The 72,089-nt window shown below is 36.9% G+C and overlaps 1 pseudogene; it reads right to left on the reverse strand.

The window, feature by feature from the left end:
• Positions 1 to 21,358: 21,358 nt before the first annotated feature.
• Positions 21,359 to 36,489, reverse strand: LOC101036552 (heat shock protein HSP 90-alpha pseudogene; annotated as a pseudogene).
• Between the last annotated feature and the right edge of the window lie 35,600 nt (positions 36,490 to 72,089).

Below are 72,089 nucleotides of genomic sequence, written 5' to 3' on the forward strand. Positions count from 1 at the left end.
ATTAATAGTTACAAATTCCTCTTGACTTCTAGCTTTATTCCATTGTGTCAGAAAAGATGCTTACCATTATTTCAATTTTTTGAATCTTTTAAGACTTGTTTTGTGACCCAACATATGGTCTATCCTTAAGAACAAACCATGTTCTAAAGAAAAGAATGTATATTCTGAAACCATTGGGTGAGATGTTCTGTAAATAACTATTAGATCCATTTGGTTTATAGTGCAGATTAAATCCAATGTTTCTGCCTGGAAAATATGTCCAATGTTGTAAATGTGGTGTTAAAGTCTCCAGCTATTATTGTATTGAGGCCTATCTCTCTCTTTAGCTCTAATAATATTTCCTTTTTATATCTGGGTGTTCCAGAGTTGGCTGCATATATATTTTAGTTGTTATATCTTCTTGCTAAATTGACTCCTTTGTCATTATATAGTAGTAACCTTTGTCTCTTCTTATAGTTTTTTCTTGAAATCTATTTTGTTGAAGTATAGCTACTCCTGCTCTTTTTTTATTTCTGTTGGCATGGAATATCCTTCTCCATCCCTTTATTTTCAATCTGTGTTTGCCTTTAATGAATGAAGTGTGTTTTTTCTATGCAGCAAATCCCTGGGTCTTGTTTTTTCATCCATCAGCCACTCTCTGTCTTTTGATTAGATAGTTTAGTCCATTTATATTCAATGCTATTATTGACAAGGATTTACTCTTGCCATTTTGTGCCTTTTTTTTTCTTCTGTTTAGTCAATTCTGCTTTTAAAGGACTCAGATGCATTCTTCAGTATATCAATTGTGTATTTCAGCTCCACAATTTCTGCTTGATTCTTTTAAATTATTTTAGTATCATTGATACATTTATATGATAGAATTCTGAATTGCTTCTCTGTGTTATCTTAAATTTTTTTTTAGTTTCATCAACACAGCTATTTTGAATTCTTGGTCCGAAAGGTAACATATCTCTGTCTCTCAGATATGCGACCTTTCATCTCAGACTGGTCCCTGGTGCATTTGGTGAGGTCATGTTTTCCTGGATGATGTTGATGCTAGTAGAGTTCTTCAGTGTCTGGGCATTGAAGGGTCAGTGTTTATTGTAGCATTCATTCTCTGGGCTTATTGGTACCTGTCCTTCTTGGGAAGGTTTTAAAGGTATTTTGAAGGACTCAAGTGTGATGTTAGCAGGTACTCTAAGTCCAGAAACACTGTAGTTCTTGCAGACTCGTAGAGGAAACACTTTGATGGTCCTGAACAAGATCTGGAAGAATTCTTTGGATTACCAGGAAAAGACTATGTTCTATTCCCTTACGCTCTCCCAAATAGAGTCTCTCTGTTTTGAGCCACATAAAGCTAGGGGTGAAATGACATAAGCCCCACTATGGCCACCACCACTATGACTGTGTTGAGTCAGGCCTGAAGCACTGGGTTTCACCAAAATCCTGCTGTAATCACTCCCTGGCTACTGCCTATGTTTGATCTAGGCCCTGGGGCTCTATAATCATCATTTGGTAAAGACAGTCAGGCCTGTGTCCTTCCCTTCAAGGTAGTGAGGTCCCTCAGGCCCCTGGAGGGTCCTAAGGTGCTATCCAGGGGTTCTGTTTGTTAGAGACTAGAGTGAAAAACTTTATAAATCTACGTGGTGTTCTATTACACTGAGGCTGACTTGGCAGTCAAACCAGAAGATGCAGTTCTTACTACACCCCTTTTCAAAGAAGAGAAGCTTTATTTCAAGCCACCACTACCAAAGGTCATGGGGAGTACTGCCAGACTACCACCGATGTTCCCTTAAGGCCCAAAGGCTAAGTCAGCTTGTGGTGAATGCTGTATAGCCTGGAACTTGCCCTCTGACCCAGGGCAGATTCAGACATGCTATCTAAGAGTCAAGTCCTTGAATCAGGGACCCCAAGAACCCACTTGGTGGTTTACCCTCTGTTTCTGTGCTTGAACCTAAGGTGCAAGACAAAGTCCCCTTAATTTTCCCTCTGCTTTTCTCAAACAGGGGTTTTGCCGATAGCCACCTCAGCTGGTAATTTGCTTAGTCTCACCTAAATCTGGCAAGTCTCAGAGGCTCACCCAAGGCCCGTGACATAGTACCTGGGGCTCTTCAGTTAGCAGGTGATGAATCCTGCCAGGATTGGGTCCTTTCCTTCAAGGAAACGGGTTCCCTTCTGGCCAAGGGTGTGTCTAGAAGTAATATCTGGGAGCTAGGGCCTGAAATGGGGGCCTCACCATTCTAACTGGTGCCTTATCCTGCTCTGGTGAAGCTGGTTTCTAAGATGCAAAACAAAGTTCTTCCCACTTTTCCTTTTTCTTTCCTCAAGTGTCTCTTTTGGAGCCTCAAGCTACGCAGCCTTAGGCTAGGGAAGGGGTGATGCCAGCACTCCCTTGGCTGCCCTAGCTGGTGTCTCACTATGTTGTGTACCCCTCCTTCCCAGTCCACTGTCTCTGGGCGTAGTCCAACACCAGGACTCATCTAAGAGCTGCAGTCCTAATGGCCTAGACTGCCTTTCAAGTTTACTTAGAGAGCACTATAGCCATTGGTGGTGAGGTTTGTGACAGTTCAAGTTAGAATTGCTGAGATTTGCAATTCTTTTCTTGGTAGTGCTGGCTTAAATACTATCTCTGTGGGCAGGCATCAGCTGAGTTTTGTACAGTTTTCCTTTCTGCTCTAATAGGACAACACTGAGTTCAATGCATCACAATTGCTGGGCTCTCCTGCCCCCAGCAACTAGAGATGCTCTCTGTACCATATAGCCACTGTGGAGGGTTTTAGGAGGAGTAGCATTGGTGATTCAGGGCTGTTGTTTTTTTTTCCATCTCTTCAGTGCCCTTTTCAGTGATATTAAGTTAAAACCAGGTACTATAAGTGCTTAGGTAATTTTTTGTCTTTTATGAAAGTTGTGGGTTTTTTTTTTCCTGTGTAGATAAAAATAGTTTCCAGATATTGTCCTTTTTTCTTTTACAGCAGCAACTCAAGTTACTCTGGGTAATCAAAATCACTCATTCCAGCCAGTAGATTAGCTCTCTTTTAGCTTTTCTTGTTGTTAGTTTGCTTATTTGTTTGATAGTGGAGGGAACTCAAAATGACCAGATCAAAACCTCATCTTTCAATTTGATGAAGCCATTGCTATGGATCTAGCATGTCTCCCAGGGGAAGCAGTCCCCTATATGTTAAGATCTCCAATGCAGCAGAGCTCAACACTGTCAGAATAAGAGCAAAATTTTGCAGGGAATTATTAGCTAATAGAGTGGCCACTTTCACTTTCACTCCTTGATTCCAGGACACACATACTCTGACTATAGAAAAACCAATGCCATGCAGTGACCTCCAAGTCAAAGCATAAACTGCACCCAATAAAACAAAATCCTGTGCATTCAAGGTGTAATTTCCCAATTGACACCATAACAGAGTCTTTATTAAGCTATTTTAACTTTCAATTAGGCCAACTGCTTTTGGGTAATGAGGTATATGGGAAGGGCACTTGATTCTAAGACATGAGCCCATTATTGCATTTCCTTTGCTGTGAAATATACTTCTGGATCCAATGCAGTACTGTGAGGAACGCCATCATGGTGGGTCAGGCATTATTTGAGTCCTTTCCTGGTAGTACTAAAGAACATATTACCAACAGGAAAGATAAATTCGTATTCAGATTATATGTGTATTCCAACGAAGATAAATCTGTCATTTCTAAGATGGAAGACAGCCAATTCAATCAACCTGCCACTAGGTGGCAGGGTGGTCCCCGGGGAATGGTGCCACAACAGAAATTCAATGTTGATATCCAAAATCGGCAGATAGACAAATAGGACTTAATTAAACTAAAAAGGCTTCTGCATAGAAAAAGGAATATGAACAGGCAACCTTCAGAATGGGAACAAATATTTGCAAACTATTTATCCAACAAGGACTAATATCCAGAATTTACAAGGGACTCATATCCAGAATTTACAAGGGACTTGAACAGCTTAACACCAAAAACCAATAATTTCATTGAAAAGTGGGCAAAGGAGACTTCCACCAAGATGGCCAAATAGGAACAACTCCGGAGCGTAGTTCCCAGCAAGAGCAGCACAGAAGGCCAGTGATCTCTGCACTTCCAATGGAGGTACCAGGTTCATCTGAATGGGACTGGTTGGATGGTGGGTGTAGCCCAAGGAGGGTAAACTGAAGCAGGGCAGGGCACTGCCTCACCAGGAAGTGCAACTGGATGGAAGACTCCCCTCCTACCCAAAGGATGCCATCGGGGACTTTTCCCCTCTGACACTCTGATTCAGACACCACACTTCTCCCAAGGTCTTTACAACCCACAGACCAGGAGATCCCCAGTGGGCTGACAAGTGCCATAAGTTACCAGCACAGATCTGAGTGGCCACTCCAGCCAGCTCTGTGGGCTGTCAGCACAAATCTGGGCAGATGTTTTGGCTGGTACCTGGAGTGCCTGGGAGACAGAGCTTTCTGCTCTCCAGAAAGAGGGGGAGCTGAAAGCAGGGAGACAAGTGATATGGCTTGATGGGTCTCACCCCCACAAAGACCAGCAAACTGAAAAACTCTGGCTTTAGGGTTTTGTAGCCAGCACATCATTTTGAGCTCCACCTGGGATGATTGAGCTCGGTGGGAGGAAGGGCATCTGCCATTGCCTCGGAAGTTCTATTCTTACATGTGTAAACAGAAGCCAGAGGAAGCTCATGCAGCAGCTAGACTGAGCCCATGTCAGCCCAGCAGTGCCTCTGCAGGCAGACTGTGATGAGATTCCCTTATTGCTGGGCAGAGCATCTCTGAAAAAAAGGCAGCAGCATGTCAGGGACTTATAGATAAAACCCCACCTTTTTGGTGGGAAAAGGGGTGATTGTGAGTTCCACTGCAGAAGACTCAAGCGTCCCTGCCCAGAACCACTAAAGGGAGCAACAGAGCTCCTAGCACAGCACTTGAGCTCCAATAAAGGACAGACTGCCTCCTCAAGTGGCTTCCTGACCCCCATATACCCAAAAAGATGCCTCATACAGGAGAGCTCTGGCTGACACCTCCTGGGTACCCTTCTGGAATAAAGTTACCAGAGGAAAGAACAGGCAGCAATCCTTGCTGTTCTGCAGCCCCTGTGGGTGATTCCCAGGCAAGCAAGGTCTGGAGTGGACCTCTAGCAGTCCTACAGCAGAGGGGCCTAACTGTTAGAAGGAAAACTAAAAAACAAAAATAAATAGCTTCAACATCAACAGAAAGAACATCCACTCAGGGACCCCATCTAAAATCACCAACTTCAAAGGTCAAAGACAGATAAATCCATAAAGACGGGAAGAAACCAGTGCAAAAAGGATGAAATCACCAAAGACCAGAACACCTCTCCTCCTCCAAGGGATCACAACTCCTCACCAGCAAGGGAACAAAACAAGATGGAAGAATGAGTTAGATGAATCGACAGAAGCAGGCTTGAGAAGGTGGGTAATAACAAACTTCTCCAAGCTAAAGGAACATGTTCTAACCTAATGCAAAGAAACTAAAAACCTTGAAAAAAGGCTAGATGAAATGCTAACTAGAATAACCAGCTTAGAGAAGAACATAAATGACTGGATGGAGCTGAAAAACATAGCATAAGAAGAACTTCATGAAGCATATACAAGTCTCAATAGCCGAACTGATCAAGCAGAAGGAGGGATATCAGAGATTGAAGATCAACTCAATGAAATAAAATGAGAATGCAAAATTAGAGAAAAAGAGTTAAAAGAAATGAACAAAGCCACCAAGAAATATGGGATTATGTGAAAAGACCTAATCTATGTTTGATTCGTGTACCTGAATGTGATGGAGAGAATGAATCCAAGCTGGAAAACACTCTTCAGGATATTATCCCGGAGAACTTCCCCAACCTAGCAAGCCAGGCTAACATTCAAATCCAGGAAATAGAGAGAACACCACAAAGATATTCTTAAAGAAGAGCAACCCCAAGACACATAATCGTCAGATTCACCAGGGTTAAAATGAAGGAAAAATTCCAAGGGCAGCCAGAGAGGAAGGTCAGTTTACCCACAAAGGGAGGCCCATCAGACTGACAGGAGATCTCTCAGCTGAAACCCTACAAGCCAGAAGAGAGTGGGGGCCAATATTCAACATCCTTAAAGAAAAGAACTTTCAACCAAGAATTTCATATCCAGCCAAACTAAGCTTCGCAAGTGAAGGAGAAATAAAATCCTTTATGAACAAGCAATTGCTGAGAGATTTCATCACCACCAGACCTGCCTTACAAGAGCGCCTGAAGGAAACACTAAACATGGAAAGGAACAACCAGTACCAGCCACTGCAAAAATGTACCAAATGGTAAAGACACAGTGAAGAAAATGTGAAGAACATACTTCTTCCCCAAACACATCTGTTACAAGTCTTCTAAGCTTAGTTCTTTGAAAGTCCCTAACTATTCAGCTAAACCATTAATTAGCAAGTACTCTATTAGTATAGATTTGCACTCTGGCCACTTCTCACTCCAGATATTATAGACAAAAAATATACTTCACGAAGGTCTGCCACTGGGGATATTTTCCTTCATCATTGTTCAGAACCACCCCTGACTGAGGCTGTTCATTAATTAATATCAATTAATGCAGCAAAATCTAGTGTTATATTCCTTCCTTTTTTGCCAATTTGTTAAATATTGTTTAACATTCTTAAACAATATTTTCACATGTTTCCATGGTTTCTGCCAATATACATTAGCAAGGTCTTGCTATTTCATCATGGGTTATATTGTCTGCCACCCCAGAACCCACTGAGATTTGACCCTAGCTATGGGTCTAGTGACAATGGAGGTGGGGGTTTGTGATGGGTCCCAGAACAACTAAGCATTATTTTCCAAGGTATCCAACCCAGCTAATTGTATCAAAGGGTTTTCAGGCTGAGAAAGGCAGTCTTCTGGTGCCAGATGGCCAGCCATTTCTTTGGTAAGAGAGGTTCAGAAAGAGTTGAGGGTTCAAGATGATCAGTTTTACCTGGATTCAACCAGATGTCTTCATGTCAAATTTTAGAATACCATTCCTTTTCAACCAACGGCCTTTAACATAAGAAACTTTGAGAGACTATGAATTGTCATAATACATTTGTAATACAATTGTCATTGTAATTTAACAACTCTTACACAATATTGGCCCTGTACCTATTATACTAGAAAAAAAAATCATGAAATCTGATTTTCAGACTGTGACTTGAAGTGAAAGATAACAGACCTTAGCTTGTTATTTTCTCTTTGTAAGCATTCAAGTGCACACACACAAAATCAATCTCACACTTCAGCCTTTGTAGTCATTATTACTGCCATTCAGTTAAGGGCAGCAGCCACTTGAACTCCCAAGGTATGTGCTTAAATGGGCCCTTAACTATAATCAGCCACAGATGATGGCTGGATTAATTATAATGTCATTTCATGCCATTGGTATTTAGTATCCCATATCCCACTGGCAAATATCATGCTCAAATCCAAGGGTATGACCAAACCAGTCCTCACACCCCATCTGAGTTAGGCTAAGAAATGCCCCCCTAAACCATCACATGTCTCACACATCTCACATCCTAATCTCTGAAACCTGTGACTTTTATCTTACGTGGTAAAAAGAAGATGAGGAGTGCAAATAAGATTAAATGAAAGATTGTGAGATGGGGAGAATATCTGGAATTATTTGGGTGGGCCTTACATGCAATGACATGTATCCCTAGAGGGGAGGCAGGAGAGAGTTGATACATACAGAGGAGAAGGCCATATAAAGATACAAGGAGATTTCAAGATTGGAGTGAAATAGCTGTTAGCTCAGGAATGCCAGAAGCCCCCAGAATGTGGAGTGGACAGGAATAGACTCTCCCCTGGAGCTTCCAGAGGGAGTGAGGCCCCTGCCCACACCTTAACTGTGGTTCAGTCATTCTGATTTTTAACTCCTAGCCTCAGAACTGTGAGATCGACGAATTTCTGCTACTTTAAGCCACCTAGTTTGGGGTAATCTGTTACAGAAGCCCGGGCAACTAATATATCATCTTTATGGGGTATATTTTCTGGAACTATGCCTGAGAGCAATTCTGTAGCAATCTGGGCAGTCATCAGGAGATCGATACCAGACAGTATGTTAAACAGGGTAAGTTTAACTGTAAAATTATTAACTATAGTAAAGGACTAACTATAAAATATAAGAGAAGTCTATACAGTAGCCCAGGACTGAGAGAGAGCGCCCAGAGAAGAACAAACTTGAAAAGGAGTTTAGACCTCATAGCAGAGGTGGGTCATCTAACAGATAGTCAAGAAGTTAAATAGTTTAGCCAGACTGGAACTATTCTTGAAATTCTGGGCAAATAGACAACTCTCTGGATTATAGGTGCAAGAGCTGGCCATCAGCAACCAGTGGCAGTGGACATCCAGGTGACAGTAGGTAGAGAAGACCTCTTAGTATGCATCACTTCGGAGGCACTGGCAGCTTTGCCTGAATACCCAGGGCATAGGTAGGCTGTGTGAAGATCACACAGAACTTGTGGGCAAGTAGCTGTTCTGTTTGTAACCCTTTGTGCTATAGGCAGCTGTGTGTAAGCAGGGATATTGATTTCCATGTTAAGAAGTTTGTAGAAAGTCCATTTCCAGGCAGAGGGTGGTAGCAGAGAAATTATGTTATGGGCCTTACGCTGGGGCAGGCTCCATGGTACCAACACTAATCTTTCCTCTCCAATGGCCACCCCTTGGCATGGAAATTGCAGGAGTCTCTCGCTCCTGTAAAGTCCCTTCAGTACCCTCTACTGAGAAAGCTTGCCATTGTACTCACTTTTTAAAGGGGAAATGTTTAAAGAAATTTCACTGTTTATCACAGAGTGTATATTGAAGGGTTTATTAGAAGTTGAGAGGCAATGAATAAATGACACAATCGTATATACACTGCACAGCTCATGATCACATTTCCCCAGTTGTTCCAAATGTGTTTTTTACAGCTAAGATGGTTTGTTTTCCTCTTGATTCCAGATTCAGTCAAGGCTTACACATTACATTTTGTTGTCAAAGTGTCTTTAGTCTTACTTAACCTAGAATAATTCCTTCATATTTTTTCATCTTTCATAATATTGACATTTTGAAGAGTCTAGACTCTCATATGATGTGTTCCACATCTGAATCATCTGATTATTTCCATGTGATATGATTCATTGTAAGCATCTGTGGCAACAATATCACAGAGCAGATATTGCATTCTTTCTTTTGCACCCTACTAGGGGGCCTGTGATATCAATTTGCTCCATAGCTGGCAATGCTAAGTAAAATTGCTGGGTTGAGATGTTGTCTGCCAGACATCTTTACTGTAAAGGTAGATTTCCTCATTTTCATTAAAAAGTAATCTGTGGAATCACACTTAAAAACCATGAAAATACCCTTCTTCCTTCCTTTTCTCCTTCCTTACTTCCTCCCTCCCTCCTTCCTTCCTTCCTTCCATCCCTCCCTCCCTTTTTTCCTCCCTCCCTCCCTCTCTTCCTTCCTTCCCTGCTTCCTTCTCTCCCTCCCTCTCTCTACATTTTAATGAATATCACTATGGATTCAGATTTTTAAAATTCAGTGAATTATAATCTTTTTCTGTCATTCTTTTATATATCTTTTTTTTATTGAGGTGGAATTCACATAACACAATTAGCCATTTCAATTTATTGTGACATTTAGTACATTCACAATGTTGTTCAACCCACCGATATCAAGTTCCAAATCATTTTCAAGACCCAAAAAGAAAAGCCCATATCTGCTAGGCAGCCACTTGTATGTTGCTTTCCCCATTAATTCCCTGACAACTACCAATATTCTTTGTGTCCCTATTATTTTATCTATTGTTGGGATTTCATATGAGGGGAATAATACAGCAAGTGACCTTTTGTGTTCAGTTTCTTTAACTTAGCTTAATGTTTTTGAGATTCACCCTGTACCACACATCAGTATCTCTTTTCTTTTCATGGCTGAATAATGGCCAGTCTATGTATATATATGACTTTTTATTTATTCATTCATTTGTGAATGCATATGTTTGTAATTTCTACCCTTTGGCTACTGTGAATAGTACTGCTATAAACATTCCTGTACACGTATTTGCTTGAATATCTATTTTCAATACTTTTGAGTATATACGAAGGAGTGGAATTCCTGGGTCAAATGGTAATTTTACATTTAATTTTTTGTGAAACTGCCAAACCTTTACTCAGTGCCTACAGAATTTCACATTTCCAGTAGCAATGTATAAACTTCGTTTTTCTCTACATCCTTACCAACACTTGTTATTTTCTGTGTTTTTTATTATGGCTATGTTAGTGGGCATTAGTTGATAACTCATTGTGGTTTGGATTAGCACTTTCCTAATAACTGCTATTAAACTTCATTTTGTGTGCTCATTAGACACATGCATATCTACATTGAAGGAATATCAATTCAAATTATTTTCATATTTTAAAATTGGATTATTTTCTTTTTATTACTGAGGGTATAATGCTGTGTTTTCTTGTAAGAATTTTATGTTTTAGCTCTTACATTTAGGTCTTTAACCCTTTTTCAGTTAATTTGTGTTTGTGTTGTGAAGTCAGTGTCCACCTTAATTCTTTTCCATGTGGAGGTCTAGTTGTTCCAGCACCAATTATATGAGACTATTCTTCCTCCATTGGATGATCTTAGAACCCTTGCCAAAAATTAGTTGTTCACAAAGTAAATCCATGAACTCAAAATGATCTTACATTTATTTATGTTCTAAATAACTTGTTCAGAAACACTTTTAATTTTCAGAGTACAGGTCTTTCACTTTCTTGCTTAAATTTATTCCTAGGTATTTTATTCTTCTGAATGTTCTCATAAATGAAATTGTTTTCTCAATTTCCTTTTTGAATTGTCCATCACTAGTCTGTAGACGTTTCAGCAAATTTGTGTGTGCTGCTTTTGTGTCTTGTAACTTTGCTGAAATGTTTATTAGCTCTACTAGTACCGTAGTCGATTCTATAAACTTCTTCTGCATCTAAGAGTATGGCATCTGTGAATTAGGATCGTTTTGATTCTTTCTGTCCAATTCGGATATCTTTCATTTTTTTCTTGTTTCATTGGTCAGAACTTCAAGTACAATATTGCACAGAAGTGGTGAAATTGGGCATATTGTCTTGTTTCTGGTATTGGGGGAACATTTTCTGTCTTTTACCATTGTGTATGATGTTCACCTTGAGTTTTTCATAAATGCTCTTTAGCAGGTTGAGAAAGTTTCCTTCTATTTCTACTTTGTTAAGGGTTTTTATTGTGAAAGGGGCACTCCTGCAATACTTAGCTAGGCCACTTATAACTTTAGTCTCTACTTCCTGCTTGCACTGAGCCTAAAGACTGGCCAGAGATTAAAGTTAAGGGTTTTCTCAGTTCTCTTCTGAGCATGCATCCTGCCCTGGCTTCTGTATGTCTTTCTAAATTTGGTAGTGCACATAGTGCTTTTAAACGCCCCATTTCCCCAAAGAAACTCCCAGCTTTCCTCCCAGCATTTCAGTATGTCAATTGCTTTCCTTGATTTTATTATTTTGCTCTAAGTACCTGCATGTTAATTATCATTGCCTTACTATCTTTTTGGGTGATTCTCTCTATGTAGCTGCTTTTGTGCTCTAAGAGAATTTCAAGTTAGGTGAAACAAAGTCAAGAATCTTGCACGAGTCCTTAGGCAGGCAACTGACAGGTCAAATTCAATTCTTTGAAAATAAAATCTGCTATTTGTCCTCCAGAACCAAGGACCAGGGTCCCAAACTGGCAGCATGGGCTACCATTATCAAGTTCGCCAGCAAATCAAGGAGGGGTATGGAGCAAGAACAAGTAAAAACACTGAAAAACATTCCTATTTTTGAATTACCTTTTCCTCTATTCAGTGTTTGCTCGGTTGCTGCAAACTTTTGACCATTTTCCAGAGAGCAATCAAAGTTGGCTGTGACAATGTTGCTTGACCTTTTGGTGTTTTCCCACCATTTCCAGTGATAGTACTTCACTAATGAACAGCTATTTCTTTTTGTGATGTTCACAATACTCTCAGTTATTCTCAATTCGGCACTTTTAGTCAATGTGTGCTTTTCATCAGTATTGATTTATCTCCTCAAGCCTCAGTCTTCCCATTTGTATTACAAAATCATTTTTCTTTCAGGGATTTTGAGGATTCAAGGTTATATTTGTAAGACAGCATAATATTAGGCATGAAGAAGTTCAGTAGCTCTCCATTATGCGGGTCATGTCGGATCTTCTTCATGATGTGTGCAGTGTTTCTTCTTCCTCAGTTATTAGAAACGTATTTATTTGCAACATCTCAGAAGCCAGGCACCCTTCTGGGTATGGGAGATACACTAGGGAACAATACTCAACCCCCGACTCAAAGTAGTCTGTAGTCTAATGATAAAAAGTCAAGTAAATATGTGAGTACCATGTTCAGAGGAGGAAGGACAAGTATGAGGGGAGAAGTCCAAAACTAAACCTAGTGGAGTCTTGAGGTAGACTTGGGAATCCTTTGCAGAGAAAATAGCATTTAAATTTGTACAGGCCATGTTTTCTACAATGCCCAGAAAGTGTAGCAGGTAGTATCCGTGTTGAGGTAAAGCAAGAGAACACTTCAAGAACTAAAAATGTCATGAACAAAGGCTCCTGAAGCTGTCAAAGAGCAGAAAAGTCTCTAGAAACTTCAAGAGGCAGTGAAGTGATTGAGAATACAGAAAGTGGAGAATGTTGGAGAAAACCATCATATTTTAAATATTTTCTAAGATATTTTAAAAGATCAACCATTAATTAATCCATAGAGAATAATTTTACATAGTGCTGAATGTTAGAAATTATGGAGGCAATATTTTTTGTTGATAATGCTATAAAACTAGCAATTATCTTTAGAAGAATAGGAGGTGTGTTCCATTTACTACAAACTGTGAAAATGATTTATCTTGAATTTGCAATATATATATTCATATATTTGAAAAGAAAGAAGAAAAAATAGGAAGGAAAGAGGAAGGGAGGGAAGGAGAAAGAAAATTAAGAAAGGAAAGAGGAAGGAAGGAAGAAGGGAAGGAGAAAGGAAAAGGGAAAGAGGCATGAAAGGAGAAAGGGAGGGAAGATGGAAAGGGATGAAGAGGGAGCCCAGGAAGAGGGAAAGGGAGAGAGAGAAGGAGATGGGGGCAAGGAAAAAGACAAGGAGAAAAAGTAGAGAAAAGGTAGGTAGGGAAGGGGAAAAGAAGGAAGGAAAGAAGAGGAGAAAGAAAAAAGGAAGAAAGAAAAAGAAGGAAAGAAAGAAAAAACAGAGAGGAAAGAGAGAGAGGGAGAAAGAAAGAAAGAAAGGTAGGTAGATTCTGATGAGCTTCTATTTGTTCACTTGATGGAATGTATTGAATCATTTTTTCAAGATATCTCCCAGATATGAATGGTAACAGGATGTTTATACCAGAGATAAGATTGGACTGAAAACCTAGTTCACTCTGGGAGCTAATAAAAGTGAAGATTTGAATTTAAGGATCACTTTCTCCTAGAAGCACCCGAACAAGGAAATGGGGGTCAGAAGGGCAGTAGCAGTGTTGTAAGCACTTTATCTGAAACATAAACATCACTGGAGTGCATTTTGGACCAAATTACCTCTCTCAGATCTGGGATGTTAGCATTCCTACCCTACTTAAGCATGGCAATTTTACTGTGGCTTTGAGGAGGGCTGAGAAGGGGGCTTGGCTGGACACTTGAGAAAAGGATCTTACCTCAAGGGCTAATATAACTCAAGCAATTAAAAGGCATCCCACAGAGGGGGATCTCATAAAACCCCAAATCCATGGAACAGAACCCTCCCCCTATAAATATCACAGGCGATTGGTGCATATATCACTCCATTCTGAAAGATAATGCAGCCACCTTTCCCTTGTAAACAGACAGAGTTAGTAGATCCAGAAATACTGCACATGAATGAACCATGCCCAATTAACTCTTGGTTTTATCTTATTGAAAATACCATGGGAACCTCTGTTTTTTCCATCACAGATTACAGAAGAATGAACAACAGCATTGTACTGTCTAAAACCAGAAGTAATATCTGCATGGAATAGTCTATTTTAAAAAATAATTTTTAAGAAGATGATGAAGGAAAAAGACATGAGATAGCCACTTGGAAAACTGGGTATTCTGCCTGATTTAAAGGTTCCCAAGAATATTTTATCAGTAAACATCTATGTGTGTGTGTGTTCATTTTATGATTTCAGCAAAATGTCTCTGGGTCTCAAGAGGAATTTGCTATCCTTCTTCAAAGGAATTTGCTATCCTGAAATCTGCCATGACATACTATGATAAAATAGTAGCTCATTGGGTTCGGAGATGATTTTTTAAAAATGAAGTCTATATAGCATTATTCACAATAACCAAAAGGTGGAAGGAACACAGACATGCAGACATGAATGCATAAATAAAATACAGTTTATATACAATGGAATATTATTCAGCCTCAAAAAGGAAGAAAATTGATGCATGCTGAAACTTGAAGGAACACAGAGGAAACTTGAAGACATTGTGCTAAGTGAAATAAGCCAGATACAAAAGGAGAAACACTGTGATTACACTAATACGAGGTTCCTAAAAGTAGTCAAATTCACAGAGACAGAAAGTAAATGGGTTTGCCAGTGGCTGGGGGCAGGGGAGAATAGGAAGTTGTTTAAGGAGTACAGAGTTCCAGTTAGGAAAGAAGAAAAGAGTTCTGGAGATGATGGTAAGGGTGGCAAAACAATGTGAATGTAATTAATGCTACTGAACTTTAAAGGGACATTAAATTTTACTATAATATAATTTTTACTTAAAAATTGTTAATTTTGTGTATATTTTACTGCAATGAAAATAAATAATGATATTACTTCTTTCCACATTATTTTGAAATACCTCTATTTACCCTTTTTCAAAAATGTTGTTATGCTATTAACTTCAGAAATAGCCTTCAGAACAGTCCCTGCCCCTGTATAATTCTTTTTAGGATATTGCTTGACTAATCAGGCAGTTTGTAGCTATTACAAATTAGAGAGAAGCAAATTAAAATATCAATGCATTTGTCATGTTGTATTGTTGGAAGCTGTCAGCACATAGAGTCTTGCTTCTGATCCTGAGAAGGTTCACTCGGTTGCCAAACTTACAGCCTTGCTAATGGATAAGGAGACAGGGATTGCTCCAAAACCCAAACTTTGCAAAGCTGTAAATTGGTTGTGAGAGATGCTTCCAGCAGTAGTAGCCAAAACATTACTCAGCCAGTCTGAACTTTGCTCATTTTGTGTATTTCTAACTTATTCTAGAAACACTTCTTGCTGGAACTCTCCTTCTTGGATTAGTAGCTTTGGTTAACCAGGCATTTTACTTCCCATAAAATATAAATGTTCTAGGACAGATGAGAGCAAACAATTAAAAGCGGTTGAGTGAGAATAAAAATTACCAAGAATACAAACACAAATTAAGATTTAAAATATGCTGCACTCTGCATTCACGGAAACAGGAGAGTTAACAGTGTTTCAAATAGTATAGCTTCAACTTACTCTGAATCATCTTTATAATATACTCCCATTTCAGTCTACTTTTTAGCCACAAGCTTTCTATAGACAATTGTGAAATAAGAGTCATTTTTATACTGCCTTAATAATGAGGAAGTTGAGAAAATAATAAACATGCAGCACATCTCCATCAGGATTTGATTTTGTGTAAAGATCCATTCACATGCTAAATGGTTGCAAAATTTTGGCAGAAATGCTACACTTAGACTGATACAAAAATCTAGACCTTTGCTCTCGAATTAATGTCAGTTTTTTTCTCCTGTTTTTCTTAGTCCAAAACCTTGCCCACAATAAAACTATGCAGTATATCTTGTGTGGTCCCATTATCAGCCTAAGGGGAATAAAAGTGTGGGATCATCTATTGATCTTTCTATCAGAGAGTTTCAGAGATAGGAAAGCTGGAGATAGGGTACACAGGAGGATGTCATACATAGAGTATTAACTTCCATAATTCATCATCCTAGTTAAAAACAACAACAGTATATATTCTGTCTGCCAGTCATCACACCACACAGAAGCAGCCACAACTCAACAAAGTACTGGTTTTCTCAACCACTGGGAAAAGCAAGTCCCCTGGAGTAGTTTCCAGCTTAACGGAATAATAAAGACAAACACATATGAAAAAGACACAAGAATTTTTCCAAACAAAAAAAAAAGTTTAAATCAGTGTAAGTAAATGAGAGTAAATCAGTGTAAGTAAATAACCGTGGAGCTATGAGAATAACCTCAGGGAGAAGAGTGAGGAGGATAATTAAATACGTTTTATGCTTTGGCCACACTTCTTCCCTTTCACGTGTCTCTTCTTTGATACAGTTTACTTATTTGCATGAGTCAGTATTAGACAATGCAAATGCACTTGAAAGAATGAATGGTGAATGAGAAATGTGATAGCAAGGGTAGTTACTGGATAGGTTCGTTATATACGATGCATAAAAATTCCTGCTATAACAATATATAAACTTATTTGAAAATCCATACATCTTTGATCAATTAAAAGAAATAAAAAGATCAAGCTTTAATTTTTTATGAATAAAATTACCTTAAAAATGTTAAATGTCTCTAAATGAAATTCAGACAAAACATTTGCTTTCTTAAAATGTTAAGATTAGTAAAAGTATATTTTACCCCTTCCTTATGACATTTAAGTAGTCAATAACATTTTAAAAGACGATATAGCTTTTCTTAAGTAGTTCACTCCTGTTTTTGCTTAACTTTCTCTTAAATAATTTCTGTACTTCCTTTCTTTTACTGGCTTGCATAGAAACCCTTTTCCTAATGATGTTCTAAACTAAGTCATTGCATTCGTGTATCACCAAACAGCTATGACAGGTGATGCAAACAGCCAGAAAACTAACAGGAATAAGGTGGTAAGGATCAACATAAAGAGTTTCATTATTCTGCATAAATATCAATTATTTGCCATAAGTGACCAAGCTTTATGGATCAGCCCACAAATCATACCATTTCCCGAAATTCTCCTGATGACACGTGAATATAAGAAGACGACTGAAGCCTCCAGACAAGCACATCAGCTTTTAAAGCACCAATTGCCTCTCAGGGAACCCAACAAAGAGTAGAGTAGTAGCCTTGGGGGAAAAACATCTGGGTTTATTAAACTCAATCAACTCAGTAACAGGATAACTCCCAGTGATGGTGTGCACAGACATATATTAAAACACACTTACATAAACAATATACACACATACACACAAAAGAAAAAGCCCCTTAATATAAGATAAATACTTGAAACTCTATTTTCCAAATATTGAGAAAAAATTTTACCTGCTAAAAATCTATCATATTTCTTTGACAAGTTACCTATTTTTGGTAAATGAAAATCTGAGAAAAATTTGAATAAATTATATGTATACTATGGAAATATTAGAAATTATTGTTTTAAAATAATGATGATAATGGTGATAACATTACCTCTCAATCTTTGCAATCAAAGAAATCCTGTAAATCCAATCCAAATAAAGAAATGCTGTTAAGTACACAAATGGCACTCATCTAGCAAGCATTACTGGGCAAATAAGAGGATCTACTAAAATAATCCTAATATTACCTGAAAATATTAGAATAATGTTCAGGTAAGATTTTCAACCTGAGTTAATCAGAAGATATTTTCAAAGGATGCTATTATGGTAAGAATACCATTTTTATTTTATTTAAAAGTGCTATTTTTCCAAATAGCATTTTGAATTATCAAATGGTATTATAAAATATTAAAATTTCAAGAAAGACTATAGTTCACAAAATATTACTTTTTAAATAGAAACGGAAACTTAGGGACTCCTGCCCTGAGCCACACCTTTGGCAATTGATCTGTATTGAAATAGAATAGAAACAGCTATTGAAACGTGATATTGCATGGAAATCAAACTTTGAAATGATGGAACCCTGCAATATATGATGTCCCTTGGAATACTGAGCTTCTAGGTTTCTTTAAGTCTGTGTTCCCTGACTTCAATTTAGTGTTTCTCCACAAATCCATACGTTAAGCCTTTACTTTATGTTTATTCATTTTAATTCATTTCAGTTGCATAACAAAAAGTCATTTTACACACTTGGATGTTAAATTTTCCTGTAAGAAAAAATCACCAGGTAGCCTCAACAGCACATTTTAGTTGAAAGAAGTAAGTATTATTAAACTTAAACATAGGTTGATTGAGAAAATATAAACTGGTGAGTAGATAGAAAAAAAGTATTTTAAAAAATGAACAGAGCCTCACAGACTTATGGGACACTATCAAGCATATCAACATAAGTATAGTGGGAATAGCAGAAAGACAGAAAAGAAAGAAATGACCAGAAAAGCTATTTGAAGTAATAATGGCCAAAATGTTTCTAAATTTAATTTTTTTTATAAAACTGTAACCAACACATCCAAGAAGCTCAACAAATTTCAAGTGGAGTGAACTCTTTGACAATTAATAGCTAGATACACAATAGTCAAATTGTCAAAAATAAAATGAAATTAATACAACTATACAAAAAATTTACTCATCAACTCCAAGGGATCCTCAATAAAATTTCCTGCTGATTTCCCATCAGAAACCACAGAGGGCAGGAAGCAGTGGGTTGATGTATTCAGATACTGAAAGGCAGAGTCTCTACTAAGAATTCTATATCAACAAAATTGCTGTTCAGGGTTAAGAGGAACTTTCATTCATTTATGGTGGGAATAACAATGGTACACTCACTTTGGAAGACAGGTCAGCAGTATTTTATAAAGTTGAAAATTATCTTATTATACAATCTAGCAATCACATTTCTAGCTATTTACCCATCTGTCACCTATCATAGCTGTTTGGCTTAGTTTTAGAACATCATTAGAAAAAGTGTTTCTATGCAAGCCAGTAAAATTATGTTGATGAGTGTATGATATATGAAGAAGTGATTTGTATTACAATGATAGTACAATGAGGAGAAGAGAATAATGCTACAGAAGCAAAGTTTTTGTATATTATTGAAATTGGGTTGGTATTAATCTAACAAAATCATATTAAGTCAAGACATTAATTGCAACTCCCAGGGCAACAACTGATACAGTAACTCCAAAAATTGATTAAAATTGATGACACAAGAGAATTAATATGGCACCCTAAATATATCTATTGAACTCAAAGGTGGGTGTAAGCATATATGTATAGATCGATGGAATAGAAGTGACACTCCACACAATTTAGTGGAGAAAATCATAGTCTTTTCAATAAATCTGGAACAACTGAATATCCATCTGAAAAAAATATGAATTTGAATCCCTCTCTGACATCCCATAGAAAACTAAACTCAAAAGGGATCATACATTTAAAAGTGAGAGCTAACACTTTAAAACTTTATTTATTTATTTATTTTACTTTTTTACTTAACCAGCCATGGTAGCACATGACTGTAGTCCCAGCACTTGGGAGGCTGAGGTGGGAGGACTGCCTGAGCTTGGAAGATCAAGGCTGCAATGAGCCATAATTTTACCTCTGCAAAGTCTTGCTATGTTGCCCTTGCTGGTCTTGAACTCCTGGCTTCAGGCAATTGTCCCACCACAGCCTCCCAAAGTGCTGAGATTACAGGCATCAGCCACTGTGCCTGGTCCCATAACACTTTAAAACTCTTAAATGAAACAATGAATACAAATGTTTCTGACTTTGGAATAGGCAATGGTTTCTTAGACATGACACCTAAAGCACAAGGACCAAAGGGAAAAAAATAGCTTAATTGGAATTCAAAATGTAAAACTCTGGTGTTTTAAATAATAGTATCAAAAAGTGAAAAGATTACTCACAGAAAATTTGCAAATCAAATATCTCATAGGGTTTTACTAGACAGAAGAGATAATGGTCCTTTACAACTCAACAACCAAAGCAAAAACCCAATTTAAAAATGAACAAAGAATTTCAGTAGACATTTTTCAAAGTATATATAGAAATGGCCAATAAGAACATGAAAAGATGCTCAACATCATTAGTCATCAAGAACAATGCAAACTAAAACCACAGTGAGATACCATTTTATGCTCACTAGGATGGCTATAACAAAAACTAAAGACAATAACCCTATTGAAGATAATGTGGAGACACTGAAATCCTCATACTTTGCTGGTGTGAATGCAAAATGCTGCAGTAACTTTGGAAAACAGTTTGGCACTTCCTCAGAAAACATTAAGCAGATGTATCCTATGATCCAGCAATATCATTCCTAGGTATATACCCAAGAGAAATGGAAACATATGACTACACAAACAATTTAAAAGCAATGTTTATAGCAGGATTCTACATAACCACAAAGTAGAAACAATTTAAATTGCCATAAAATGATAAATGGATAATCTGTGTTATAACCATTGAATGGAATATCGTTTGGCAATAAAAAGGAATCAAGTACTGATAGACACACCTTTAAATGACGCTAAATGTAAAAAGGTAGTCACAGAAGGTTACACATTTTGCCATTCTATTTATATGAAATATATCGAATAGGCAAATTCACAAAGACAGATAGTAGACTAGTATTTTTCAAGGAAAAATACTAGTATTTGGGGAAAGAGAATGTGTAATTGACTGCTAATTGGCACAGGGTGTCTTTTTGGGGTGATGAATGTGTTCCAGAATTGATTGCAGTGATAGATGTGTGACCAATATCCTAAATACAGTTGGCACTTCATATGTATGAATTCCACATTCACAGATAAGACCCAACTGTATATCAAAAATAGTTGAAAATAAAACAATAAAAATAACAACATAACAATAAAAATAAAATAGGGTATAGCAACTACTTTACATAGCATTTACATTGTAGATTTATAAATAAGGAAGAGATGATTTAAATTATATGAGAGGATATGTGTAAATTATATGCAATTACTAAGAGACTTGAGAATCCTGGGATTAGGGTATTTACAAGGGTTCCTGGAAGGAATCCCCAGTAGACACAAAGGGACAACTCTATACTAAAGATCTCTGAATTATATATTTTAAATGAGTGAATTTCATGAAAGGTGAACTGTATCTCAATGAAATTCTTAAAGTAAAATGAAACCTATTTACTTATGAAATTGGCTGATCTACTTGTCTTAGTTCAGTTGTGCTGCTATAACCAAATGCCTGAGATAGCATAATTTATAAGGAACAGAATTCTGTTTCATCACAGTTCTGGAGGTGGGAAGTCCAAGATCAAGGTGCCAACAGGTTTGGTTGCCTGGTAAAGTCTGCATCCTCCGGAGGGGAGGAAGACTGTGTCCTCACATGGAAGGAGGTTGAAGGGAGATAAATACTAAGAAAAATCTCTTTGATAAGGGCCTTAATCCCATTCCTGAGGGAGGAGCCCTTATGGTTTAATCACCTCTTAATACCATCTCCTTCGAGGGGTGGCATTTCTTCAGTTATAGCTGCAATGGTATCATCAGTAGTAGGGTCATTGTCATCAATACCCAGACCAAGTTTGATCATACTGCAGATTCTGTTAACCTGTGTCTAGGGATCTTCCAGAATGAAGCTGGAAGAAAGGAGCGCAGTTTCTTAAAGCAAAATGACCAGATCTTTCACAGACTTGCCGCTTATCGGTTTCTGCCTTTTGCCTTAAGGTCTCAGTAATGGAATGGTCAGGGTTTATCTACAGGTGTTCTTTGCTGCCATGTAGCCCATTGTTAAGTTGTCTCCTAGGACTTAAGCTTTTATGATTCTCTCCATGTTTGCTGTCCAGCCATTTGTGCTTGTGACAATACAGTATGGAGGCCTCACCAATCAGTTTGACACAACCACCTTTTCAATTTTTTTCTCCAATATGTCTTTCATAATTTTGCAGAGGTTCTCAAACTTTGCTTTTTTCTCTTCCTTTTTCTTTTCCTCTTCTTCATCCTCTGTAAGTTCCAAGCCCTCTTTGGTGACTAATCCTAAAGTCTTCTCCTCAAATTTCTTCAGCTGTTGGACACAGTACTCATCAATGGGCTCGATCATGTAGATCATTTCTAAGACATGCTTCCGAAGACGTTCCACAAAGGCTTTGTTAGCTACCTGGTCCTTGGTCTCACCTGTGACATAATAGGTACGTTTCTGGGAAGATGATGACACATCATGTGTGGAAGAAGTAGATTAAGCTCCAGCTGAGGGGGGATGTACCTGTTGAATACTCTACAATTCCTTTGATAATACATTTTCAAGGATATTTTTCTTTATTTTTTGTTAACATAAAAAAGTCTCCTGTAATCCCAGCACTTTGGGAGGCCAAGGTGGGTGGGTCATGAGGTCAGGTGATCGAGACAATTCTGGCCAACATGGTGAAACCCTGTCTCTACTAAAAATACAAAAAAATTATCTGGGTGTGGTATCGCATGCCTGTAGCCCCAGCTACTTGGGAGGCTGAGGCAGGAAAATTGCTTGAACCCAAGAGGCGGAGATTGCAGTGAGCCAAGATCGCGCCACTGCACTACAGCCTGGGTGACAGTTCAACTCTGTCTCAAAAAAAATTAAAATAAAATAAAATAAAAAGTCTCTATGGCATTAAAAAACTACAAGGGAAGACAAGATTTCTGTTTACTTCTAAGTGATGCTGTGATACCTTAGGCACTAAAGCAGAGCTAATCATGCTCTTTTAGTTTCACATGGCTTATTTTAACAGATCGAAGTAATGTGTGTTGGAAGATAACACGTAACATGATGTTAACTTCGTGGTCTAAAGTGTTTAGCTATCAAGCTGGATTCCTTGGTAGACCAAATCTTGTTATCAACGTGTTCCTGAGCTATACTTTGATGTTTAGAAGAAAGCATTTGTTACATCTTGTAGGATTTACTTTTTGAACTTTTCATTCCCTGTAGCTGCCAGTTCTTCATGGACTAGTCCTCTAGAAATAGGTTAAACCGAAGCAACTTGATGAAACTCTCCTCAGGGCTTGTTTTCCAAAGAAAAGTATTGCTTGGAGGAGCAAAGTTATAAGCCTACCTAAGCATATCATACAGCTGTTCAAAAATAACTCAGAGCCGGTCTTGTGGATGGAAATGTAGTGCTCGGGTCACATTCTGCTTAAAGTTATAACAAATGCAAATGAGTTGAAAGAAAAAAAAATACCATCTCAATACCTGAATCTTGGAGGTGACACGTCAAATCACAGCACTACTGCTTACCTTTTTAAAAGTATTACTGTATATCTGAACTTGCCCATGAATCAGGAAACTGAAGGCATAAGAAAGGGAAATAGAAACCACTTAAACAAATAAGCTGGAATTTAGCAAATGTTTCCATTCTTAATGCATTAAGCTCAAACTACACTTTTTGTAATTGAGATTCTTCTTCATACCTCCTTCTCCAGTAACACTATTATGACTTCTAACTCAAGGTATAAGAATAAGAATCCCTAGGGATAATTTTTTTAATTACCTCAAAGTCATAGTTAAAAATGTTTTTCTTCTCTCTATGATACCAAGATTCTGAATTAGTAGTGTCAGTTCAAGGCTTGCACTTCCCTCTGTGATCTGGAATTCGAAATACAAGAATGGCAGCTACAGAGAGACTCTCTGAAATTACATCATATATAATAGAGGTTTTCAAGCATGGAAACATTTCATGAAAATATAATTTACCTGTCTTAATAATGTGAGCAGGAATTAAAGAAAACATTTTAACTTATAGCCAAAGTCCCCATCACCACCATTTCAGAACATGTGGATCTGCTTTGTGGACTTACACAGTTTCCAATTCACAGAAGATGGAAGATGAGAAGCAGGGGAAAGACATTCACAAAATGCTGTAGGAAGAGCACATTTTGTAAAAATGCCTGCTTTTCAATAATCTAGAGGAATACAAGAAATAGAATTTATTAAAGACACTTCAGAAATAAAAATAGTTTGGCCATAAAGCACTTTGCAATGGCAAACTTTATTTAGTAGTGAAACTCATTATAAACTCAGACCATTTTAGTCCTAGTTAATGAATTATCAGAAAAATTATTGTTTCATCAAAACCCTGCAGCATAGAAGACATGCAACATAAATGTCAATATCAAGTTAAATTAGCTTTAATTAGATGTGCCATAAAACCCCTTACTAAGGAAAATAACACAGTGGATTCTTGGGTTAATACTGGAGATTTCAACAAATTTTAAAAGCAGATGGCTATATTTTGTTCCCCAAAGTTTGTAACTCTATTTATTCAAATTCCCTCCTTCCTTAAAGGTGAGATTTCAAGCCAACTATTTGAGGGTCCTATGTCCCTCCCTTTCTATTCTGTTTCTTTCTCCAAAGTCAACCAACAATGGCATTTTTGTGTAAGTTAGTGCTTCTCAAACTTTAAAGTATAGATGGAATTATCTGAATATCTTATTCAAGTGCAGATTATGATGCAGTAGGTTTAGAGTGGGGTGTGAGAATTTGCATTTCTTATCAGCTTGTAATCTGGCTGATGCTGGTAAGTCTACAATTAACACTTAGAACAGGAAATGTTCAAGCCATATATATTCACATGGAATTATTTCTATTCCTTGTGCCTATTCTCAGCTAGACTCAGAGTCTCTTGAGTACAGAGACAATTAATTTCTATTTTTTTATTTGCCTCCATCTTCTAGCATAGGCATCGTTAACATTCTCAATAAAAGACAGGTATTTGTCAGTTGACTTTGCTAAAAACAGGGCAATAGCCATTCATCACCGCATCCTCAACCATTTTCAAGTTAATTTGAGACCAGTACTGGATCACTTTTACTCATTGTCTCAGCGGTATAATCATAGTTGCTTCAGCTGTGCTCACTGACCCTCATTAATCTTCCTGAAGTGATGCTTTTAGAGGTAAACAAATCGAGTCAATGAAAAAGGCAAACTGATGACTAGACACAGTTGTTCTCCTCCTGTTAATACTTAGAAATTATCGATCATGTAGTCAAGCTTGAAAGAAAGAAAAGACCATTTACCTGTGCCTGGAATGAAAAGATAATGAAGAAAGTAAATACGAGTGATCCTGTGGCAGTATATTTGAGTATAAGAGCAGAGGGAGGCCCTAGTGGGTGGAGCAATGTTCTTCACACAAACCTAGTGACAGCACAAGTGACTAGTGCAGCACACAGAGATGCACTCTCAAGATCTCCCTTCAAGGAAGAGTGTATTGCCCAACTGTGAGGGGTGTCATTATCCGATAGCCTTCTAGTGTTAACTTCATCAGGTTCTCCTCGGCTTTATGTCATCATAGGGGTAGCCCTGACCAATGACAGAGTCAGCCTGTGGTACAAAGTCTGGCCATATCTGTACAATATGACTATTTTGTGAGCCATCTTTGTCCTAGAGCTTGTTGGCTTAACAGAGACCTTATTAGACATGTATTGAACTCTGATGGCACCACCTCCCAATCCATTTCCTCCCTTTTACATTTAAAAGTGTTATTCCTCAGTAAATCTTTTGCACTCCTAACTGTATGCTATCATCTGCTTCCTGGAAGACCAAAATGATGTGCCCAATGGTGCCCATGAAGTGGGAGTTAGAACGTACCCCTTGAAAGGAGTGTCTCCTGTTAGTCTAGGTATGGTCACCATTAATTGAATTACTCAAGTTATGTTATACTTTCATCTTAATTGGAGGTTTTTGAAAGACAATCAAAACAAAATAAACATATCAGGAACAAAAATAAAATCAACTACATTTTCCAGACTTCCATGCAGCCAGGGAAGTGAAAAAGAACCAGTTTCCATCAATCCTTGCACTCACATAAGACTGTAAGGTAGAAAAGAGTTGAGGTGATTTTCAACCACTTTTACAAGCAAGCCTGTGGAATTGTGGGTGTTTCTGCAGTAGCAGTTGAGTGCCTGTCCTTTCATTTCCAGGGAGTAGAGAGATGCTTGTGGCAGTGACAATGGAGGCAGAAGTGAATTCTTGGTTCCACCATAGCACTGATGCTGGCTCCAGGGTAGTATGAGTTTGTTAGTCTAGGGATAGTTTCTAGAATCAATTTCTTCAATTCTTACAATCTAATTCAATATATTAAACATTTTCTTGTACCTTATATAAACCTTGACAGATATGCCAGAGAAACAATAAGAAAACATGCAAACAACCTAAGAACATGATGTTACCCTGTGAGAAATGGAAGCTCTAGGCCAGCCTTGTATTCACGTGTTGGAATACCAAGTTAGATCAAGCATTACAACTCACTCAGGACAAGTTAAACTACCCAGGCTTTAGCAAAACAAATAAAACATTATTTTATTGAGACTCCTTCCCTCCACAACCCATAGCAGATAAATTTTTCACCCACTGTAAAAGCAAACTGTGCTAAAGACAATAGCATATGAGAATTCCAAAATCATATTAGGAATCATATTCCCAAGAAGAAAGGCAGGGGAATGCATCAAGCAGAAGAAATAGCAAGAAGGAAAAGTTAAAGGCAATATGAAACATTTTGGGCAACAGAGCAAGACTGTCTCAAAAAGCAAAACAAAATAATATGGAAAAAAAAACAGATTCAAAAACTTAATAAACAGAATTTCTAAGAGTGCAAACCACTAAGTTATAATGGGCCAAAATAGAAAGACCATGACTCTCATACAACTATGAAGATAAATACATGCCAAAGAGTTTATTTCATTAGAGAAACAAGTAAATATTATAACCACTTCAAAAATGAATGCAAAGAACAGATGCATTTATAGATAGAAAATATTGTAATAACCGCAGAAGAGTGGGGATAGATTTTTCACAGTAGGGAGGGGAGCAGTCAACTGAACTCCTATAGGACAGGATAGAGTTTGTCAATACAGAGAATTATTTGCATTAATATCATCTATAATTCATGAAGTTGTAAAGTAACTACTGTAGAATCTGGATCAAAAAACTTGGAATCCTGTCATCTAGAAACTAGACGATGTATAGTTTTCCAGTGAAGTAACTTTTTTCCCCTACAAAGGTTAAGTCATTGAAAATAAAACTAATAGGAAAAAAAAACAGTTAATGAAAGATCTAATACAAACTTGTCTCACTAAATTCCCCAAATACACCATTGCGAGTGAAATGATGACAAATATATAAATGAGTTTGACAGATGTAAAGTAAAGGGTCAAATAGGAAGCTCTATAGATTAGGCCAAATTGTAAGCATTTTTCAAAATTCATAAAACTATATACTCAAATGGGTAAATTTTAAATATGCAAAGTGTATCTCATAAAATGCATATATAAAATAAGATACCATTTAATCTCTCTCAGGGGAGCCATGATAATCGCAAGAATTGGAGAGGATTTGAGGATCAATGAATCTATCTGGTGGCCATTCTGGAAAACAATATGAAAAGATCAAGGAGTTGAATACATGATTACCTGTGACTCAAAAACTTCCCTGAAAGAGAACGTGCTAAAGAAATTTATACGTGCTCATGACAAATGCTTATTACTATCTTACTGATTTCTTTTTTGGAGGGGGGAGTTGTGGGGGAGGGATTACTTCCAGACTGTGCCCTCCAGTATCTTATTCAATATTGATTCATGTGTATCATAAGAAAAGAATGTAGAATCTAAGATAACAGTCTTTAGTATCTTGCATACATGGCTTCAAAGATTCCAAGCTGTGAGATTTTAGCAAGTCATTGAATTTCTCTGAGCCTTGGTTTATTCCTCTTTATTTTTTAATTTTAAAAATTAATTTATTTTTTATTTTTCCATAGGTTATTGGGGTACAGGTGGTATGTGGTTATATGAGTAAGTTCTTTATGATGATTTTGGTGTGCCCATCGCCTGAGTAGTATACAGTGCACCTTATGTGTAGTCTTTTATCCCTCACCCTCATCCCATTCTCCCCAAGTCTCCAAAGTCCATAGAAGTATTCTTATGGTTTTGTGTCCTCATAGCTTAGCTCTCACATATCAGTGAGAACATAATGATGTTTGATTTTCCATTCCTGAGTTACTTCACTTAGAATAATAGTCTCCAATCTCATCCAGCTCACTGCAAATGCTGTTAATTCATTTCTTTTTATGGCTGAGTAGCATTCCATCATTATATCTATCTATCTATCTATCTATCTATCTATCTATCTATCTATCTATCATCTATCTATCTATCTATCTATCTATCTATCTACCTACCTATCTATCTATCTATCTCTATATATCTGTATCTCACAGTTTCTTTATCCACTCCTTGATGATAGGCATTTAGGTTGGTTCCATGATTTTGCAATTGTGAATCGTGCTACTGTAAACATGCCTGTGCAAGTCTCTTTTTCGAATAGTGACTGCTTTACTTCTAGGTAGGTACTCAGTAGTGGGACTGCTGGATCAAATGGTAGTTCTACCTTTAGTTCTTTAAGGAATCTCCACACTGTTTCCCATAGTGGCTGTCCTAGTATACACTGTCACCAGCAGTGTAAAAATGTTCCCTGATCACCACATCCATGCCAACATCTACAGTTTTTTCATTTTTTGATTATGGCCATTCTTGCAGGAGTAAGGTGATATCACATTGTGGTTTTTATTTGCATTCCCCTGAACAACACACATGCCCATCAAAATGAAAAAAAAAAAAAAAAAGAAGATAAATTAAGGTACAGCTAATGAAACACTATACATCCTCATCAAATGAACTAGATCCACCTACATCAAGCTAGTTAAATTTTGAAATGTCATGGAGTTAAAAACAATTATTTGTTAAATTTTGAAATGTTGTTGAATTAAAAACAATTGTGGTTAAATTTTGAAACACGGTTCTCGAGTTAAAAACAATTAAGTTGAAGATAATTATATACAGTTCCATCCATACTCTGTGTACTTTTAAAACTTTCCAGAATATCACATTGATTTTAAAACCTAATTGGGAGGGATATATACATCTTGAAGACAATGGTCAACTCACAGAAAGAGAAAAGCAGGTGGAGTTGGGTAGGGTCTCACTTGCAGCTTCCTCTGTGTAGAACATTTTATTTATATTTAAAATATATCTAAAGTAAAATCAACTAAAAATTACCATTTGTGGTATCTGTCTCATGGCTACATGTACTGGAAGTTATACATTATTCTATCCATTTTTATGTATCTTTGAAATATTTCATGAAAGAAGGGAAGAAGAAAAAAATGAAAGAAGAAATTTAAAAAGAAGGAAATGTCATGTTTTAGAAAATAAATCTGAAATCAGAGGTCCTATCTAATGTTCTAGTCAGTGGGTATTTCAACCCTTTTCTCAGCAAAACACATCTCAGGAAACAAAATCAGTAGGTTTAAAAATGTAGAATGAAGTGGAAACTGAATTACAGAGAAATGAACAGAAATGCAATGATCAAGGAGGAAAGTGGCATAGTATGTTAAATCTCAGCCCACTGAGTTTCCAAGGTCTTTAGAAACTATTAGGCAATTAGTCACTTCAAGGACCCTGGAGGCAACAAAGTTCAATATTTCTCATTTCAGAAAATGAAGAAGTAAAGTTAAAAGACTGCAACAATGTTCAAGTTTGCAAAGACAGTCTGTCTAGTAGGCACTAGGATTAAAGTTCCCTTCTTACGTTTTTGAGACTTCAGTTCAAATACCTTTGAAACAATTTCATTTCTGCCTGTTTGGCTGTTCTTCCACATAAGAGGCTAACTAATTTGACAATATTTAAGTTCCTCCTTTATTTTATCTTTTCCCAAATTCTTTTTGGGAGTCTTCCAGCACCTTCATAAAAATACCTATTACAGCCTTCTAACCGTAATATTTTCATCTGACACACGGCGTCCCAGGGTAAATATTGTCCCTTCCCAAAGAACTGGGTTACAGTTAAGTATGTACTCTTCCTATCATAAAAATAACAATCCTCTATCAAGTATAATAAAACCTCAGCTTCTACTTTTATTATAGTTTTATAAAGCAAATCCATATGTTTCATCTTATGAGAGGTAATGATATTTGTAATTTGTAGCCCTACATTTGGACAATAATAGTAAAATAGGCTTACTCTTAAAAGAAATAAGTAAAGGGAATAATTATGGATACTTTATGTATTTTTAAAATTAAAAAATTTGAGAAAGCAAATACAATGCATATGCATGTAATATATTTGAACTACCAATATGTGCATTTCCTTATTTGCAAACTGGTTTCTCTATGGCATTTTATCCACCATGAAATTATAGCCATAAGTCTTTGAGCCACAGGGAAATAGGAGGATGTGGTGAAAGAAAAAATCCTGACAGAGAAGAGAATATAGATTGTGAAAAAGATTAGAACATTATATAAATAAAAAATTGTAAAACATTCTCTTGTACATCTGAGAGGTACTGTTCAAATATGCAAACTCATTATGGTTTCAAAAAAAGGTAAATAGTGTGGAATATAGAAAAAAAAACAGGGTTCAGTGGCTCTCACCTATAATCTCAACACTTTGGAAAGCCTAGCTGCGAGGATTGCTTGATTCGAAGAGTTCGAGACCAGCCTGGGCCACAGAGCAAAACCTCTGTAGCAATTAAAAAAAAAAAAAAGAAAAAAGAAAAACAGACCAATTTCCAACAAATAATACTATCTAAAATATAAAAAATATATTTAAATATATTTAAACATAAATATATTACATATATTTTATATATTAATGAATATATATAAACATACATATAAATACATATTCATATATATTTATATGTATATATAACATAAAATATATATTTTATATATTTTCAAATATAAAAAATAAATATATATAACATAAAATATATAAAATTTAAAAAACATATAAATAATATTTTTTAAAAATTCATTATACTCTAAGTTCTGGGGTACATATGCTGATCATGCAGATTTGTTGCATATGTATAAATGTGCTATGGTGGTAGTTTGCTGCATCCACCGCCCGGTCATCCACATTAGATATTTCTCCTAATGCTATCCCTCCTCTATCCCCTCACCTGCTATTCCTTCCCTAGCCACCCACCTCCCAGGCACCAGTCTGTGATGTTCCCCTTCAGGCGTCTGTGTGTTCTCATTGTTCAACACCCACTTGTGAGTGAGAACATGCAGCATTTGGTTTTCTGTTTTTGTGTCAGTTTGCTGAGAATGGTTTTCAGTTTCATCCATGTCCCTGCAAAGGACATGAACTTACCCTTTTTTATGGCTGCATAGTATTCCATGGTGTATACGTGCCACATTTTCTTTATCCAGTCTATCATTGATGGGCATTTGGGTTGGTTCCAAGTCTTTGCTATTGTGAACTGTGTCCCAATAAACATACATGTGCATGTGTCTTTATATTAGAATGGTTTATAATGTTTGGGTATACACCCAGTAATGGGATCACTGGATCAAATGGTATTTCTATTTCTAGATCCTTAAGGAATCACCACACTGTCTTCCACAATGGTTGAATTAATTTACACTCCCACCAACAGTGTAAAAGTGTTCCTATTTCACTGCATCTTCTCCAGCATCTGTTGTCACCTGATTTTTTAATGATCGCCATTCTAACTGGCATGAGGTGGTATATCAATGTGGCTTTGATTTGCATTTCTCTAGTGACAAATGATGATGAGCTTTTTTTCATGTTTGTTGGCTGCATAAATGTCTTCTTTTGAAAAGTGTCTTCATATCCTTTGTTCACTTTTGGATGGGGTTCTTTTTGTCTTGTAAATTTGTTTAAGTTCTCCATAGATTCTGGATATTAGCCCTTTGTTAGATGAGTAGATTGCAAAACTTTTTCCCATTCTGTTGGTTGCCAGTTTACTATGTTGATAGTTTCTTTTGCTGTGCAAAAGCTCTTAAGTTTAATTAGATCCTATTTGTCTATTTCAGCTTTTGTTGCCATTGGTTTTGGTGTTTTAGTCATGAAGTCCTTGCCCATGCCTATGTCCTGAATGGTATTGCCTAGGTTTTCTTCTAGAATTTTTATGGTGTTAGGCCTCATGTTTAAATCTTTAATCCATCTAGAGTTAATTTTTGTATGAGGTATAAGGAAGGGGTCCGGTTTCAGCTTTCAGCATATGGCTAGCCAGTTTTCCCAACACCATTTATTAAATAGGGAATCTTTCCCCATTGCTTGTTTTTGTCAGGTTTGTCAAAGATCAGATGGTTGTAGTTGCATGGTGTTCTTTCTGAGGCCTCTGTCCTGTTCCATTGGTCTATATCTCTGTTTTGGTACCAGTACCATGCTGTTTTGAGTACAGTAGCCTTGTAATATAATTTGAAGTCAGGTAGCATGATGCCTCCAGCTTTGTTGTTTTTGCTTAGGATTGTCTTGGCTATGTGGCCTCTTTTTGGTTCCATATGAAGTATAAGGCATTTTTTCCAATTATGTGAAGAAAGTCATTGGTAGCTTGATGGGGATAGCACTGACTCTATAAATTATTTTGAGCAGTATGGTCATTTTCATGATATTGATTCTTCCTAACCATTATCATGCAATGTTTTTCCATCTGTTTGTGTCCTCTCTTCTTTCCTTGAGCAGTGATTTGTAGTTCTCCTTGAAGAGGTCCTTCACATCCCTTGTTAGTTGCATTCCTAGTTGCATTTATTCCTTTGTAGCAATTGTGAATGGGAGTTCACTCATGATTTGACTCTCTATTATTGGTGTATAAGAATACTTGCAATTTTTGTACATTAATAATGTTTTGCAATATTGTCATGTTCATTATGTTTTATTAAATTTATACATGATTAATTCAAGCAAAAAAGAAAAGTAATAAAAGACAAAAGCACACCCACACATACACACACACATGCACACACACACACACACAATTCCATCACCCAGAATTAATTGTTATGAATATTAAAGTTGCATTATTTCAAACATTTCTTCTTATGGATTGACAGATTAAACTACTATAAAATAGTATACTGTAAATATCATTTCAATAAAATCCCTTAAATAAACCTTTGCATAAATTGAAGAGAATTTCCTCCTCTCACACTTTTTCTATCTCCTTCTAGCTCTCTTTTTTTCTGTTGGTCTGTCTGTCTTTCAGCCTTTCTGTATTTTTCCTTTCTCTCTTTCTGAGCTTCCTTTTTTCAAAGTTTATTACTTTTTCAAAGGGAGTAAAGTATTAGGTTTACTCCATTTCTTTTATAACTTCTGATAGTTTTTATTTTGCTGGCTTTTATTATTGTTGGTTTATTTTATCAAGTACTAAAAAAGAGACATTCGTAATTTGTCTTATTTCTCAATGTCAACGTGAAAATAGTTTCAACCTGCTTCCCTTTTATGTATTTGGTATGGTACATACTTTTTTTTTAAACCAGTTTTTAAAATTCTTCAAAGACTTTTTGTTAAGAATAAACAAAGGAAGAATTGTAACATTTTTAAGGAAAAGGAAGGAATAAGGCAGACCACATTATAGAAGAAATGAAAACTATTTTCTTTATAGATATATTTTTAAAATGCCATTTGAAAAATACCCAGGACTTAAACATTATTTGGAATTTTATATTTCATAGCATGAAAAGGAGGGACTATGGAAGTCAGAGAAATGCAATTACAGTCAACTCTCCAAATCTTTGGGTTCCACATCTGTGGTTCAACCAACCACAGATCAAAAATAGTTTTTTAAATGAACAGTTGGGTCTGTCTTGAACATTTACAGGACTTTTTTCTTGTTATTACTTCCTAAACAATAGGATATATTTATTATTGACATTGCATTTACATGTGCTAGGTATTATAAGTAATCTAGAGATGACCTGTTAAAAGTATACAGCAGGACGTACATAGGTTATATAAAAGCACTACACCATTTTACGTAAAGGACTTGAGCAAATCCATGGATTCTGATATCCTCGAGGGATCCTGGAACCAGCCCTCATGAATACCAGTGATGAATACACAGATTACTTTTTTTTAAATCTCCCATTACTGTTTGCTGAAAACCAGGTGTTCCCAAGCAGCTTCTCAGGAATCCCAGTGCCAAAGCTTCACGGTGCCCTCATGGATGGAACCCCAGAACTGTCCATCTGGGACATTGTAAGCTAGTGTAGACACACTATAATGGAGAACTGATCACACAATATAACTTGCTTTATTCTTCATTTAAGGACTATAATCCACAGACCTTGTCAAAAGCTTTTTAGTTAAAGTTTTCAAATTAAAAAAAATGCAGCCTACGGGTATTTTATCAGAATGTGTTCAATAATCCTCTAATACATCACAGACCTATTTTGCCTCTTATCAATTTAAGCAATGATTAAAGGCAGATTTGGGCATTGAAAGAAACTAAACACCCAACGTGTTTAACCATAGAAATAATCTAGTTCTATAGAGTTCATATACACATATGTATGAGATTTAATACATACATAATTTACATTAAAATAGATTAAAATATTTTGTTATATCATTAACTCACTGCTTACATTCTATCCTATAAAATGTTCACAGGATAGAAAAGCCATCTTTCTTAAATTAAACTTGACCCAGCAGGATGTTTAAAAGCTACATGTAAGAGCAAACAGTTTAAGCAACTAAAGATCTAGGCCTTGATGGTTTGGTCTGGGAATTCGACTGACTGTTAAATAATCATCTAATTGAGAGTGTGGAGAGGACACTGAGGAGTCATGCAGGAACAACTCTCCTGCATCTGAAATTGAGATGAATTATATGCCCATAAAATATGAGGTACAGATCAAGTTACCCATTATGTTACACAAAGAATCAAGGAAACAGAGTAAGCAGGGCAGCTAGTTAAGAAAATCTATAAAATTAAACCTCATCTGTTTGAAAATCAACTTGAACTAGACGGAGAATACATATCATTATATGTACAGTAGGTAAATTGTGATTTGAGTGGAATGTATTTGTATATAAAGTCTTAGCCAATATAAGGTCTTTTCCTAAATTTTCACAAATTAGCCTCTCTAAACAAGGCTGATTAAGTTTATTCTCTATCATTATCTCAGGGGCACGACAACATGAGATAATTTTTTTAAATTTGTAGTAGTGTGGGGTGGAGTGGAGAAGACCACTGTTGAAGAGCCATATGGCCAGACAGGGTCAATGACTCATATGCTTCTCTACATAGGGCCACCTCGGTTTGGAAATTTGGGATAAATCAGTTATAAAGAGTTAGAAGAATAAATTTATGTCTTGTCTTTCTATTCCAATCTAGACCCTGAGGTCCTGGTGACCTAATCTATTTGGAAACTCCCAGAATAAAAGAGGAAACATTCCATTAACTCCCTTTTAATACAAGCCCCGTGCTTCCTCCCCTGTTCTGATGTACTTCTGATTCTAAGAACTAATTGGGTCTGGCTTATGCAACACTAATTGTTCTAGATATTTTACAGAAATTAATGTCAGCATTTCTCACAGGACTGGAATTTCCCACCAGCTTCTGAAGACCGGCAGAGAAAACTAAAATTTGAGAAAACATTCTCATTCAAGGTTAAACTTTCAATAGAATCTTATGCAAGCTACATTTTTAACCAGCCTTACTAAACCAACCAAAAGGTAATCTAGGAAAATAGAAAAAAATGTATTTTACATGTGCACATACCTACACATACATGTATACATTTGAAAACACAAGTAATATTTTGGTTAAGAGTCATTAGAAACATGTCATTTCAATAATAAAGAACTTATTTTGTTTTAAGGTGATAATGAAGATGATGATGCTGATAGTAACAACAAAAACAAAAATAATAAATTGAGTGTTTCCCTGAGATACAAACAAACTTTTGAAAAAGAATCATCACCACCAACCCCCAGACACTGTTATCACTTAGAGGTCAGAGATGCTGGGTTCTGGAAAAACCTGAAACTATCTCAGAGTCTTACAAGCTAGGCTGGAGCTTTGTGGGAAACGAATCTCCCCACGGTTGTATACTCATAACCCTGAAGAAGCAATCCCCAAAAGCAATGCTATTGGACAAGAAAAGCCTATGTCACAGGGTAAAGGGGCCAGTAGTAGACCTAGTCCACATGTCTAGTAGAGTAATAGCTTATTTCCTTTGTAACAGATAAAGAAGGGAGTCATTTTCCAGGTTTTTCTTGATGGGTAGATGATGGAGATTAAGTGGAGAGGAATACTACTCTAGATCAGTTTCTGGGAGTGAGGACATCTTCATGGCTGCAGGCATGGCTGACATCTCAATAGTCACACATATCATACAGTCCAGTAGCCATGATTTATCTGCTTCAACCCTGTAATGTCTCATTTCCATAAACCAAAATTAAGATACTTAAAAATTTTTTTAATGTGCTTATCCTTCAGGCCCCATCTTAAAGGTTTCTACATCATTGAGGATGTCTCTAAACACCCACAGTGGTTAGAAATTCCTGTTATAAAGCTCATAAAACTCTGTAATTTTTCTTGTATTTATTACAAGTTAATAATAGAATTGTCTGTAATTATTTGTTTAATACATTAAGATCCATTGCCATCTCTTAACAAATGGCTTAGCATAAAGTGAGCATTTAATAGGGCATTGTATATCAACTGAGTGAATAAATAAATGAACAAACCTGGGAGTTTCCATCTTCAACTGCTGTCGTTTCATCTCCAAAATTTGTCTTTTCAACTTGTCTCCATTCCAACATGTCCCAAACCACCATAGTTTCTGAAAAATAGATGTATTCATCAGAGTGATCCGTTATAGTCTTGTCCTTGACCAACCCAGATGTCTCCTACAAGAGGCCTCCCACTGCACTTAAAATTAAATCCAAACTCCTTTTTCTGACTAACCAAGCTCTGCATGATTTTACACTTGACAGTTCCTTTAAGCATATCGCATGCTACTTTCTCACTTGCTCCTACTGCTCAAATCCCAGGGTTTATAATCCTTCCTAGAATGTCCTCATCTTCTTTATGTCTGGAATCCTTTTGTACAACTTTCACCTGGTATTTTAAAGAGTCTTCAATTAAAAGTGATATTCTTTGGATTTGTGCCCCCTCCAAATCTCATGTTGAAATGTGATTTCTAGTGTTAGAGTTGGGGCCTTGTGTGAGGTATTGGATCATAGAAGAAGATCCCTCATGAGTGGTTTAGCACCATCCCCTTAGTAATAAGTGAGTTCTTGCTCAGTCATATCATGCAAGATCTGATTTAAAAAGAGTCTGGGACTTCCCCCTTCACTGCCTCACACCTGCTCTTACCATCTAACAAGCCTGCTCCCACTTTGCCTCCTGTTATGACTGCAAGCTTCCTGAGGCCCTCACCAGAAGCAACTACCTTTAGAGCCTACAGAGCAGCGAATCAATTAAACCTCCTTTTTTTTTATAAATCACCAAGCCTCAGGTGTTCCCTTAAAGTAATGCAAATGGCCTAACACAGAAAACTGGTACTGAAGAGTGAGGTATTTCTATAAAGATTTCTGAAAATGTGGAAATGGCTTTGGAACTGGGAAATGGGTAGCGGTTGGAAGAGTTTAGAGGGCTCTGAAGAATATAGGAAGATGAGGGAAAGTTTGGAATTTATTAGAGACTTGTTAAATGATTGTAATCAAAATGCTGATAGAAATATAGACAAAATGCAGGCCAGGTTGATGAGGTCTCAAATGGAAATGGGAATTACTGGGAAGTGGAGTAAAAGTCACCATGTTATACCCTAGAAAAGAATCTGGCTGCATTGTGTTCATGCCCTAGGAATTCCTGGAAGTTTGAACTTAAGAGTGATGACTTACGGTATCTGGTGAAAGAAATTTCTAAGCAGTAAAGTGTTATAAATCATGCTTCTAACAGCCTTCAATCAGATATGGGATCAAAGGAATGACTTATAATAAAGTTGTAACTTATATTGAAAAGGGAAGCAGAGTGTAAATGTTTGGAAAATGTATAAGCTGTCCCTGTGGTAGAGAAAGAATTTAAGCAGACTGTGAGATAACTACTTGCTAGAGAGTTTATCACAACTAAAAGGGAGCCAAGTGCTAATATCCAAGACAATGGAAAAAGAGTCACCATTCCCAAGGGCTCAAGCCATAAGCTATGTGATACGGCTTCACACATCCTAGCTGCTCTAAAATACACCCACCACTCAAAGAACCCAGGTACAGCCTGAGTCACCACTCCAGAAGCCTCCGGCCATAGCCTTGGGACACTGTTCCATGAATCCTGGCTGCTCTAGACATAGACACAACTCACAGGGCCTCAGGAACAGCTCAAGCCACCACTCCAGAGGCCTCAAGCCATAAGCCTTGGTAGTTTTCACATGGTGTTAAGTCTGTGGGTGTACAGAATGCAAACACGAAGGTGGCTTGGCAGCTTCTCCATAGATTCAGAGGATGTATTAGAGAACCTATGTACCCCAGTAGACGCCTGCAACAGAGGCAGAGGCCCTACAGGGATACTCTGCTAGGGCAATGCCAAGAGAAAGTGTGGGGTTGGAATCCCCACACTGTCCCTACTGGGGCACTGCCTAGTGGAGCTGTGTACAAGGGGAAGTCGCCTTTTGGGCCTGAGAATGCTAGATCTACAAGCAGCCAGGACCTGTGTGTGGAAAAGCCATAGACACTCATTGCCAGTTTGTGACAGCAGCCACAGGAACTGCACCCTGCTGAGCCACAGGGGCAGAGGTGTTAAAAGTCTTGGAAGCCCACCTCTTAAAACAGTGTGCCCTGGATCTGGGACATGGAATCAAAGGAGGATATTTGGAGATTTAATAAGCTCCCTGCTGGCTTTCAGACTTGTGTGGGGTTTATTGTTCCTTTCTGTTGGTGAATTCCTCCCTTTTGGAGTGGGAATAGATTCCACTCCAAAGAGACAATGTCTCAGGCTATGGCTTGAGCCCTCTGGAGTGTAGCCTTTTCCCCATTGTTTTGGTTATGAACACTTGGCTCCCTTTTAATCATGCTAACCTTTCTAAGCAACTTGTACTGCCATTGGCAGCTTCTCTCTATTTCAGAGGATGTGGAGCACTGTCCTGAGGCTTATGGGACACTATGGCCTGAGTGCTCCGTAGTGGTGGTCTTTTTCCCATCGTCTTGGATATGAGCATTTGGCTCCATTTTAGTCATGCTAATCTCTCTAGACAGTTTATATCACCCTTGTATCTTATGAATAAACAACTTGGCTTTTATTTTACAGGTTCACAGGTGGAAGGAACTTGCCTTCAATTTCAGATGAGACTTTGTACTGGAGATTTTGAGTTAATGCCGAAACTTGGTGGACTAGTGCAATGGCACCATTGTGTTTTGAAAAGTAAGAAGAACATAAGGTTTAGAGGGTCTGGAGCAAAATGTTAAGGTTGAATGTTTGTCTACTCTAAATGTCATGTTGAAATGTGATTCCCATGCTGGAATTGGGGCCTGGTGGGAGGTGACTGGGTCATAGGTGTAGATCCCTCATGCATGGTTTAGCACCATCCTCTTCATGACAAACGGCTTCTCTCTCAGTTGGTTAATGCATGATCTGGTGGTTTAAAAAGAATCTGGAATCTTTCCCTTCTATTCTTGGCCTCTTCCACTCTTGCCACATGACGTCATCTGCTCTCCTTCTGCCCTCCATGACTCTAAGATTTCTGAAGCCTTCACCAGAGTCAGATGCCAGCACTGTACTTCCTGTACAGCCTGCAGAACCATGAGCCAATTAAACCTTTTCCTTTAGAAATCACCCAGCCTCAAATATTTTATGATAACACAAACAGCTTAACACAAAAGGAATATTAATTAAGATATGGCCAATAATCAACAAATCAACAAAAATATCTGCATACCCAAGGAACTGTTACTATCCTTAGATGTGAAGGGAAAAAGGGAGGAATTGCTGTTACCAGAGCCCATAAATATTTGAAGCTTTCTTTAAAGAGAGACACTTCATTACCAGAACCTCTGAACTGAGATAGAGAATATGCAAAAGAAGGAATACCTTGATATCCTTCTTTTCTGACCCTTCTGTCTCCTACCAGCATCTCACTGGTTGAACAGATAGGAAGCCAAGAAACCCCAAGTGATGATTGCAAAAGTTAGTTTCACAGGATACAAATAAGAAAAAAGTAGGCTGGGGAAGAGTTGTAGGAGAGCAAACAGGAAATATTAGCAACAAAAATCAACTAGAAAGTACTCAAATCTTATACTCAGGAACCCGTCTTACTCTCCAGGCATGGAGTTTGGCAATCTTTGCTGAGGTAAAAATTTTTCCACGTATTTTTTCTGACTTACTAAAACTTTAATTTTAACTTAGAGCAGGCATTTAAGTATAGTGTCAATGGCGTTTTGTTCAATCCTAGGATATTAAAGTCTTCAAAAAAGGCACTGAAATCAAAATGTTAAAAATTGGATTGCATGTTCATATGGAAGCAGCATTATTATCTAGCGCAACTTTGAAGATCAAGAGTTTGTTTGCAAGTGTGGAAGAAAAATGGTAACAGATGTGATGTACTGAATGGTTTAATCAAATACAGTATATGAACAACGCATGTTATGTCTTTCTAAAATATGCCCAAATCAAATGCTTACAATTAATTTGGCAGATGCTTTATTGAGATACTAGGATTTACGGCTAGGGCTCTATTTATCTTTTGACAAAATTCTAAACACAATGAAGAGGTATTTCAGAGGACGAACAAAGGAGGGATAGCTTTGAGGGTCATAAATGGTAAACGTAGGAATGGAAAATTTTCTGGAGATTAGGAGACAATATCATCTATAATTCATGATTACATTATTACCTATGACATAGTCTTTGATCCTAGACATTAAAAACCTAACCAAGTTTAGGCTTAGACCTAACCAGGGTTAGGTTAGACTGGACACTCTGAAAAGCAGAAAACTATAAAGATGAAAAGAAAGATTACTGGTTGCCAGAGTTTGGGGTAGAGGTAAGGGGTGGGACCACAAAGGATATGAATAATTTTTCGGCATGATTGAGCCAAAACATTGTCTTTACGTAGAGACTATGTGATTATCATTATAAGTAAATTTATCATGACATCCAAATATAAGATCAATGTACAAAAGCATTATTGCTTTCAATTTATCAGCAAAAATTGTTAAAATTAAGTTTATAAAATATACCTTTTACAATAGCATTAAAAATTATTCTGCAGATTCAATTCTAATCAAAATTTGCTCATATTATTTGATTGTATGTATTTGTGTGTATATTCAGAAACTAACTATAAAATGTATACTCAGGTATAAAAGTTCAAGGATATACAAAGCAAGGAAATTTGTAGAAGAGCAAATTTGAAACCCTTACACTACTGGATTTAAGGATATTTTTAAGCTACAATATATACAATGGTGTAGCATTGGCATAACCACGTGCAAATAGTATAGTATAGAGAGCACTCAGAAACAAACACACATTTACATGGACACTTGATTAAGATAAAGGCAGTACTGCATCGTAAGGGGGAGAGGATAGTCTTTTCAATTAGTTGTGTTGGATTAACTAGATGTTTACATGGAAGAAAATGAATTTTGACCTTCATACCACACTATTTAACACGTAACTGAGTAATTTAGATCCAAATGTAAACTATAAAATAGTAACACTTTCAAAAGTAAACATGAGACTATACTCGTGATCTTAAAGTACACAAAATATCCTGAACAACATACATTAACCATAAATGGAAAAACGTAAATATATTTTAGACTACATTAAAATTTAAAAGTCTTCATCATTAAAATACACCATTAGGAGCATGAATAAGAAACCTGTAGAGTAGGAAAAGACACATACTATATGTGTAATTGACAAAGGACTTGTATACAGAATGTATAACAAGTTCCTACCAATCAACAAGAAAAAGAGATTAGCTAATACAAAACTGGTAACAGAGGTATTTCACAAAAGACTATATCCAAATAATAAAAATAGATATATATGTTCAACCTCCTTTCTTATCAGAGAAATGCAAATTAAACCATAATATATGCCCATCAGAATAGTTAAAATTAAAAGCACTGACCATGTTTTGTGTGGGGAGCAAGTAGAACATACATTCATCATTGGTGGAAGTATAAATTGGCATAACCACTTCAGAAAATTACTTGAATGTATATATAATATAGATATAACATAACCCAGCAATTCTACTTGTAGGTATGTACTATTGAGAAATGCTTACCAAAATACGGGTGCAAAAGTGTCCCAAGTACTATTCCTAAGACATTCAAACTGGAAACAATACATATGCCCACCAATAACAGGGTAGCCACAAATTGTGATGTACACAGCAGAAGATATGGCAATGAGAGATAATGAAATGAATACTATATGCAACAACTTGGAAGAATTATTAAAAACATAATGTTATGTGAAGGAAGCCAGAGGCAAAGGGATCCATACTATATGGTTCCACTTGTATGACATACACAATCAAGTACAACTGAATTATGTTTTTTAAAAAAGTAATCATTAATGAGGAATTGGGGGAAAAATTACCAGGAAAGGTCAAATATCATTCTGATGTTATTGTATTGTGATATTTCCTAATCTGGTAGATTTACAAGGATGTATTTACCATGTAAAAATTTATGTACATGGATTTTACATGTGAATATTATATGTGGATATATAAAATACACACACATACATATAATTTATCAATATGTAACAAATGGCTCCAAAACTTAGCTACTTATACTAGCAAATACTTAATATCTTGCACAGTATCTGGAGGGTTAAAACTCTCGTAGCAGCTTAGTTGGGTGACCATGGCAGCTCAAGACCTCTCACGAGGGCCGGGCACGGTGGCTCACGCCTGTAATCCCAGCACTTTGGGAGGCCGAGGCGGGCGGATCACGAGGTCAAGAAATCGAGACCATCCTGGTCAACATGGTGAAACCCCATCTCTACTAAAAATACAAAAAATTAGCTGGGCATGGTGGTGCATGTCTGTAATCCCAGCTACTCGGGAGGCTGAGACAGGAGAATTGCCTCAACCCAGGAGGCGGAGGTTGCAGTGAGCCGAGATCACGCCACTGCACTCCAGCCTGGGTAACAAGAGCGAAACTCCGTCTCAAAAAAAAATAAATAAATAAAGACCTCTCATGAAATTTCAGGCAAGATGACAGCTGATACTGCAGTCATCTAAAGGCCTGACAGATAATGGAAAGTCTGCTTTCAAGACAGCTCACTCATATGGCAAATGGTTAGAGGCTTCAACTCATTGCCTATTGGTAGAAGCCTCAGTTCCTTACTAAATGGGGCTCTGCCATAGGAATGCTTGAGTGTCCTAACAAAATGGCAGCTAACTTTCCCTGGAATGAATAATACAAGAGAGTGCAAAGAGGAAACCACAGTGCATTTTATGACCTCATCTTGAAAGTCACACATTGTCGATTCTGACTTACAAATTCTTTAGAAGAGAATAAATTCAACCTATACTTAAAGGGAGAGGAATTAAGTTCCACCTTCCGAAGGGACTGTGGAAAAAAGGTATGGGTGTATTACAAACCATAACTACACATACACACACACACACACACACACAAACACACACACACACACACACACACACACACACACACATTTGATTCCAACTAAAAAATTATTTTTAAAAGGATTCAGCAAAAATTATACTAAAATAAATTTAAGAATGACAAGCTCATTGTATCCCACTACATTAAATATAAGAAATGCTAGATTGAAAAATACAAAGACTATTTGCAAATTATGTATCTGATTTTTAAGAATTGCTTTCAGAATATATAAAGAACAATTAAAATCCAATACAATTAACAACTCAATATAAAATAGCAAAGATTTGAAGAAACACTTCACAACTTAAGGTATGTGTATGGCAAATACATACATTAAGAAGTACATCATTAGTAATTAGGTAAAATTGAAAGGACAATGAGAAACCACTACCTTATAAGAATGGCTAAAATAAAGTTTTCAAAAATGACAATACCAAATGCCATCAAAGACGTAAAGTGACTGGAAAACACACATTGCTGATTGGAATGCAAAATAATATAGCCACTATCCAGAACAATTTAGTTTTTTAAAAATCAAAATAAATATACATTTATCATCTGCTCAGTAACTTCACTCCTAGCTATTTAAAAGAGTAAAAGCAATCTTTGTTCACATAAAATGCTTCTACATGATGTCTGTGGCTTCCTCTGGAATTACTCAAATTGTAAACAATATCCATCAGCTGGAGAACAAATAAACAAATTGTATATCTATAGAATAAAATAATGCTCAGTAATATGAAGGGTGAATGATTGATAAAAAAAAGTATATGGATAAATGCAGATGCATTATGCTAAGTAAAAGAAATTAGGCTCAAAAGGCTGGAAATGTATTGACTGGACACTCTGAAAAGCCGAAAACTATAAAGATGAAAGAAAGATTACTGGTTGCCAGAGTTTGGGGTAGAGGAAAGGGGTGGGACCACAAAGGGTATGAATAATTTTTTGGCATGATTGAACTGTAATAAGTCTTGATTGTGGAGTTGGTTACATGGCTACGTTTTGCCAAAATCAGAAGAGCTACACATTAATAAGAGTAAGATTTACTGAATGTAAATTATACCTTAATAAAAATTGTTGAGAATAGGAAGCCAGACAAGATTTATTAATCTAATTCTATGATTTAAACATTTGTCCCACATTCTAATGAAATTTAATAGCCATTGTAGCAGTATTAAAAGGTGGGGCATTTAAGAGGTGATTATATGCATGAATAGATTTATGTTACTGTTACATGGGTGCATTTGTTATCACGGACTGGGTTCCTTTTGAAAGAACACATTTGATCCCCTGTCATTTCTCTCTTGCCCTTTGTTTCTCCACCAACTGTTCTTCTGCCCTTCTATCATGACTCTGCCATGCTATGATGCAGCAAGAAGGTCCTTGTCAGATGCCATCACTAGGATCTTGGACTTTCCAGACTCCACAGCTGTTCCATAGAAATAAATTTCTATTCATTATAAATTATCCAATCTGTGATATTCTGTTATAGCAACACAGAAGAAACTAAAAACATATTGCTTTTTATTTTTGGTTATTTGTCTGAAAAAAATATTTCCATTAATAAAACTGAAGACAAGTTAAAAATACATTTTATTCATAATATAAAGTAATATAATTCTGTACTTAATCCATATAGTAAATCTGTAAAAGGATACTAGCCCCTTCATTTTCATTTTGACCGAGAAAACTAAGATGATGAGAGGTTAAGGGTTATATTAGCTTTGGTCAAATAATAATCCATCCCAAAACTTAGTGGCTTGAAACAATACCCATTTTTAGCCAGGCACAGTAGCTCATGCCTGTAATCCCAGCACTTTGGGAGGCCAAGACGGGCAGATCACCTGAGGTTGGAAGTTCAAGACCAGCCTGACCAACACAGAGAAATTCCATGTCTACTAAAAATACAAAATCAACCCAGCATGGTGGCACATGCCTGTAATCCCAGCTACTCAGGAGGCTGAGGCGAGAGAGTTGCTTGAACCCTGGAGGCAGAGGTTGCAATGAGCCAAGATCACACCATTGCACTCCAGCCTGGGCAACAAGCACGAAACTTCATCTCCAAAAAACAAAACAACAACAACAACAACAACAAAAACCCATTTCTTTAGTTTATAATTTCTGTGGGTCAACAATTTGGGCTAGGCTTTGGGGCAATTCTTAACTAGGCTCACACATGTGTCTTTGGTCTACAGCCAGGTTGACTGTGAGTCAGATGGTCTAGGATAGCCTGAGTTGGGGTAGTTCTTTTCTATTCCATACAGTCTCATCCTCCAACAGGGTAGTCTACTGGAAGCAAAAATAGAAGTTTACGGGAAAGGAGAGAAACATGCAAGAACTCTTAAGGCCTAGGCTCAGAAATGACACTGTGTCACTTCTTACACATCCCTCTGATCAAAGCAAATCACAAGGTTATCCCAGTGACTGGCCGAGAAAATAGTTCCATGTCTTGATGGAAAAGGCCAGTAGCATACAAGGGTGAGGCGATTTAGGAGCTGTTTACCCTGGAGCAGGCAGAAATAAATTATATTCAGAGCACTTAAAAAGCAATAATAAAACCAAATGAGAATCTTCCTTCTTTTTATTATCACTGTATGCCAAGAATTCTAGAGCTACTGATACAACACTTCTCCCTGCAGAAGTGGACTTCTCTCTCAGCCTCTCCCCTTTTGGTACAGAGGTGCTGTAACAGAAGGAACATGGCCAGGATTAAATGCAGGGCCTGACTTCAAGCCCATATGTGCTTGCTGGAAGTTCTTTTCCTGCTTACTTTTCCAACCCATCTCAGAAGGATCTACTAGAATGAACCTGTTAATGCAATCTAAAAGACCACTTGATTTCCCTTTAAATATCTTTCTTTAGTTTGTCTTGTCTAACTTTGAATAATCAATCAATCCCCTGACTTAAAACATTCATTAAAGTCTCTAGTTACTATAAAAATTAAACTTTATTTGGCACATGTTGGAACCCCCTTAGGCCACTTTAAATTACAAATACTTTGACACAAAATAACTTACAAGATTTATAGTCACATAGTGCAAGACTGAAAGAATAAGATTCTATCAAGACCAATAAATGAAACTAAGATAAAGGAGAAACTACAGAGAAACAAAAGTCCAGGTGTTCTTTCTAGAAAGCAATCAAGATGTGACACCAAAGTGAGAGTCTGAGCTTAACTTTTATTTTTTTTTGTAAAATAGAAGTCAATCTTCCTGACTATGGATAGCCGCAGGATGACTTATCAAGCATGTTGCTCCAAGGTTTTATCTATAACAAACTAAAATATACTGCACACCTATTTCCCATGGGCATGTACCTTAGGAAATGGAAAGAACACTAATCAGAAAATGTAGACTGTGCTAAAGGAGCTAACAGCATGGGTCTGTGTGGACTGTTCAGAAAATACAAGTAAAATGCCTACCTTTTATAATTTCTATATCTCCATAGTAAGCTCTGTGGTCAGTGGCTTCAAAGTACTTTTTGCAATTACGATTGTGCCTTTCCCTCATCTCTACTTTAGCATATTTTATTCCTTCTGCCCTGCACTCTCCCTTTCCCCATTTCCACCAGGTCTAATTCTGCATCTGCTTGAAGAATCCATTGAACGGATATCTCCTAAGTATACATCTCTCTTCCCCAAGCTGAGTTTTCCTCCTTTATGTTCCCATTGTGATTTTTCTGGGTCTCTATTATCACTTACAGATTTCTGCCAACTGGTTTATCTCTTTGACCCAGCCGCTTTGAATTTTGAAATTCTCAAGAGCTCAAAGGCCATAACTTTCTCATTTAATAAAAATTTTCAATATTAAATATACCACAATAAATAACTGAAGAATGAAAAGTACAATTTGAAGAGTGTCATCATCATATGAATGCAGTTAATAGTTGTTTTGTTTATACTGACCTGTTGTAGTAAGATAGCAGAAGTGAAAACTGAAGTCAAATTCACACGATTTCAGTTGTACAACAATAGGCTAGATGAATAAGGACTCAGAAAGAAGAGAATAATAAATTATCTTTTATTTTTTTTTTTTACTTTCACTGTGATTAGAGACTTACAGAAATCTTTGGAACAATGTCTGCAGGTTAAAATGGAAGATTAAATATGTTTTCTTAAGCTAAAAGGTAAATTTAAACTCACTTCATTTTTTAACATCTGCTTAATACTTCAACAGGTCACTGAAAATAATATCTATTTAAAAATTTCAAAAGTATAGCTGTGGTCTACTTTAAGTAAAACCAATAATGATAGTTCAGATTTATCCACAGAAAAAATAATATACATACAAAGCACATTATAAATGAATGATTAACAAACAATCCACCATAAGATTTCTCCATACAGCAAACTCAGTCATCACTCTAAAATGTGGTTTTATTTATGAAAATACAATTTAACCACAACTTCTCCAGAATACTGTTATTACACAAATTTACAGATATCTTCCCGACCAACCAATCTCACCTAGAAATGAAAACATTCACTTGTGTCTAGGGTACTATTAAGCACTTAAACCTGTTCCAGCCTATTCATGTTTACCACAAACTTGAGGGATGAAGCCACGTTATGGGGGGAAATATGCTATTTTTTTTAAGAAGATTGATTGCTATATTAAAATCTTTTGAGAAAAGTATGTGAATGTGATGTGTGGCTTGGAAAAGTTGCTCTATGGAGATATTTTATGTAATACTCAAGTCAAAACTATTTTAGGTGATTCCACTAAAGGAGCAGCAAAAACAAATTGCAAAAATACAGAAAGGTTAGGCACTGGCTTTCAAAAGTTCAAAGATTAGCATTGGTAATTCATATTCATTGGCATTCCACTACTGCATTACTATCTTCTTGGCTTGCACAGAAAAGGTTTATGTTACTTATTAAGCCCCACAAGTAGAATATATTATGTGGATAAAGAGAGAGGGGGACAGAGAGAATCAAGACGTAGTATTAGGTTGGTGCAAAGGTAATTGCCGTCTTTGTAATACTAATAGAACAGATACTAATGGAAAGAGACTGAATACTTATAGGTACTGAAACAAAAAAGAGGCAGAGAGGTGCAGAGAATGAGAGACAAAATAGAAGAATGAGACTGAAAAAGTACATAATAGTGTATAGCAAATACCATAGCTCATTGACTGGGCAAAGCGGCTCACGCCTGTAATCCCAGCACTTCAGGAGGCTGAGGCCGGCGGATCACCTGGGGTCAGGATTTCAAGACTAGCCTGATCAACATGGAGAAAACCTGTCTCAATAAAAAGGCAAAATTAGCCAGGTGTGGTGGTGCATGCCTGTAACCCCAGCTACATTGGAGGGTGAGGCAGGAGAATCACTTGAACCCAGGAGGCCGAGGTTGTGGTGAGCTGAGATCTCGCCATTGCACTTCAGCCTGGGTAACAAGAGCGAAACTCCATCTCAAAAAAAATGGAAAAAAGAAATACCATAGCTCATACACATACACAGTCTTATGTATAAGTTTTCTATTGCTGTGATAAGAAATTACCGCAAATTTATTAGCTTAAAACAAATTTATGATTTTTCAGTTCTGTAGGCGAGAAGGCATGTGTAGTATCACGGGGTTGTAACAAAAGTGTTGGCAAGCCTATGATCCTTTCTGAGGGCTCTAGGGAAGAATCTGTCTCCTTTCTCATTCAACTTGATGGCAGAAGTCTGTTCCTTTTGGTGTACGTCTGAGGTCCCCATTTTCTCACTGACCATCAACCAAAGGCTATCCCTTGCTTCTTAGAGGCCACCTGAATTATTTGGCTTGTGTCTGCATTCATCTTCAAAGCCCCTGATGATGGTACGTTGATTCATTCTCCTGGCTTATCTCCCTCTGACTATTTCGGTTCTTCCTCTTCTGCTTTTAAGGCCTGAAGTAATTGCACTTTCTCTCCTGAATAATCCAGAATAATCTCCCTTTTCTGAGATGAGTCGATTTGCAAACTTAATTTCATCTGCAAAGTCTCTATTGCCATGTAAGGTTAAAATGTTCCCAGGTTTAGGAAATGAAGGCATAGAATCTTTGGGGTAGGGGCATTATTGTACATAACAAGGTCTATTTAAATAGAACAATAGAATATTTATATTTAACCTATTTCTCTCTGTATATATACCATGTATTGATCTGTTTATCAGTTAATACATTAGCTTAGCTACCCAGCATCTAATGATGACATTTTAATGCAAATATCTGCTATCGCAATGATTTCAAGAATAAAATCATCAAAGGATCTAAGAAAATTTGACCATCAAAAGAAATAATATTAGTAAAAATCATGATCTATAACATAAAATAAAAATATATGAGTTCATATAAAAATAAATAAATAAATATATGGTAGGGAAGAAAGAGCCCTTCCTTAGAGTAAAATTCCAAGTAACAAATGCAGAAGATATGATAGATATAGGGACTCAAAATGTGTCAAACAATTTAGTAAAAATTGTTTTAGAAAAGTATCATCAGTGAGTGCTAAATATACTGGATGATGAATAGAAAGATATTCTTATCATCTCAAGTAACTCCTTTCAAGACATTTAGTAACTAAAAAGGGAAAATTGCAACCTTAGTGCAAAGAACTATCACAGACACTACCTTAAACTAATGATGAAAGTTACAATCACCAATATTTGAAAAAATAATAATCCTGAGCCTGTAATATGATATACTAAGAATAACACAGCATTCTACTTCTGTATATTATAACATAAATTTAATTAAGAGGGCACATTAGGCAAACCCAATCTGAGAGACAGTCTATCAAACAAATGGTCCATGTTTCCCATTCCAAGGTGATAAAAGAAAAATAGAATTGTTCTATATTTAAGAAAAAGAGACAGAACCAATCATTATAATGATTTCTCCTGGATTGGATTCTGGATGAGAAAAACTCATTTGCTTTGCAATAAAGGATATTGTTAAAACAGATGGAAAGATTTGAATAAGGTATGTATACTAGAGACTACCTTTAAGTTAATAATGATTTCTTTATTTTGATTATTATAGTGTGATGTGTAAAATAATATCCTAGTTTTAGGGAATATATTCAAGTATTTAGTGGTAAAGAGATACTATATGTTCATCTCAAATTGAGAGTATCTCTCATATAAATAGGTTGGTTAAATTCCTTTAGGAGTCTCCTTCACTTTGTTCATGAATACTACTGTCTTAAGTGGAATGAGCACTGGAGACTTGTTAAATCACTATGTACTCCCATCAAAAAGAAATTGACAATACCATGTGTTGACAAAGATATAAAGCAACTCAAATTCTTATGAATTGCTGATTTGAGAATATAAAATAATGCAGTCACTTCAGAAAACTGTTTGGAAGTTTCTAATAATGATAAGCATACATTTTTGTATGACCTGTCATTACATCTCTAGGGTCATATGCACCCTGGAGAAATGAGTGCATGTTTCACAAATTGACTCATATATGAATAATTATAGCAGCACTATTTGTAAGAGCGCCAAACTAATAATAATAAAAAAAGAAAACAAACCTCAATTGACCAATGGCAGGCAAAGAGATAAACTAATTATGATATATTAGTTATGAATATACCATTGTGTGAAATTCATTTATACAAAAACTGTATAAAGTTCCCCACAAAGGGAAAATAGTAACTTTAGTGCAAAGAAACCTGGCAGACACCACCTTAAACGAATGATGAAAGTGATCATAAACAATATTTGAACAAATAAGCATTGGGAGCCTATAATACGATGTACTGAGAAGGACACAGCATATTATCTGTGGAACTGCTTCCATGGGTCAAAACATAAATTTAATTAAGAGGAAATTTCATTTATACAAAAATTATATAAATGAATTTTACACAATGGTATATTCATACAGCAAAATTGTGTGAAGGAAATCAGCAATAAACAAGAACTTTAAACGCCCAGTGGTATAGATAAATCTCACAAATATTATGCTGAACCAAAGAACCCAGATGAAAAAAAGAAAAAAAGTATGAAATATATGATTTCTTATGTATAAAATTCAAGAAAAATAAATAAACTAACTTATGGTGATAAAAATTCAGAATGCCAGTTGATCTTGGAGTCAGAGGGCGTGGAACAGAAACCATACAAAATAAGTTTCTGGGGTTGTGAAAATGTTCCTAGTAATCTGAGTGACAAGGATGTACATTTTTCAGCAACCATGAAGCTGTAGATGTAAAATGTACAATGCATGCATTTTACTGAATATAAGTGAAATTTCAATACAGTGCTGTTAACATGAATAAAAACCTTTGCTTCTGAAACTCACTCACCCTTATGACAATCAGCAAGCAAGAGCCTTTACCACTTACCCTCTTGCCTAGTAAATTAAGGAAATGCCACATTTATAAGAAGTTTCTGTCCATTGGAAAACAGTTACTATTATTTCTTAAATAAAAAGTCCTGGCCTGTGGATTAACTGAAGACTTACTGTAAGGTAGCTACATCACTTCAGTTCTTTATTGGAAGAAAGAGTTTGAAGAGCTATGACTCTTTTCACACTGGGAACATATATTCCCTGGGTTGCTGTTAAAATTCACCTGGCCTGTGTGGCAGCAGGTCGCATAGGTCTCCAGAACAAGTGTCCAACAAGGTGAGTTTCTGGAGAAAGGAAGAAACACAGGAGCTCCTCTCACTGAAATATTTGCCTAGAGATAGTTTTGTGCCTGAGAATGAAATGCAAATTTGTTTCCAGTAGCCTGAGGTGGGATAGTGGTTTTTATGGTTTTGCTTCAGAACCTGATGAAAATTGGGAGTGAGTTCATCTCTTTTTATAAGGTTATTTGGTGAGGTTTTCCAACATGATCTAATCTTGCCCTGGAAAATGAACTAAAAGAAGTTGACTGGTTATTAGGAATGAGTTCACTAGCCCCACTTAACAGCCATCCAAGTGGATGTCTTTATGCAAGTCTAGAGGTTGCTTCTGTCCCAGCTGGGTTTGGGGACCTCCCTTTGACTTCAGAGGGACTTCCCAGGGCAGAACAGGGAAGAATCACATCCAAGGTCTTTCATATTTTAAGTGTGCTTTTCTTTCCATTACCTACTCCTACTTCCAGAGCTGTATAATTTAACTTCCCAAATTAAGACCAGGTTCCAAACCTATAACCTCTGCTCACTCTCAGACACAATCTATTGTACTTGACTTCAAAACAACATCAACACATCTATTTTTTTTAATTGAAATGACATAGGTGGGTTGTACTAATATTAAACTTTTCCAAAACACACTCTATTTGGGTGAAAAGCAACCATACTGGTCTAATAAAATTAACCAACTTCCATAGTTAAAGGGGAAAAAATGGAAAGAATCTGGTTGGACAATATTTTGCATGCTGGTTTATAAGTTCTCCCTCAGTGAGCCGAGCAAAGATCTTTTGTGGATATTTTTACACTTAATATTTGATCCTTAAATATAGATTTGCTTCACTGCCTACCTTCTTTATAAAATTAGATAAAATGAATATTTAATAGTTCCTGACCTCTAAAAAGTTAGGAAGTCAATAGGATAAAGAACATTAAAAAATAATATCAAGCAACAACAATAGCCTGATAAGTATTTACACAAATGTAAAATAGGTTGAAGATGCTAAATAGAGAATGAAGGAATAGTGAGTTTAGAGTTAGTCATAAAAGTCTTGGAGGAGAAAGTCAAGTTTTCAGCTGGTTTCTGACAGAGAAAACAAATTTTTATTCTCAGGCTAGTTTTTCTAAGAATATCATTTAGAACCATGACTTTTAAGGAAGGGCATCTGGCCACCCACCATGCTGGGAATATTGACACAGTCTAAAGATAGTTTTGGTTGTCAAAACTAGGAGAGGTGCTACTGGTATCAAATGGGTAGAAGTCAGAAATGAGGATCAACATCAAACATTGTCCATGAAAGACATCCCCACAATCCCTGCCCCCAAAACAAAAAATCTGAGGGCCCAAGATGTCAATAGTCAAAAACAAAACCAAAAACAATTTGAGGATCATTCAGAAGTTCTCTATCCATAATCAAAGCTGAATTGGCTTTTACATCTCAGTCACCCATGGGCCTCAAGAGGGAAAGATAAAAACAGTACTTAGGACTTTCCAAGAACAGATTGAAACACATTTTTGAAAGGAAACAAAAACCTCAAAAACTGCATTGAAGTCGCCATTTCCCAAATCGCATGCTGAGATATATTCAAAAGAGAGCCAAACTGAGGAAAAGATATTGTCAACACAAAAGTCATACTTTTCAAAGACTGTTGGTAGCACTATATAAGACACTTTTTTATTCATAAAGTCAAATTAATTATTTAGAATTTATATTTAACCAATACCAGTGCATGAACTAAAAGAAACAGAGAAGTTGTCTTTTTTCTCCACTACTAAAACTGGAATATTTTATGCACTCACACACGTACACAATACCTGTACTTATCTATGGGGCATGTATTAGGTTTTGTTACATGCATAGAGAATGTATAATGACCAACTTGGAGTATTTTAGATACCCAGCACCTCAAGTGTTTACCGTTTCTGTGTGTTGCGGTTATGTCAAGACTTCTGTTTTGAAACATACAATACATCGTTGTTAACTATAGTCACCAGACTCTGCTGTGGAACATTAGAACTTATTTCTTTTTGTATGTAACTAGATGTAACTGATCAATCTCTCTTCATCCCCCCAAACACATACATACCCACATCCTTCCTAGCCTCTGATATTTTAAAAGAGAATTCTATATGCTTACTTAAGGATGTGTAGTAGGAGACAAACAAATTAATGTCAAAAACCTCCTAGATGACAGGAATTACAGATTCAAACTAACATCCCACAATTAGTATAGTTTGCATAAAGCTTTCTACACTGAGGTTTATTCATAGGTTAAATAATTATTTTCTGTTAAAATGTACCATCTCCCACTAACCTTTTTTTTTTCCCTCTAATGATCTAAACAGAACAGAGTGCTTTTATTTTATTTCCTTTTATTTTAAAGCTAACATTTATTGAGCATTGACTATGTACCTGATTCTGTGCTTTATACTGAGGTTCTCATTTATATGCACATACAAAAACAAAACCAAAAAATCCTCTATGTATGTCATAGATACCACTATTATTAATGCCACATTACCTCTATATAGGAAAAAAACCTGACATTTAGAAAGATTAATTATTTCATTCTCAGGAAGTGGCAGAACCTGGGCACAAATTCACAGTAGTTTGGTTGCACAGACTATAATTTTAATAACAATCATGTCAAATATCTCATGATAAGCAAAGTTTATACAATCAAATTTATTCTTAACATACAGGGTCTTGGTCTGTGGTGAGAGCATTGCTCCCTTTACCTAGTTACTCATCTATGAAAGTAAGCCCTGAAATGGCTGGAAGGGGGCTTGTGAGAAGAAATATTGGTGTTGAGGCTACAAATATAAATGGTAAATAGAGTAATTTAGAACTAGGTCAAGGTATTTAGTTTTTACTTATTACTATTTTGCTTACTTATACTGGTGTAATTTTCAACATACTTGAAATATAATGAGTTATTTTCAGTCATTCACATTATTTTGAGCTTGGCCAAAAATTACCAGGCAATTGTTTTCATGAACAGAAGCCATCAGATGCATCCAATATTCAAAGTGAAAGTTGGCTGTGTTAATTTCTGGATGTTTTGTGGTTCTCTGATTGGCTGTGTCTCATTTTGAAAAAACTCATTCCTGAGATCCACTCATTAACAAAGCAAGACATTGATGCAGTCTCTTATTCATCTCTAATTCATTTGTTCACAAGGCAAAACACACATTCATTCAATGGTTTGTTCAGAAACTTATGCTGAGAATTTGCTACCTGTCAGGCACTGCATTAAATACTAGAAATAAAACAGTGAGAAGACAGGTTCCTGACCTCAAAGAAGGGTATATAGGAAGGAAGGGAGAAACTGAACAAGGCTATATAGGCATAAAATATTACACATTAATAGAATACAGAACTGTTTGATAGAGAAAAAAGAAACTGACATTTAGAAAGATTAATTATTCCATTTCTTCAGTAGTCAAAGATAGTATCTTGGGGTCACAGCTAAATGAAATGAAAAGGGTGAGCAGGATCCAACCACAAAAGAATGAAAGAAGATCTTGGTCAGAAGTAACATAAATGAGAGACAGAAGGTGGGATTGAAGACTGTGATCAAGAATAATGGCTCAAGATAAGGTAGGAGATATAGGTAGGGATCAGGCTAAGAGTTTGAATTTTCTGTTGAGTGTGGCTGAAAAAAATATTTCATCAAGGGAAAATTTTATTGGAGTAGGCAAAAGTGAAATCAGGCAGACTGATAGGAAATGACCAGAATAGTCTAGAAAAGGATAATGACTTGAACCAGGATTTTTAAAAAAAAAGAAAGAAAAGAAAGAAGAGTGGTGGAATGTTAGACATCTACTCATAGGGTTTGCTCACACACTGTATAAGAAAAAGGAAGGAGTCAAGGATAATACACAGAAGCTCTTTAACATGCTAATCAAACCAAAAAAGAAGGCAAGTCAAAAGGAGGAGCAGATTGTTTTACAGAGTAATGAGGGAAAGGATAAGAATTTTTTGAGCTATCCAAGTAAAATGTTTGAGGATATATTTGAGTAAAGAAACTGTAACTTAATGGAAAGTTCTGTAGTGAAATATAAAAGCAGGAAGTGAATATCTTTTTTTCTTTTTTTCCAACACAGAGTCTTGCTTTGTCACTTAGGCTGGAGTGCAAGGGCATGATCTCGGTTCACTGCATCCTCTGCCTCCAGAATTCAAGCAATTCTCCTGCCTCACCCTCCTGAACAGGTGGGGTTACAGGCTCGTGCCACCACACCCAGCTAATTTTTTGTATTTTTAGTAAAATCAGCGTTTCATCATGTTGGCCAGGCTGGTCTCAAACTCCTGACCTCGTGATCCACATGCCTTAGCCTCCTGAAGTGCTGGGATTACAGGTGTGAGCCACTATGCCTGGCCCAGAAGTGAACATCTTGCATCAGCTCTGCGCAATAAAAACTTCTGTGATAATGGAAATGCCCTGTATCCTTGCTCTCTCATAGTGTCCACTAACCACATGTGGCTATTGAGCACATGAAGTGTGGCTACTGCAACAAAGAAACTGATTTTCAAATTTCATTTGAGCTTTAATTTAAATAACCAGTATTTTACTCAAAAAACATTTATGGAGAACTGTTTTGGGACTGTTTGTGTCCTCCCAAAATTTATACATTGAAGCTCTAACCTCCAATGTGATGGCATCTGGAGATCAGGCCTTTGGGAGGCAATTAGGGTTAGATGAGGTCATGAGGTCAAGACATTGACCTGACGGGATTAGTGCTGTCATATAAAGAGATACCAGAGAAATTGTTTGCTTTCTCCTTGTGCCTGAATAAAGAGGTTTTGTGAACACATAGAAAACGGTGGCTGCCTGCAAGCTAGGAAAGGAGGCATCAGAACGAATGCTATCTTCCTGGCACCTTGATATTAGATTTCACAGTCTCAAAATCTGTGAGAAATAAATTCTTGTTTAAGCCACGAAGTCCATGGCATTTGGTTACAGTGGTCTGAGAAGAATAATCCAAGACTCACTATTTTCCAGGCATTGCATTAGACAGTGGGACATTAATAACATGAAAAGACACAAGTCTTAGCACTTATGACATCTATCTATAATGTTTTTTGAAACAATGAATGTGGATGAGGTTATGTACAAATAAATTCTGAGAATTTATTTGAGAATATGGAGAAGAGAAGAAATCAGAGAACAAAAAAGAGAGGAGAATGGTAGAGGGGAAGAGAAGAGAAAACAGAAGAAAGGAGAGAAGAGAAGAAGAGAAAAAAGGTCTCAAAAAAAGTTCAAAGTTTAAAGTTCAAGCAAATAAGAGCTGGCAAAAGATCTATCCATGAGAGGTGCATAATGTCCAGGATATTAAAGAGAAGAAAGATAATCATGGACAACTAGATTAATTGCTGATGTGAGATCAAATAATTGGAAAGCAGAAAAGGGTTATTTGATTTAGCCGTTGGGGATCATCAGTAACCTTGACAAGAGCAGTTCTAGTAGAGCTGGAGAATGAGCCCCAGATCAAAGTGGACTTAAGCATAAAAAGTGGTAAAAAAGTGGAGACATAGTGGCCACAGTATCCTTTAAAGAACTATTGATAGAAAGGGAGCAAGAAATGGTAGGAGGGAAGATAAAGTGAGATGGAAGAGCTATAGCACAAAGGATTATAAGACATCAATTTCTTATGTATTAGTAGGATGGAATCATGTTTTCATACAAATGGAAAAAATACCCTTTGAAGGGAGAGACTTTAATTGATCTTGACTGTGCAGAAAACAGAGGAAATAAGTGAAGGGCTAAGTTGTATTATTCTGTTCTCATGCTGCTAATAAAGACATATGTGAGGCTGTAATTTATAAAGAAAAAGAGGTTTAATGGACTCACAGTTTTACATGGCTGTGGAAACCTCACAGTCATTGTGGGAAGCAATGGAGGAGCAAACACATGTCTTACACGGCAGCAGGCAAGAGAGCATGTGTAGGGAATCTCCTCTTTATAACACCATCAGATCTCATGAGACTTATTCACTATCACGAGAACTGCACGGGAAAGACCTGAATCCATGATTCCATTACCTCCCACAGGGCTCCTCCCATGACACATGGGAATTAGGGAGCTATACTTAATTCAGGATGAGATTTGGGTAGGGACACAGCCAAACTATATAAGTCTTTGAGTAAACAAAAGCAGAAAGATAAAGGAAGTAGGCAGTCTTTAAAATATATTTGCAGAGAGGAAGCCAGTGGAGGCAGATGTAGGCAAGGTTATAAGTTTGGTGGAGGGGTAAGAAGAGGCAGTTTCTAACTAATGGCTTTTGTTTCCTTAATAAAATATAGCAATTTAATATCTATTTTTATTCTTTTTACTACTGAATTCTTTGCATATAAACGTCTTAGTGATCCATTAGCAACCATAGTATCATAAATGTAGGATTGTTATAGCTGCAAATAAGTGAATATTTAAATTTTTTAGTATCCAAAAATGATTCTTGAAGTCTTCATGAGAAAAAAAAAAGGAATATATTTAAAACCCACAGATTTTGCTTTAAAAGGTATAAAACTTATTGAGATAAGAAAAAAGGAACAAGAGGAAGGAAAGAAAGAAAATCAAAAAAGAAAGTTCTGAAGAAAGCAGAATGAAAACTTTATGACATTAACAATGGTAGACTGAAAAGAGAGCAGAAGAAAGCATCAGTTCCGTCCCCCAGATAAGACTAAATGAAAGTGCCCTGGACAGTGAGAGAAGAGAGAGGGGTGCAGATGTGTCCTTAGCGTGGATCAGTAGAGACTGTGATCAGAGAAATCACCCTGGTAGGTGAGAGGGGATGAGAGAGGCATGTGTAAGTAAGCATTTTCTTTGCTAGTCCTGAGGACACTAGGAGTTCTGTGAAACACACATGCTACAGGTTCTCTTAACCAGACGTTGAGTTAGATATGAACACAGGGATATACGTCTAGATCAAATTGACTTCTCAGGAAAGCTAAGAATTCCTATATTTACCAAGGAAAAGCACAAGACAGGCCAGATAAGAATCATGCTTCACAGCTGTCTTAAAGGAAGGTAAGTAAAAGGTTCTAACAAAGTAGTCACAGAAATGTTGAGAAACTTTTGGAGTGGCTAGTCCCTTAGCCTATTGAAGGAGTGAGATAATAATAAGGGTGAATAACTAACCATCTAATTGGGGCCAAAAGGAAAAGTCATAACAGCCTGGGATTGCAACTGCCTTAGAGGTTGTATATTGAATGAGCAAATGTCTTGATATGAGCTCCATACTTTTTTCAATGGCTGGGCATTCCTTAGATAAGATCCTTAACAATTTAGTAGGGTACAACACACCTCCACTGCAACCCCTTATCTGGAAGGTATACGAACTTCTAAATAGAGAAGATATTGAGATAAAATTTTGTTATGGAAGGAAATAGATGGCAAAGTCCTTTAAACAGTTACAGTTGTGCACTTGAGTTTCTTAATTTGCATATCCTTGTAGATATATTTCCTTATTCAATAAAAAGAAGATAGTTTTCTTTCTATTCCTTTTCTCCTTTGGTATACTTGGCATTTGACTAGACATGCTTGAATATTTAATCATAGCTTTTCAGGGATTTGACGTTAACCACTAAAAGGCTAAGAAATGGTAGACTAATTACAATTATGCTCCTTAATACTGGTATTAATGCTATAAATAAAGAGGAGAAAAGAAAAATATGATCTAACTATGTAACTCTTTAATGAATTCTTTTTGAAGACATGACGCAATATATGTATTCTATACACACAAACCACCTGAGTAATTTTTCAAACCTCAATTATTTTCAAACTTTACTTCAATCAGAATGAAGTTTCTTGAGTTGGATAAAATATTGTCTAAACAAATGCCTTCACCATTCTCTTAATTTAAACTTCAGAATATTTGTTAATAAAACTATTGTGCTTTATGGTCAGGCATGGTGGCTCACGCCTATAATTCCAGCACAGAGGCTAAGGCAGGCGGATCACCTGAGGTCAGGAGTTCAAGACCAGAGAGGTCAACATGATAAAATCCTATCTCTACTAAAAACATAAAAATTAGCCAGGCATTGTGGCACATGCCTATAGTCCCAGCTACTTGGGAGGCTGAGGCAGGAGAATCACCTGAACTTGGGAAGCAGAGGTTGCAGTGAGCTGAGATCACACCACTATACTCCAACATAGGCGACAGAGCGAGACTCCGTCTAGAAAAAAAAAAAATTAACTTCTTTAATTACTGATAGTGAGCTGTAAGTTATAAAATATAGGGGAAAGAAATGATGAGAGGTAGTGGACATAAAATTATTTAGGAAAGGAAATTCTTATTAAATGCAGATATCTAAAGTTTCTTGGAGATAAAAGAACTAGAGAGTATTAAAAAAGCATATATTTTTTTTAATAATTCCCTCTTACTTGCTAACTCTTAAAAAGAACAATTAGGCTCTGTCACTTAAGGTGTTTAGAGAACCTTCTCTAGGTTCCTTAGAGCAAGACCTTGAAAGTCTGAGTCAAAAGCCATACATTCTCTCCCTGGATCAAGTTGATAAGAAGACCTAGATATATTATTTAGTTTATTTATAGAGAAAAATCATCAAGTCAGAACAGTTTGTGATGAAAATCCAGGTGTCCAGATACAGGCAAAGGCATAGCCAAATATCACTAATGAAAAGTGAATATTAAAAACAGAGTAATACAGAAAGCATGCATCATTCACTGAAATACAGTGAGCACTACAAAGCCCCTTTTCCATTTGGAAGTCAGTCATCCAGTTTGGATGAAGAGTGACTGCAAGCAGTTTGTTTTAAAAATTACATTGATGCTTTACCTCATTTTAAAAAAGGCTATAAGTGGTTTTTTGTTGTTGTTGTTGTTTTGTTTTGTTTTGAGATGGAGGCTTTCTCTGTCACACAGTCTGGGGTACAGTGGCAGATCTCAGCTCATTGCAACCTCTGCCTCCTGGGTTCCAGCAATTATCATGCCTCATCCTCCCCAGTAGCTGGAACTACAGGCATGTGCCACCATGCCTGGCTAATTTTTGTAGAGATGGGGTTTCGCCATGTTGTCCATGGTTGTCTTCAACTCCTGACCTCAAATGATCCGCCCGCCTCAGCCTCCCAAAGTGTTAGGATTATAGGAGTAAGCCACCACCCCTGGACAGCTTTCAGTGTCTGGCAGCATTCTTTTCCATTTGTTTGTCAGGATTATAAAAAGCTATTCCCTTAATAGTAAGCTTATCTACATTGATCTGAGCATGAGTCTTGAGTTCCAACTTCCTATGTTTCCTTTAATAATTCCAAAAACATTTTTTGGACACCCACTGGGTGAGAAAAACCATGCCAGGTTGGTGATGTAAGGTACATTAGAGTATTTTATGAAGTGTATGTCACCAAGATCTAATAAGTAAATTGCATGAAATGCAACACTTTAAGGCTAAGGTATGTGCAAAAGTGAGAATTTCATTTTGGCTTTGCTTTCGGGAGGCGTGACCCCTGTGGGCAGACAAAGGAACTAGAACTTTTTAAGTAAAGGAAATGGCAAGAGCCAAAGGGTGGAAAAGGTCCAGGAGAATTTTCCTGGGTGGCTAGGCGAAGGGTTCATGGAAAGCATTACAGATTTTGAGGCTGAAAAACTAGAGAGGAAACAGTGAAGAGTTTTGAATGATCCATTGATGAATTTAATAATTCATTTTATTTTTTAAAAATTAATGGCAGTAATTTTTTTTCAGAGCCTCTAATATGCTAACATGCTTTCTGACTATCCAAGATATAATGTAGCATGCCATAATCTCATTTTTTTCTCATGAAATTTTTAGCATGAAGAACAGAGACCCTGCCCAACTGTGACAACTTAGGGAAATCCTGCTGTAGGGAATTTAAAACAACTTCAAAAAGTAATAGCATTAACATATATTGACAGAATCAGACCACCCTAAAAAATATTTGGGGTTTATATCTATTATGAATGATCTAAAAATCACCAAATCCTAAATGGAAAGATAATTTATCTTCCTGGTACTGATAGTTGAATATCTTCTTTAAAAAACACTATACTATTTAATTGTTAGGCTCTGGTGACACAAAACTTACTGGAAGGCACCAATTCCATTTTTAAACAGGTTAATATTTTGAGTTCAAATTTGCTTTCCGGAGCTTATTAAGTTTTTCTTTTTGGACAATCACTAAAACCCAAACTTTATTTTACCCAACAGTCTTTTATGTAGTTTGGAACAATCATCTCATTTCTCCTGATCTCTCTTTTCCTAGCACTTCCCATCCTTGGTCATGTGGCAGTTTCTAGCTTAGCCATTCCCCTCTGGATACTCCAGTTTGTCAGTGTTTTTCCTGACATAAAATGGTAGACATTGAGATGGTTATACAAACAAAAGTCATGTGGGTTAACTTAGACAAAGCTGCAGTCCACTAAATTACTGAAACAATTTTCATGTAAATGTCTGCTTACTCCCAACTCCTTCGACCTCTTCCTGTGTTACTAGTTTTAGGAACTGACATTAAAGTTCATCTCATTATCATCGGCATACTTTTCTTATTCTATCGTAAACTGTTTAATCTTGATTCTGCAACCCTCCTAGTTTCAAGTCATCTTTAATTTGATTAGTAGTCTTTACTGTAACAAATATTAGGTCAGAAAAGAATAAATACAAGGACCTACAACGGGCAACAGATATTACTGTTCAAGTTGTAATTAATCCATTAACCACTCAAATGTTACTTATATACAAAGAGTGATCCCCTCTGCCCCAGGCTACTGAATGAGAAACTAAGTCTCAGCCGGGCTCAGTGGCTCATGCCTGTAATCCCAGCACTTTGGGAGGTTGAGGTGGGCAGATTACCTGAGGTTAGGCATTTGAGATCAGCCTGACCAACAAGGAGAAATCCCATCTCTACTAAAAATATAAAATTAGCCAGGCATGGTGGTGTATGCCTGTAATCCCAACTACTCTGGAGGCTGAAGCAGGAGAATCCCTTGAACCCAGGAGGCAGAGGTTGCGGTGAGCCAGGATTGTGACATTGTATTCCACCCCAGGCAACAAGAGCAAAACTGTCTCAAAAAAAAAGAAAAAAGAAAAAAAAGAAAAGAAAAGAAAAAAAAGAAAGAAAGAAACTAAGTCTCACTTGCCTCACTCAAATCCAGTTATATTATCTCTGCTCCACCTGGCCAAGATAAGAAAGATAAAGGTCATAACATAAATACATCATGTTAGCTACTTGTTACCATTCAGTTTCCAATAGGTCTCAGAATTTTCCTTTTCCTTTTTGAAAACTGGCACATCTATCTGTAGAATTCTTACTTTTTTCTATTCTCCAACATTTGGCAAAATTTAATGATAGTATTTCTGGTCTCTTGTTTCCTTATTTTTAAAATCCTGGATTTTTTATCATGCAGATCAATCATGCCATTATTTCTAATAATAACTTTTTCTTTATGTTGGAGCTATTAGTTGAGCACCATCATTTAAACTAATGCAACTCATTCCCAAAAAAAAGAAAAAAAGTAAAGCTTCACTCCTTTATTTTTTCTGCTCTGAGACGGGATTTCTTAATCTTAACACTATTGACATTTTGGAACCAAAATCTAATAATTCTTTGTTGTAAGGGGGCTATCCTGCTCTACATAAGATGTTTAGAATATTACTGTCTATTCTACCTACTAGATACCAGTGGAAACATGTCCCCCCTTCACACATCCACTAGGTTATGGCAATTAACAGTGTCTCTAGACATTGTCAAATGTCCATGGTGTAGTGGAGATAGGCTGGGAATATTGCCCTGGTTGAGAACTACTGATTTAAACAGAAATAAGAACACAGAAAAAGAATAAACGTTTTGAGTATGTTCTTTTTTTTCTTTTTATTTAATTCTATTAAAAATATTTAGTTCCATTTAATTAATGAACAGGGCATAATTAAACTAGGGAAATGTGCCTGGAATTCTTGGTTAAAAAAAATCCAAAACCTGCTTATGGCCTTAGAGCAGGAATCCTAAAACTCCCGGCCTGCAGACCAGTACCCCTCACATTCCCTGGTGTGTGGAAATACTGTCTTCCATGAAACCAGTCCCTGGTGCCAAAAAAGTTGGGGGCTGGGGCTTTAGATCATAAAATGAGAAGGCAAGTGTTACACATCCAAATTACAGATAGTGAGACTAAAGTTCAAGAAGTATCAACAGTACACGAATGAAGACTAGAAAAGAACTAAAATGTGTTTTTGTCTCATACACATTGAAGTCTCACATACAGCTTTGAAAGTTCACAGTCTACAAAATTAACTGCTTAAATTCCCTAACCCCCTAACTTGTATGATGAACTTTGTCTGTTTTCCTCCCTTTCAATCCCAAACTCTTTTTTTCTGCTGTTTATATCTCTTTCCGATACCATTCCATGAGAAAGGGCAGCACTTCCCTGTGGTTACAAAACGTTCTAAGGGTACCAAGAAAAAGAATACAAGACAAATGGTCAGCCACACATCCAGTCATTTTCTCTGGGGTTGTCTTGACTGGAGTATCTATTGTCTGCTGGTGGCAAGATGGCCTATTTGGTTTTGCTTTTACTGTGGGTTTACAGTTAGGGGCTAGTGCCTATTTTCAAGGCTGTTATACATAAACTTTGCCAAGGATCCAGCAGGAGGATGTCATGTGTTTTCTCCCCATCCCCAGAAAAAAAAAAAAAAATGTTGGTCCATAGTGAAGAGAGGGAGGCCTGGCTTATTTTGGAGAATGGTTGTACCAGCGTTCTGTTTAAAAGGTGGCATGCTGTACAAGTTTGTGTCTCTTAAGGCAAAAATAAAAAGATTAAGGTCAGATTTTAATCCAATGTCTAGGTTCCTACTTTTTAATTACCAAGTTAAAATTCAAATACGCTCACAAGAAACAGACCATACTAACCATATCTCATGTAATACCTCAGAGAGTTCAAACATTTCCTGGGTTTCATTAGGCCAACTTTATTATCTTTCTTTCTCTAAAAAAAAAAAAAAAAAAAAAAAAGGAAAACAGAGAAGACCACTGTTTTCATTGTGTAAAGATCAGCCTATCAAATATATTAGATTCAATAAAAAGTTCTTTGAGAACCTAAAGCAAACTGAGTCTTCTGTGGCTATTACGCAAGGATTCTGCTCATGAAATGGAACTTGACATCTATATATTGATAGGTTAATGCAGGAGAAAAAAGTGCTTGCTTTGTAAGATTTTAAATTTTATGGCTTCTAATTCTTTTAATATAAACTTGGCAAAGAAAGAAAATTATAAATCAGAGAAAATAACCTGGTTGAGTTAAATATATTGGTCTGGGTCAATGAGACTTTTAATGCCCGCCAAAATTGATTTTCAACAACATGTAGCATGTTCAGTGATGAAGGGTGGTGTTATTGAATGTGTTTAGCAATATTTTAAAGCTTATTCTAGAAAAACTAGATGACTTATAAGCATTGTTTCCTTGTGTTTTGATACACTGATCCATAAAGAAGTCTATTATCCTTAAATCTCTTATGTTTAAGGTTCTGTGTTAGACACTGAAAGTAACCTCAACAGTCACTCCTCCCTTTAGAGATATAACAAAAGCTCTCATAATACATGACAAATTCTTCAGAGAATAAGCTCTTCTTTGAAACAAGTCTGTCCTATTGGGAGGCAACCTAAGAGATGAACTTTGCATTGACCTAAGAGTTAATTCACTATAATTCTACATTGGCCAAGGAATACTTTGGCAACATAGAAGAAAGACAGTGGATAAACTGAAATAATGAATATGACTATGAACCAGATCAGAACCATACAAACATACCTCTTACACAAAGGCAGATTTTTGATCAATCCCCAACTCCTTCTTTGCCAGGGGATAATGCAAAGAATACTGACACCAGAAGCCTCTGATTGCATGTGTATGAAGCCTTGGTCTACAAATCCCTTAAATAAATGTCACACCCTCACACGTGTTGGCTGGCTTTGAGGTACCAAGCTCTACTAAATTTCAAGATGGAATGGAAATCCCACCGTGCAAGGTGCATTGGAACTCTCATAAACGACTTGCCTCATCCTGCCTGAGGGGTTTAGAGGAAATTCAGCAAGCATCAAAGCAGGCACAACTCTATCCTCTGAAGTCTATGGTCTGGGGTGGGGCAATAATGCTCAAGATACTTCTTTTGTATAACTTTTACGGGTCTGAAAAGACTCTTTATAAGTAACTCTTCTACCTAAGGCAGAGGTAGGTTCATACACTAAGTAGTCATCTTATACAGTCCTCTGTCTTCCACTCTTCATCTTTTGGGTATATTTAAGTTTCAGGGGAAATAGGACCAATGGTCACTTAGAATGAAAGTTATGAGATTCCAGGGTGGAGTCTTAAAGTACATGCTAAATAAATGAATACCTGGAGATACTTAAGACCCATCTGTCTTTAAACAACAGCCTATTCAGGAAAGAGGGTATTGAGTTCAGGGGACTAATTTGACATTGGTAAGGTTATCAAGCAGGAATTGAGCCCATTTTTTGTACCACTTTTTACAGAAACTGGTCCAAAATAAATAAGCAGCACAGCTGTGGTGCAGAAAGCCTCCTGTGTAAATTATTTTCATGTGTGTGGCTTTTTAAAAATGATTTTCCATCAATCTTTCCATGGGTTTTGGTCCACATTAGCTCTGACTATAACTGTATTTTTCCAAAAAGTTAAGGGAGGTGACTATCTATCAGGGACCATCTCTATTATAGCTTCTTTTTTTTTTTTAAGGTTGGGTTTGAGGCTGGCCACATATTTACTCAACACTCTTAATATACTACAGAAGTTGGTTTGGTTTGAAGCAATGCAAATGATTACATTTGAGTAGCTTCCCACCTCCCTCACCCTGCTATCTCCCGCCACCTCCCCCACTCCAACACTCAGAATTCTTGGCTTTACTATTTATAGTTCACAGGGCAGCTCTTGCTTCTCCCACCCACCATCACTCCAATTTGAAACACATGCAGGGGGGGAAAGAGAGGAAGGGGAGTTTGTGGGAGGAGAGGTGGAAGAACCACACCCTTGTGAAGCCACCATCCCATCCTGTTTGCATGTGGTTAAACACCCAGAAACAGAGAGTTTGCTGGGACTCACTTCAATATATCCTTACTCCCTGGTCCAAATACACTTTGGTTTCTTATTGTCTGACTCATTCTGACTTTAGCATAAATCAGTTTCTTGATCATGATGGAGGAAAAGCCAATTAAAGGAAATGCCCTAAGTCACAACCTCTAATGATTGAAAATAAAATGAAGAGAAGGGGAAGAATAAAACCTTCTTGTCATTTTTTCAGGAGTTATCACATGCTGAAAGTCCTGCACCCGGCCCTATTGAAACTGAATCCCCAATGGCTGTCCCTCATAGTAAACACCATACACACACACACACACACACACACACACACACACACACACACACAACACACACAGGTGTAAATTGGAAAGGAGGTCAAGTGGTCTGTGCTTTAAGGCCCTTAAACATGTTTCTGGAAGGTGAGAAGGTAAGGGATCTGAAAGAGAGAGAAATAGAGAAAGCAGTAATAAGATTTTGGCAAACTCCCTGTGCTATAAACTGTCCATAGGCAACAGTTGGCGTGTGCCAATTTTATTTAACTAAAAATGACTCAGATTAAATGTTAGGAGTGAATGTTTAGTGATACTCTTTTTATCTCCTGCAAAGAATCCTACCGCATTGCCTCACTGTAATGTGCATTCAATAGCTACTCCAGCTCCCTTTCTATTTTTTTTTATCTCACTGACATTTTGAGCTTTACACCTGTGTCTACAAATGACTTTTCCTTCATGTAAATAAGTGGCTGGAGTAACAATCATTTGCAGAAAACTTAGGGAACAAAACCCCAAATAATTGATGACATTCCTGCCATTTATGGCAGGTGGAAATGGAGGAGGATAGCTAAGTCTGATTTCAAAATGAGAGGCAGAAACATAGGGTCAAACAGACCTGGGTTTGCTGACTCTTCTTGTTTCTAGCTATGTAACCTTAAGAAAGTTATTTAAATAATCTTTCTAAGATTCACCCACAAAATTGCATGGATAAGAATATGTACTAAGAGTACTATAATAATTAAATTATATACAGTTTACAACAAGTTTATTACAGTAAGGGCACATAAATGATGGATATTAAAGTTTTTTGTAAGACATTCCCCAACACCCAACATTTAGTTTTAAACTCAGAGGAAAATTCAGCTGTGAAACTCTTAACTGGTTGTTAACTGTTGTTCTAATTCTACTTTTTCTAATTCAAGAAGATGGATCTTGAATTCATTGAAGCGATTTGGTGATGGTATAAATTTTCACATTCTGTTTCACTCATTCAAAATATGCTGTGTGAAACAAAATCTAATAAATGTTAATGACTACTGCTGTCCTTGTATTTCAGTCTACTCTTTAGGAGAGGACACAGTTATAAACATCTAGCCAATCAATTAGCCTCATCCAAGAATAACAAAGATGAAAAATACCATATGAATTTCTGTTTGTCAGGAACTGCTATTGAAACAAAGAGCTCTCCAATGGAGATTGGATGATTTCCAATAGGAAGACCAGGCCAGTCCTCGGAAATGCCAAACCACAAGGGAGTTTCCAAACTTGATTTATAACAGCTGATCACAAATTCTACCAATCCATACTCCCTTTTCCTCCACCCACACACACACAATAGAAAACAACAACAACAACAGCAACAAAAAAAAAAGAAAGAAAAGAAAACACGAAATGCAAACTCTCACTGGATGTACCTTTTGCCCTATCATTTTGCTGTCTTCTCCAGTCCTCCAAGGCCAATTTGGAATGCTAGGTTTCTTAACCTTCCAAGCACTCTCTAGATGCTAAGTCAAGAAGTATATTACACGGAAAAACTGGAAGATTGTTTTCTCTTAGGAGAAAGCAACAAATTGAATTCTAATCTTTAACTGAGTGTTATTCATCTTGGAGAAGTCTTAACACTTGCTTGTGGTTTTTAAAGTATGGTCAATAATGTATCATCAATATTTGTATCTGATGAGGAAAGAAAACTGTGTTGAGAAAAATATACATTTGTAGGTACCCGGCTACTTTCATCTGTATTCAATAGTCTTAAGAAAACATTTTATTTTAGAAAAGCCATAATATTTTGGCCCTGGTTCCAGTTCAGGCTGTGACAGTCATTTGATCATATCCCCATTCTATTTCCACATTCAGCTGTTTCCTGCAATAATAAATTAAAAGAGCAAGAGGTATATTATTGAAAGTGATGGATTGACTAGAAGTCAGAGATGCTTTTGTTTTGATTTTGTTTTTCTGGATACTCAGTGTATCTTCCTCATTTCATACATCATCAGTGCCTCTCAGGATATATACCAATCTACATCATCACTCTTAAAAAGAATCTAATAGAATCATTAAAACAAAACAAAACAAAACAAAACAAAACTCTTCTATCATAAAATAGATTTTTAGTGCAGCATTTTGTCCTCATGTATTTAACCACGTGTATTAGTCTGTTCTCACACTGCTATCAAGAAATATTCGAGACTGGGTAATTTATAAAGGAAAAGGATTTAATTGACTCACAGTACTGCAGGACTGGGGAGGCCTCAAGAAACTTACAAAAATGGCAGAAGGGGAAGTAAACATGTCCTTCTTCACATGGCAACAAGAAGTGCTGAGCAAAAGGGGGAAAAGGCCCTTATAAAACCATCCGATCTTGTGAGAACTCAATTACTATCATGAAAACAGCATGAAGGTAACTGATCCCAAGATGAAATTACCTCCCACTGGGTCCCTCCCATGACAAGTGGGGATTATGAGAACCAGAATTCAAGATAAGATCGGGGTGGGGACAGCCAAACCATATAATTCCACCTTGACGCCTCCCAAATCTCATGTCCTCTCATTTCAAAACACCATCATACTATTCCAACAGTCCTGAAAAGTCTTAACTCATTACAGAATTAACTCAAAAGTTTAAGTGCAAAGTCTCATCTGAGACAAGGCAAGTCCCTTCTGCCTATGAGCTTGTAATATCAAAAGCAAGTTAGTTACTTCCTACATAAAATGGGGGTACAGGCATTGGGTAAATATACCCATTCCAAATGGGAGAAACTATTGAAAATAAACAGACTATAGGCCACATGCAAGTCTGAAATCCAATAGGGCACTCATTAAACCTTAAAGTTCCAAAATGATCTCCTTTGACTCCATGTCTCATATCCAGATCATGCTAACAGAAGGGGTAGGCTCCCAATTAGCCAGGTGTGGTGGCACGCACCTGTAGTCCCAGCTACTCAGGAGGCTCAGGCAGGCGAATCACTTGAACCCAGGAGGTGAAGGTTTCAGTGAGCCAAGATTGTGCCACTGCACTCCAGCCTGGGTGACATAGTGAGACTTTGTCTCAAAAAAAAAAAAGAAAAAGAGGTGGGCTCTCACAGTCTTGGGCAGATCCACCCCTGTCACTTTGCGGGGTACAGCCTCCATTCCCTGATGCTCTCATGGGCTGACATTGAGCATCTGTGGCTTTTCCAGGTGCACAGGGTAAGCTGTCAGTGGATCTATTTAACACCATTCTGAGGTCTGGAGGACAGTAACTCTCTTTTCACAGCTCCGCTAGGCAGTGCCCCCGTGGGGATGCTGTGTGGCAGCTCTAACTCCACATTTCTCTTTGGCACTGCCCTAGCAGAGGCCCTCCATGAAGGCTCCAACCCTGAAGCAAACGTCTGCCTGGACGTCCAATCATTTTTATACAACCTCTGAAATCTAGGCAGAGCTTCCCAAAATACCTGCATGCTCAACACCATGTGGATGCTGCCAAATCTTGGGGCTTGCACTATCTGAAGCCACAGCCTGAGCCGTACCTTGGCCCCTTTTAGCTATAGCTAGAACAGCTAGGATGCAGGGCATCAAGTACACAGGGTGCACACAGCAGGGAAGCCCAGGGCCTGGGCCATAAAATCATTTTTCCCTCCTACACCTTCCTGGTCTATAATGGGAGGGGCTTCTGTGAAGGTCTCTGACATGCCCTATAGCCATTTTCCCCATTGTCTTGGTGATTAACCTTTGACGTCTTGTTACTTAGCAAATTTCTTCAGACAGCTTGAATTTCTCTCCAGAAATTTGTTTTTTTCTTTTCTGTAACATCACTAGACTGCAACTTTTCAAACTTTTATGCTCTCCTTCCTTTTGATTGCTTTGCTGCTTAGAAATTTCTTCTACCAGGTACCCTAAATCATTGCTCTCAAGTTCAAAGTTCCTTGATCTCTAGGGCAGGGGCAAAATGCTGCCAGTCTCTTTGCTAAAGCATAGCAAGAATCACCTTTATTTCTGTTCCCAACGAATTCCTTATCTCCATCTGAGACCACCTCAGCCAAGACTTCATTGTCCATATCCCTATTAGCATTTGGTCAAACCCATTCAACAAGTCCCTAGGAAGTTCCAACCTTTTCCACATTTTCCTGTCTTCCCCTGGGCCCTCCAAACTGTTCCAACCTCTGCCTATTAACCAGTTCCAAAGTTGCTTCTACATTTTGGGGTATCTCTATGGCAGCACCCCACTCTCTATATAACAATTTGCTGTATCAATCCATTCACATGCTGCTAGGAGGAAATATTCCAGACTGTATAATTTATAAAGAAAAGAGGTTTAACTGAGTCACAGTTCTGTGGAACTATGGAGGCCTCAGGAAACTTAAAATCATGACGGAAGGGGAAGCACACATGTCCTTCTTCACATAGTGGAAACAAGGAGAAGTACTGAGCAAAAGAGAGAACATCCCCTTAAAAAACCATCAGATCTCTTGAGAACCCGCTCCCTATGATGAGAACAGCATTGGGGTAACCACCCTCTATGATTAAATTACCTTTAACTGGGTCCCTTCCATGACATGTGAGGATTATGGGAACTACAATTCAAGATGAGAATTGGGTGGGGACATGACCAAACCATATCACCACATACATGCAAAAGCTGACCCAGCTCTGAAATCTGAGCAAGCCCAATTGTTCATTGCCTTACCACGAGTGTGCCATTGTTTTGGAGTGATGTCCATCTGATAAAATACTTTTTCAGTTGCTTTTTGTGGTAACTTACCAATGGTCTTATCACACTAAACACTGATACTGAAGACTAGACTAACCTAAAGCAACTATGGAATTGTTTCTCTTAGTATTTACAAGTTAAAGAGTAATACTGACTAAGTACCTTTCAACTTTATTAGACT

The sequence above is a fragment of the Saimiri boliviensis genome, chromosome 9 (genome assembly GCF_048565385.1).
Source record: "Saimiri boliviensis isolate mSaiBol1 chromosome 9, mSaiBol1.pri, whole genome shotgun sequence".
Lineage (NCBI taxonomy): Eukaryota > Metazoa > Chordata > Mammalia > Primates > Cebidae > Saimiri > Saimiri boliviensis.